We start from the raw sequence: 66,021 nt of genomic DNA on the forward strand, positions 1-66,021 counted from the left end.
AACACAACCGAGTCCACACATGGAGAAAAACAAACTCAGAGCAGGTGTAGCCTGGGAACAAGACTGTCACTCGGGGCTAGAGCAAGGTTTGGTTATTTTGCAACCTTTGCCATTCTCTAGTGTCACCCAGTGTTGTAACACATCACTAAGTTCTGGGGTTCTAAAATGCATTTCCTATAACTTTTGGATCTGAATTCCAATAAAAAAGACCTGCCCCGCTTTGCATACCATTGGGGATAATAAGGGGTAATGGCATCATGGCCGAGGAGCCAAGCCAGGGTTTGGAGCAAACGCCAGGCTGCTCTACTTTCATCCGAGGCTCCGTTGGAAGACGGTAGAGAGCACTGAGCTGCAAGCCAGGAACCTGGCCTGGCTCCCCACTCTTCACACTTGGCAAGCCACCTAATCCCCTCAGCACCCATTTCCTCACCAGCAGAAAGGGGATGACAGCATCGGCCCTGCTCATGGGGCAATGGTGAGAGACAGAAGAGCCCAAGTGATTATAAACCACCGAGAACTCCGCCTGCCTGGGCACAGGAGACCTGGCTATGGGGATCACTGACTGGCATCAACGCAGAAATGCCCAAGGCAGCCTGAGGACCACCGTGCTCACCACTGCCCAGCACAGTGCTGTAGTGCTCTGTGTGTACCTTCTCAACAACCCCCTGAATCAGGCACTGTTGTTACATCCTGTCTCAGGTGGGGAATCCAGACCGAGAGAAATTGAAAAGCAGCCCAAGAGCAGCTGCTGGTGGCCAGTGACAGGGCCCTGAGGCAGAGCAGGAGCCCATCTGCAGACCCTGCCTGGTGCCCACCAGTCAGCGCAGCCCAAGCTGCCTGGGTTCAGCCTTAGTGTTCCTTGTCTAGTTTGCCCTGAAATTACTTGCAACACTTGGCTTGCCTCCATGCTGTGACAGTGACAGCCCTGGTCTTTCTCACAAAACATAAATGCTTTTCCTTACCCATTTTTATCATCTGGGTCTATTCTACACACGCTGCTGTATCCTATTGTCTCAGCCAGTCGAGGATGGCAACCAGACACCCAACCCACCCATGACTACTGAGCATGTAGAAACCACACCGAAGCCAGCTATTAAGGTGAGGAGTTGACCAGTGAACAGGCACACAGAGAAGGACCCCAGCCCTGTGCAGCATCTGGAATTCCATCCCACACCCTGACAGGGGGCCTGCCCCTCTCACTTCCCGGCATCAGAATCACACAGGAGGTAGGCTGTGGTGCAGGTAATGTGATGTTTTCACTGACTCTAGAATCAGCCATTCAAACATTTACCCACCCCCCACCCCATTCTCTAACCAGTGGAAACTGTTCCACCAGGAGTTTTTTTCTCTTGCAGATACTTGCTCTTTCTTTTCCATTTCCCCACAATTTCAGGAAGTTAATGGTTCTGCCTAAAAAATAGCAGACTGGCCACTGAAAAGTACACAGTAGGTCCTGAGTGCAGACCCCTCAGCTCTGGTGAGAAGCCTGCATCTGGCGGCTCCACCATAAGTGATCTGCGTTGAGCGCAGATAATGTCCCCACTCCTAGGAGGGCTCTGGGTATTGAGAGCCGTAACCCACCCAAGCCTCTCACACACACAATATCGACTGCTAGCGTCATCTCCAGGCTTCAGAGGAGACCGCAGTGGGACACTGCATGTGGAATTCCCACATGTCACCCTGAGATGCAGCACATTAAGTTCAAGACATTTCTGCATCTGGCACACAAGAGAAGAAGAGCTGTTTCCAGTCAAATACCTGCTATACTTTTCCTTATGAGACAAAGTCACTCCTTCCCTGTCATTATAGTTGACATGACAGATTCACTCCCAAAAGACAGCAGTACATTGAAAAACAAGCCAGAAAAATAAGTCCTATAATCTACTTAGTGTCTACACTGTACATTCATATATTTTAAAGATTTGGACAGGTTTCTTTTAAAAAAGATTATTTGTTAGTACCCTCAAAATGATTTCTGTTAGATATGCCTTTACCTTATGGAGCAGAAGAGATTTGAGGTTTCTGGGCACCCTTTAATCATGATGTTTATATAGATCTGTCCTGAAAGGATTAGCTTTTCATGAACAACAGCCAACCAGTGGAAGCTCAAGTTATTTAGGGGAGCATTACCCGCCACTATGCAGAGGCACATTGCTTTGCTATAATTCTCTCTCATGCTCTCTCTTCCCCAACACACACACACACACACACACACACACACACACACACGGGGGGAGGGAGAGAGAGAGAGACCTTGCAACATGAAATGGAATTTCCCTCAAAAGATCCATAAATATGGGGCTGGGGTTATCTTTCAGCGGTAGAGCGCTTGCCTCACATGTGCAAGGCCCTGGGTTCGATTCTCAGCACCACATGAAAATAAACAAAAGTTATTGTGTACGGCTACCAAAAAATATATTTAAAAAATCCATGAATATCACTCCAGCAGAACAGAGACTTCCGGGAGGGTGCCCAGCTGCTGTGGTGTGGTTTCAAGGTGGACTTCCATTTCACTTTTAAAAGAAGTGGAGGTGTGGCAGCTGGGGTCTTTACCCACTTACAAACTTTGTGCTCATCATCCAGACTCCTTGAGGCTCAAGGGAGGGGAGTGTCTGCTGCAGACTCTGCCCAGGACCCGATCAGGGCAGCCAGAAATAACATGAGCCTCTATCCAGAGGAAAGGAGGATGTTGGTGAGGAAGAAAGGAGGACATCTATCCATTAGAAGGGACTTGAGTCAAACGCTTAGAGTTGCATCTGGGCTGTTTCAGAGGGGCAGCAGGAATAGGATATCAGAAATACGCACCCCCCCAAAAGGAGCAAGCCACTGTGATTTACTTAATGAAATAAGGGACGGCTAAAGGAAGGAGTAAAATTACATGCTCCTTAATGGAGCTCGGAAACCCTTAAAATAGAATATGGGTCATGTAAAGTAAAGCCTCGGGCAAATGGGAATTATCTAATTATTCTCATTTATGTAGAGCTCTGTTCAACCAGCAGCTGAATCGATACTGACTTACTCCAACCTTCACATTCCCTTCTCTGCCACTGCTATTTTTTTTTGTTCTTTATGTCAGTTTCTTGGAACTCGAGAGCTTTGTCTGGATGTGTTGTGGTGCCATAGCTTCGGGGTCTTCTCTCCACTTCCTTAGGTGCTGGGGAGACCCGGCCTTTTCCTGCTCTGCCATCCTACCGCCCTTCTGCTCCCTGTGGGTCCACTTCTGGGATTGCATCCTGCATTCCTGTCACTTATTCCACCAGATGTCATTGTCCCTGTAAGAATAGTTCCCTGGCACGTGTGGTCGCTGCCTTTGTTGTTCTGAGTGAATTTTCCCAGCACCTGAGCAGCCGGGAAGACACCCAGAGGCCCGGGAGGGGCTGGCACCATGCGCAGGGCAGGCACACAGGAGTTGTTTTCACATAGTTCAAGTGCCAGCCCATGAGGAGGGATCAAGCCCTCGGCAGGGCTCGGCAGGGCTCTGCAGGGCTCACCGATGAAGTCAGTTACCAGGAGGCGGCATGGGCTCAGTAGGAAAGAACTTTCTAACAAGCCCAGCCGTGGAACAATTGATCCCAGCAGGCCCCGCGCACTGGAAAGGTGGGCCAGGGCTGGAGTCAGAAGACACAGATGGTGACGGCTTACCTGGGGTTCAAGCCGGGATGTCTGTGTGGGGCCGCTCTGCTTCCCTCCTTCAGCACAGATCCTTGCCCCTGCGCTTTTTCTGATTAAAGCTGGCTCTCTGGCCCCTGGTTCTCTTGGGGGAATCCTTCCCTCCCTACTGAGGGCATCTTGCATTTTGGGGAGACTCGCTTGTTTGGTTGTCAAAACAGGAGGTGGGGTGCTAAGGGGACCCATGCACACCAGCTGGGATGCTGATTAACATCCCGCAATGCGTAGGTCAAGCCCCAACAAAGAATGACCCGGACAGTAACCAGTAATACTCTCCAACTCCGGGTCATTCTTTGTTGGTCTTGAATGGATGGAGTTGGACAATATTATGCTAAGTGAAGTAAGCCAATCCCCACAAAAATAAAGGCCGAATGTTTTCTCTGATTAGTGGATGTTGATCTATGATGGGGGCGGGCATGGGAAGAATGGAGGAACTTTGGATTGGGCAAAGGGAAGGGTTGGGAGGGGTCATGAGGACAGGAAAGATGGTGGAACTACGTGGACATCATTACCCTAGGTACGTGTATGATTGCACCAGAGAACTGAAATGTTGCACTCCATTTGGGTACGATGAATTGAAATGCATTCTGCTGTCGTGTACAATGAAGTAGAACAAATCAAAATTAAAAACAAAACAAAAATAAAATATTACCTGGCCCCAAATGTCAACAGTGCCACAATCCAGAAGCCCTTATCCAGACAGTGGACCAGAGCTGTCAGGCGGGGTGATGACCATCCTGAGCACTCCACCTACTAGCTGAGTGACTGTGGGTGAGTACCCTGTCTCCTTTGTCCCTCGGGGTCCACCTGTGTAAAATAGAGGTGGACTAGCATTTGCAGGGCACTCAACACATGGCCGATGCTGAGCTACATCTTCCCCACCTTCCTTCCCCAGTTTACTTAGACTGCTTTCTCTAAGACGCAGACGTGCAGACAGCGATGTGAGCGGGAGCATGTCTGGGAAGTATGAGTAACATGGGCAGAAGGTAGAAGTCACCCAGGGGAGACTGCAGCCCGCAAAGGGAGTGCTGAGGAGCCGTGTCCTCAGTGGGCACCCACACTGGACTATGGGCGGGGGAGCTGGGCAAATCATGCATTTGACAATCATTCTACTCCCGGTTCTGAGAGCTTCTGGGGTCTTTTTACAGAAACACCTCAGACACAAAGAGAGCAGCAACTGGGTACTCAGATGCGTCTGAGCACTGTGAGGCCAGACGGCTGCTGGCTCACCTGATCCTACCCACCAATCAGACTAGCCCCTGCTGGCTCACCTGATCCTTACCCTCCAATCAAAAAGCACTCCATGCCAACTGTCAAACCACCCCTGGCTCTATAAATATGCAGAGCTGTTCCTCAATAAACGGGCAGTTGCTCCCACAACAAGTCTTCTTCGTTCTTTCATTTCCCAATCCATTTCTTAAGGCAGATTTCCTCTCAAAGAACTTTTATTATAATTTTATTAGAAAGATCTCCAACTGCAACAGCATGTAACTCACAATGGGCAACTGTCAGGTTTTGTGGTCTCACAGCAGCCAAGAATGCTCTGGGGCTGAGCTAAGGGCCTGAGGTATTAAATCCATGAGGAATGCTGTGCTTGGAAGCAGGTTTTGATGAGAAATTCTAACAAAGAAAATGTCTTTAAAATAGAGTATTAATTTGGTAAAGACATTTAATCTGTCTTAAAATTGAAAAAATGATAGCCTTAACCCCAGAACAAATGAATCCAAATAAATTTGACATTATGGAAACATGGCTTATTTGAGAGTAAGGAGGAAACACAGGCCTTAGTTCTAGTTTCACTGTCAGACCTGTTAACAAAAAATAAAATAAAAAATAGAAATGCCTACCCACATCCAATTCTCCACAATGGATGTAAGTGCCCAAGACAGACCCCTGGTCTTCCACCAGAGCCCTCAGGGTGAGGCGGCACAGGCCACCCCCAGTTCTGCCACCCTGCAGCTCAACCAGCAGCCTCTGCACCCTGCTCTTTCCACATTGCCATCTGCCTGTTGGAAATGGCACTTTTTAGGGTGGACTTGGTTGTAATTCATCATCCTCTGATTTTAGCAACATCAGTTGACTACTGTTCTGAAAGGCAATTTTTTCCAAACAGGCTTCTATTAGGAAAGAATGTGTTTACCTGGTGGAACTATTCTGGGATGTTCCTCAGAGGGCAATTCCTTTCATTCTTTCCCCGCTTCCAGGGCAAACTCGATTTGATAGGCATGCTCTCCTACAAGGCCACGGTGTCAGGATCGGAGGAAATGCGCTGCATTATTGAAGTACTGATCCAGATGGAGAGGGCTGCAGGAGGCGGCGAGGGGATTTTGTCCTCCTGCTTTCCAACTTCTGTTTCCTTCAACACCTTTACCATATCTACCCCAGAAAGTTCTGGAAGAAAATGTCTCTGGGCAGTGCTGAGTCCCTCTCCTCTGCCCTAGTAAAACCAAAGACCTGGGATGGAGAATCCATGGGTCATCCCATAAACCGCTCAACGGCTCAGCAGCCTCAAGGACAACTGCCGTCGTGGGCACAGCTGCCCCAGGAAGTTGCCCCAGGGCCTGCTGATCTTATGCCACTGAGACAAAACCTGGGGCAAGAGACCACTGAGATGCAGGGTCTTGTGAGCACACAGAATTCTAGTGCAGCCTGACTGGTGGTCTGCGTGTGCGCGGCTGTGTGCCTGCTCATGTCAGAGCACCATCCTATGAGCATCCGGGATTAGTGAGTGGGAGAGGGAATGACCTGGGAGCAAGGAAAAGAGGGATATGCAAATATTAATGATGATGATAAAGGCTGATTTAAAAAATCACTGTGATATGATCCCATGCTTGAGTAGAGGGTAACCAGTGTGTTGCCCCTGGAGGGCTGTGTGGGGGTGGGTTTTTGTTGCTTCATTACATTCCGTCTTGCTCTGGGCTCCTCCAGTGAGGTTGATTAAGACGTGCTGCTGGGGAACGGGAAGAGAAACAAAGAAGGGAGAGCCAACGCCAGGCACACGTTCTGGTGGCAGGTAACTGGAACTCACTTCTCTGGGTCCTTCTCAGGAGCTTTCTGAACTGCACCTCAATACTATCCACCCAGAGGTCCCCGGGGGAAACCTTCCCATCTGCTCCTGTTAGCATTGGTCAAGGGGGACTCCACCGTGTTTCTGGGTTGCTCTTGCCTAGGAACCAGCAGTTCCAAGGGTGCCTGATGCCTTTGCAAGGGAGAAGCCTCGGGTCAAGCAGCAGTTGGGACAGGGCCTGAGAAGTGTCATTGGTTGTGATCATGAAGCCCAGATGGGCGGGCTACACCACTGAAGCAGGCTCCAGGGGCAGGATGGTTTGTAGTCGTAATGCAGACACTGGCTGAATTTTCTACGATAAGTATGCATTATTGAGCTAGTGAAAATAAAATCTTTCTTCACTGTTGGAAAAAAAAAAAGGTCTATTTATGTAATTCCTACCTATAGTTGATGGCTAGAGTTTCAGCAATGTTTGAAACTTGACATGATGCCCTCTGTTACTCTTCCTACTCTCTTCCTTTCTCTCCTCTTTCTATATCTTACATAATTAGGCAGCTCCCACACCAGTCCACCGAGGTCGGCCAGCCCAGCCAGGTGTGCAGGCCAGAGGCTACCTCTGGCTCCAGAGAATTCATTGTAATTCTCTCCCTCTCTCTCAACTCTATTTCTGACTCTGTTTTCTTTTGTTGCCTTTAGTTATTCAGTTAAAGTCAGCTGTAGTTTCATTTATTTTTATCATGACACATGGGGGAAAAAAAACCTGTAGCAGGAGACAAATGTAAACTAGGAAAATCTTGCACATCACAGAACGATTCCTGGTGCTTCTGTCAAAGGGAAAAAACCAATGAGGATCGTTAAAGTGTGGTAAGGCACACTTTGCCTAGGCCCATCAAGGTAGGGGGCAGCACAGCAATGGGGTTTTGTACTTGAGGAGGGACTGGGCTCAGCTCTAACTCTCACATTGGCGAGTGAGAATTCAAAACGGAGTAGCAGCAAAGCAGGGCAGAGGTGGGGGGTTGTCAGTGAATGGAAAAATGTTACGAGGAAATATTAGGGGCAAGAACTTCCAGCAGTACCGACCTCCCAGGATTCTCTCTGCAGGCATCACCAGCGGGTGGTGAGAGTTCAGGGCTCTGAGAGTTGAAGAGTGATCAGATACTGAGCACGGGTCAGGGTCGGTGTTGCTAAACCAGCTTTTACAAGAACACAGACAGGCCAAGCGAAGGTTCAGGCACTTGTGTAGAGTTTGGTCCAGCCGAGAATCTTTGTCCCTTACAGAGACAGTGGCACTGATGCAGACCCACCCTCTCCCAGAGGTGACTGGAAGTTCACAAGCTCTTCAAAGCTCTGGAATTAAAGAGGATGTTTGCAACTTTTTGACGCTCAGATTTCCAGTGACTCTGTCAACCGTAATGAGACGTCGATCTCTTTTTTAATGCTGCCGCCATGCACACAGCCACTTTTCAGATAAAGACCCGTTGGCAAATGTTATCTCATTTAAATCTCAGGTCATCAGCACCTGGGACAGAGTGTGGAGGAGGAGAGCTCCCACCCTGCTAGACACCTGTCCAAGGCCAGCAGGTTGCTGCAAGGACAGCAATCTTTACCAGAATAGAAAGGAAAACAATGAGTGAAAAACAAAAAAACACCTTCATTCAATCAAGAAAGAATTGGATAAGCTGGACTCATTAAAATTAGGACCCTCAGCAACTTAGTGAGAACCTATCTCAAAACAAAAAATAAAAAGGACTGGGGATGTAACTCTGTGAAATAGTGCCCAGGATTCAATATTCAATCCCTAGTAGGAAAAAAAAAAAAAGTGAACCTTAATGTAAACTGTGGACTTTGGGTGATATATCGGCATAAGTCCATCAATGGTAACAGAAGTACCACTGAGGCCCAGGCCACTGACAGAAACTGGGGAGGGATGCATAGCACACAGAGTAAACGGGAATTCCCTGTATTTTCCACTCAATTTTCTGCAACCTAAAACTGCTCTAACAAATAAAATCTACTTTTTAAAAATCTTCCTACATAATAAAAGTAAATGGCAACAAAAATCTTTAAGAAAGCTTGTTGTTAAAAGAGACTTTCTTCGTACTAATAGGTCAGGCTCCATTTCAGCTGAGAAAACAATTCTGATGGGTCGATATTCTCCTAACCCTGTCTCACAACGTTAATAGAAAACCCCAAGTGGTAGTCAGGAGTCAATCGTCAGGTCCCTGCAAGCTGAAACCCTGAATTGCAGGCAGCTTAAGTGCTTTACACATGTGCGGACAGTCAGCTGATTAGGCCCAGTCTTGGTTCCCTGCCCAGCACAGCAACAGCGATGGCGTTATTGGTGGCTCCAATGCAGGATTGTGTCTTCATTCCAGACGTGTGAATCACTTTGGTATTGAAACAACAACTGTGGCTTCTTCTCCGCTCCCAAAACAAAGTAGCGTGCCTTCATACATAGGCAATAGGATTGGAAATATCCACTACACCCGCATGGAAACAACGCTCTCGTCTAGCGGTGCCTCTTTGGAAGCCCAGGATATACAGGTCAGAGCACCAAAATGTCACTCTCCTTTTACTTAAGAGGGGACGAATGTGATAAAATGTGAATTTCACCCAAGATACCTGTGTCACCTGTCCCAGAAAGCGTTGTTTCTAATCTGAAATGCAGGCTGAGCTATTCCAACCACTTAAAACCCTCTGCATTAGCAGATTGCTGGGAAACTGAGACCCAAATTCAGCCTCTCTTTTTTTAGCTCTCCTGGCACAGTGGGAGTGGAAGGATCATAGATCATTTATAAATGCGCTAACACCAGGAAGCGTAAATCATTTTATTTAGAATAGAGCTCATTTATAGATGTTCCTTAGAGTGTAGCTTTCTCCCATCTCTTGGTTTCGTTATTTTATAGGTGGAAAATGGAGATAAGACTTTTCTTTTTTCTAAACAGTTGTTTTTCTCTCTGGAAATTTCTTGCTACCTCTCTCTGCCCAAGTAATTCTTACTATTTCCTTCAGCACAACTCAAACATCAGCCACCAGGAGGTTTCCTAGAACACTTTCTTACTAAGTTCTGGTCTTGTGTTCTCTTTTCTTATAGTCCAGTTTAATTATCTGAGAATTTCTCTCTTGCCCATTGGACCCCGAGGACCATGATAGTTGAGACAATGTACCTGGTCTGGTTATTGGCATAGAAAAGATGCTCATTAAATATTTAAAGAATAAATGTGTGAATAAACATGGGACCAGCTTCTTTCCTCAACAGAATTCAGATCACACAGATTTGAAGAGTTGGTGTAAATCAGCTTCTTTGTAAGTGGAGAAGTTCTACTACCAGCGCCCAGCTTCTCAAGTTTAAGTATCACTTTTTTCACCAAGATTTTCATTGCTAAACTTATATAGAAAGCTAAAAACTAATCTAATAAACACCCAAATTCCCACCACTTAGATTTGAACTTTATATTTTATCATATTCCTCTCTTTTTTAAAGACATTGATGGATACACAGAATGGAGATGTAGCTCGGTATTAGAGTATTTGCCTAGAATGCATGAAGTCCTGGGTCTCATCCCCAGCTCTACAAATAATAATAATAGTAATAATAATAACAACAACAATAAAATAGAAGACCCAAGTAAAGGTTCCTTCCAACAGATTTGGGACCTTAAACATGTATCCTTAGTCAGCTGGAAGGAGGCTAACCTTTGTCAGTAGACGATGCGTAGAAAGGGTTCTGTTCCTGACTCAGGTGTGCTTCTGCAGCCCAGCAGCTTCTCCAGTTTCTAGCACATTGTTTCCCAGGGTGTAGATCCTGCAGAGCTCCCAGAGGGCAGAGCAGCCAACAGCACCTAGTGGTCTTCGGTTTGCCTCCCCTACTGTACCCTTGGGTAATTTTGTAGCTCCATTCTGACCATGAGCAGCTTTCCCGGGCACCCTCTGGAGCAGAGGGGCAGAACTCAAGCTGGGACAGAACACTACCACGATGAGTTCCCTGCAATCCAGAGAGCCATGGCCGTGCCCTCTCAAGGAGCTCTGGACCTCTGTCCTGTTGACAGTGCAAGTTCTATCTCAGTCCTGAACACAGTGATTTCTCCCTGTATTTGCTATTTCTACATTCTTTAGAGTTTTCCTCTTATGAGTGGATGCACCATTATTCCAAGCCCCTGTTATACTTTTATCTCCAATTTCCTTGTTCAAGTTATAGAGTGGTTTCTTTTTCCTGATTGGACCCAAGCAGAAATAGATACAAGCAAAGATTCTTTTGAATAAGTGTATGAGATTTATCGCTTTTTAATAAGATGTAAAATTAATTAATGTTCTTGCCGTAGCATGTTCTATATCTAAATGTGTAGTAGGAATCCATGTGTTCTAAGCTTGTACTTTTTGCCCATCAGTAGCAGATTCTAACTGGGAAGAGCCACATGTAGGGACATGTTAGTAGCCTTGGGAACTCTTCGTCCTCCTGGCTTTTGTGAGCTGTGAGACCCTGAGACCAATGACTATTCTGATTAGAGTCTGGCCACAGGAGACAGTCTCTGCCCAGATGAGCATCTGTAAGTTCTGGACTTATTACTTTCCTAGTGTGACCACAGGGCATGCCCCTTTCAAAGAAATACTATTGGTTTGCTCTCTGGCTGTCATTGAATCTGTACACCTGACCCACAGAGGCCATGTGACTCTGTGAACTGATCTTTCCATTCTCAGGTCAGTGAATTTGGTCCCCAAGACTAAGGAAGTGGGAAGGACCCATGTGGAAGACGAAGTTTAATTAACCCCCTAGAAGTACCTTGGCTTTAGGTGGAAAAGTCACCTCTGGACTTCAAAAGGAAATTTCACCCCCCACTTCACCACCTAAAGCAAAGATGTAGCTTTGTGGGGCCCTAAATTCAGTCTCCCCTAAACGCCTGGCCTGGGTCACTAATAGTTTGGTGTCCCCTGGGCTCTGTGGCCATGCTGCCCACACAGGACCAAAGACAGATGGGGTCTCTCTGCCCAGAGGTCAGAGCTTACACAGTTTTTGTGGTTCTGGCCAATTCTTCCTGGTGTGCAGACGTCCTGTATGTCAATCATTCTTAGGCTGTTGTCACTGGCAGATGGCAGATGTTTGGTCTGCTACTTTTGTGCAGACTCCATATTAACACCCTCTTTGGAGGCTGTCAGTGGCAACTGCTGAGAGGACCATCTCACACAGATGCAAACAGGAACCCCTCTCTGATGACACTGTTAGAGCCATGCCTGGATGGAGCCTGGCGTGTCAAACTGCCACCTAGTTACCTGGGCCCCAAGTCGCACTGGATGTGGGACACATCCCCAGCTTGGGCACAAAGCCAAGCTCCATGTTCCTGCTGCAGGGGTCCTGCATATGAGACTGCAGCCCAGCCACAAGGTGACCTGCTTGTTGGCCATGGAAAGGCTGCAGGGCACAGGGTGCTGCTTCTGGCAGCTTGACTAATTCAGACCTCAGCTCCCTTATGGGGCTATGGGGGGCACCATGCCCCTCTGGACACTTTTTCAGGTTTGATGCTATTGTTGCAGCTCAATTAGCAAACTCTGGACACTCAATTGAGGTCCTTGAAGTTCCTCTTTGTTATATTGTCAGCTTTCTGGATCATTAGCGCTTCCACTCTCCCTACCAGCATCTGGTATTGTTGCTCATTGGAGCAGTCTCCTAAAAATTTGATTTAAAGATTTGACCCTGCTTCCCTCACCTGTCTCTGGTCCACATCCCTTAGTGAAACAGCTTGGTCACTGAATACAGCTGTGACCACAGAGGGATTATAATCCCTGTGCCACTTCCTATTCAATAATCAGGATGAAAGTGGGGCGGGGGATGAGAAAAGGACCTGTTTTGAAAAACGGATTTCACTCTGGCCCTTTTCAGTTACAATGCTTCTTTTTGTTTTTGTTTTTATTGTTTTCCATCAAAGCAAACCCATACTTTTCTGGTTTTACAGTTTTTTGACAGAAGCTTAGACAAAGAAGAGACTGGGAGATTCAAACTTGGTTCTGGCTTAGACCCTGAATTCTCTTGTGGGATTGACATCATAAGCATCATAAGGATGCGGACCCTTTGCTTCACATACGCTCACCAAGACCCCTCACAAGTCATATGTGAACCATTTTTCATTCTAAGTTTATGAAAAATGTCCTTGTACCTCTTGCACCTTACCCTGTTGGAGGAAGGTCTGGGTATGAATAGGGGATCACTAGGGGGAACAAATGAAATGATAGAAACCAGAACGGGGTCTGACAATTTTACAGCGATGAAGGGACAGCACCTGGGAGGAAGTGACTCAGATCCCACGAGGAACAGAGAAATGAGAGGCATTAATAATCTCTTTATTTTACAACTAGAGCTCCTAGAGGTTCCCATCTAAGGAAAACACCTGGTGTCTCTCACAAGCAGTTGCAAACACTTTGCATCAGCTGCTGCCGGACCTGTGATACCCTGAAAGTGCACTGACCACAATTTGGTCACCAGTCTCCTTAACCTGACAGAGAAATGGATTAGAATCAGCTAGGGCTTGTCCCAGCTCCTGAATCTCCTGAATGAACATCCATTAGTGTCTGTCCTCATGCTTTCCCTGGTTCCTATTCGCAGTCATTTTCCAGGGCAGACAAGAGAATGGATAAAAGGCCATGTGTTCATGCGATGGAGTATTATTTCACAATAAGGATAAACCACAAGTTCTGCACAAACAAAATGTTCAATGAAAGAAGCCAGACACAATGCGTACATATTCTGTGGTTCCATAACATCCCCAAATAAAGAGGCACAGTGAGCCTATGGAGATGGGAGTCAGAAGAGTGGTTTTGTTGGGGTGATTTCTGGGAAGAGTCTAGACGAGTCTTCTGAGGTGCTGGCAGTGTTCTATACCTTGCTTTGGAAGGTGGTTAAGTGAGTGTGTTCTTGCAAAAAAGCACGCAGAGAGCTGTAGATTAAGTATGGCTTACAACAACTTGCTATATATTTCAAAATAATTGGGCAAATATGGCCAGTTTCAGAGAGCATAACGCTCAGGTTCTATGAGATAAATACACTAGAGAAGTCTACTAATAATAATTCAAAAATAACTTAGAAAATTAACTCAAATATGGAGGAATATGCAGTGGGGAAGAAATATTTTGGAGCTATGACTCTCGTGATACATGTGTGGTTTAATCTAAATGGTTGATTACAGATTATTTAGGTTTCTAGAATTCTGTATAAATGCTAAATATTCTTGTAACATAAAAAGTCATCTGCAAAAATATCCATCAACAACCTATAAATAAGATATTTATGGGCTGGGATTGTGGCTCAGTGATAGAGCACTTGCCTTGTACGTGTAGGTCACTGGGTTCGATACTCAGCACCATGTAAAAACAAATAAATAAGGTATTGTGTCCATCTACAATTTTAAAAGTTTTTTAAAAAGACATTTACTTATTGTTATGGACTGAATGTTGTGTTCTCTCAAAATTCGCTTGTAGAAGTCCTAACCCAAATAGGTTGGTGTGATGGAGTAGGACTTTGGGGGTTAAGGAGGTCATGAGGTAGAGCCCTTGTGAATGGGATTAGTGCCCTCATAAAAGAGATACCAGAGCGTTCTCTTGTTCTTTCTCCATGAGAATACAATGAAAAGACAGCAGGCTGCAGCCTGGTGGAGAACGTTCACCAGAACCCAATCATGCCGGCACCCTGAATCTTGGAATTCCAGCTTTCAGAACTTCAGAAACTTTCAGAACTTCAGAATTTCAGCTTTCAGAAATTTGTGAAAAACAAATTTCTGCTGTTTATAGACCACTATGTGCTATTTATAAGTGTGCATCAATGTGTATGCATTAGGGGAAGTTGATGGAGCTTGTGTGTGTGCTGGTGTGTCCACACCCAGGAACCTAACGCCCCTCTTCCTTGTTAAGAAGGAAGAGGGAGGGCTACAGCCAGAGTCCTGAACCAAGGGTGGCCCTGCCTGTGATGTCCTTTTCCAGGACAGATCTCCAAGATCTCCGAGAATTGTAAATGCAAGCTTGGGCTTCAGCGTATGGAAAGATTTGCAACACTTCAAGGATAGAACCTACTTTATATGACAACTTGAAAGTTTGATTTATAAGTTGTAAATATTTGCCACAGTCTGGCTGGGCAAAATAACCGGGGGTGAGGGGGTGACAAGCAACTTGTGAAGATTGAAACAGCTGGAGCCGCTTTATTACGGGACAGTAGAGGTATATATACCCAACTAATTACACACAGCTTAACTTAATTAACATCATCTAGACACAGCAGTCAGTCATTAAGGAATCCTCATCATCATAATGGCTCACTGGTGTTACTTCACAAACCACTCCTCCTGGCAAAGTGCCAGGTGCCATCTTAACTTGGCTAGGCCCTCAACAAATATTTAAATAAATGGTATGTGGCTCTCCCTTTACAGTCTTTCCCTGGACCACCTAAATGTTTGGGCACATTGTACACAGCTCATTGCAAATGATGAGCCATGAGTTCAGAGGGGAGGACACTGTGGTAGGTTGGTTAGAGCTTTAACAAAAGTCTTTCTGAGAGCTCACTGCAGATCATGTCATCTTAGGTTAAGAAGAGGCTGTTGAGGTTACCTAAAGCATCCAGTATCTTGAGCTGGACATGGTGGCACACACCTGCACTTCCAGCTAGTTGGGAGGCTGAGGTGGGAGGACCACTTGAGGCCACCACTTCCAGACCAGTCTGGGAAACATAGCGAGACTATTAAGAATCCTTCTCAAAAAAGAAAAATGGGGGAAATCATTAATCTAGTACAATCCTCATACTTTACAAAAGAAAGCCCAGGGAGTTTCTGCAGATAGTAACATACCTGGGTCTAACCCTGGGCCTCTTGCTGTGAGCTCAGGCTCTTCCACTTCTGGGATGCTCCCTGTGGGCTAGGAGAAGCCGCTTTGGGAAAAAAAAGTCGTGTGGAGGGAAGTTCCAAGATGGCATAGAGGAGACCAGAGTCCTGAAACTTTTCTAACTACAGTTGAATGGATGGATGCCTCTTCACTATGACTGAAAATAGCCTGAAGAAAGCACCTTTAAGATCTCACACCTTGGGGCTGGGACTGTGGCTCAGTGGTAAAGTGCTTGCCTTGCTTGTGGGAGGCGCTGGGTTCAACCCTTAGCACCACATAAAAATAAGTAAAGATACGGTGTGTTCATCTACAAGTAAATAAATATAAAAAACATATCTCCCACCTGAGCTTTCAAGGTCATGTGAAGTGTATATTCTGTTCTCTAACAAGGCTTGGGAATTAGACTGAGGGCAGAGCTCCAGCTGCCCCTTTGTTAGTAACTTTGGGCAAGGTATTGGACTGTTAAACCTTGGTTTCTACCTTTGTGAACGGAGTAAAAATACCAGGGGTGGGGTTAGATGACATACTGTATATCAAAATTCTTTGTGTTTAATAATCTTGGCAAATAAACCTTCCTGCATGTTTGAGGACAGAACTTCCCCAACGAATAGTCTCTCAGAGTCTGGTCCCATACCTCGATTTTGAACATCAGGATGGTATTATTTAGTGCTTAGGATGTACTCAGCAACAGTTTTGAAGAATTTGTGCCATGTTAACTTGAGAGTGGATGCAGAGAGTCATGCTGACGCGGAGAACATTTCCTGTGTCATGGCTCACAACCATTTCAGATGCATGCTATAGGGCAAGCCTTTCTTTCCAGAGTTCTTTTCTACTTTTGTCAGCAAGGAGAGCTGACATGACTTATTTTGTAACAATTCTTGTGATCCTGTGATTATACCCTTGGTCTAAATCTACTGATGAGTTGGTTACGATGACATGTTATTGCTTTTCTGGATTGCTGAAAAATACAAGTTGCTGGAAAAGCCATGGGTATATTTATATGGTGTGCAGAAGGGATCAGGAATAGATCAGTGTTACAGTAAAACCAGCAGCCATCTCAAGTGTTACAAAATCATGTTTTGACATTAGGAAAAAATGGCTCTGGAGTTATATTTTCCTTGCAGGGGCTATGAAGTCTACAAAGAAACAAATGTGAAATTGTATGGGACTATCACTATGTTACTGCAAAGTAACAGAATTGTTCTCTCCCTACCCCTGTGGATTTATTTATTTAATTTTTTTCAGGAGTTGGGGGGTTTACTGGGGATTGAACTCAGGGGCTCTCAACCACTAAGCCACATCCTCAGTTCTATTTTAATATGGTACAGTGGCCTTGGTTCCTCTTTGGGTTTAAAATGAGATTGATAAATTAAATCAATAACAAGAATCAAATTCAGGTTTGTCTGACTCCAAAGCTGGGATGTTTCACCAAGGTAAGTACTATAGATTTTCTAAGTCTTTGAATATTTTATTTATTGTATATCACTCATAGTTTAATTTTTCTATTACAAATTTTATTTGGCACAAAAGAATAAAAGTTGTACTTAACTCTTATGGGAAATGATTAAATAGGAAGTTTTGTACTTTCCAACTTTAGTCGAGGTCATTTTCTCTCATTTGATTTATTTGCAAAAGACAGGGTGATAGTAATTACTTCTAGCCCTGTAAAGACTCTCGTTTGGCCTAACAGAACATTTTGAACAATCCTCTCTTTCAAACTTGACCTTTCAGGGTTGACAATGAAGTTCAGTATTTTCAAAACATTTTAAAAGTTTGGTTATTCATTTTAAAGTATGTTAACATTACACAATCTAATTGTACACCATCAATGAACAGGCAAATTTGTTTCCGTGGGATAGCTCTATTCTGTCTTCTGAGTTGGCCAGCCATTTCTCAGAGATTTGCCACTGTATGTACTCATTCAAGTTTCAAAATATTAACAGTGTTTATCACCAGAGGTCTGAACACAGTCATGACTGTACCATCCCCACATGGAGACACTGGGCCATGCTATGTTCTTTGTAGCACCACTAATGTGGGAAGTAGCTAAGGATTCAGCCCTGGTTGTAGGGACTCAGTGTTTTTGTTGGTTGTTGATGAAATTACACATCCTTTGAGTTCCATCTGTCTCCATTGCTGTTGAGCACTTTTCAGAGAGTTCTGAGGAGCTGTGCATTTTCAACATTGAAGGAAGACAAGTCAAGGAAGAGTGTCAAGTCAGAAGGGGCTTATTCTACCTTCCCTTCAGCAAAGTAGTTCTCTTCTTTGAGTGTGCCTGGAAAATATCTTAAGATATTCATTTCTGGAATTTTCTTTTGGCAGTGCTAGGGATCTATCTCAGGGCCTCTCTTACGCTAGGCATACTCAGTGGTAGAGTGTAGCCCCACCCCCATGGAAATTTTCTATGCAATTGCCCCTTTTCCTTCCTCCACTCACGGAGGTATCCAGCCTAGTTTTACTGCTTTCACAGGAGTATGTGATAGAGCTGAAGAGCAAAAGTCACCTGGAAAATCTACGGAATTGGTCTCAAAAGCTTCTATCACAGGACAGCATAAAGACTTCTGGAGGAGATTGATGGCAGCAACAGGTTTTCATATGGAGGCCATGCAGCTAGAAGATGCAGAAAGGAACATCTGTTGTCCCCTTGAAAAAGAACTGCTTTTCCTTTCTGACCAAACTAAACTGAACAAGTCTGAAGGTGGGGCAACAAGCATTTGTTATAAATAGTTTGCATGACACACAAAATTTGTACTGTACCCCCACCATAATCTGGCTTGCTAGTTAGATAAAATTCTCTAATAGTTTGGACATCACAAAACACGTGAGGTGTTTAAGAGACAGCTATCTTTTGGCATATTTCACATCACTTTTACTCATGTCATAATTATAGACTCAGTGTTTTTGTTTCTGCTTGCACGAACTCATCCTCTTCAAATTGATAGAAATTGTTCTTTACATGCTCAAATTGCCATTGGCTGGCCACGCCCCTGGGCAGGATCCTTTCTGTAACGGACCTCTCTGTCCCTGCTCGGCAGTACCTCACAAATATTCCTCAAAGAATCACTGCTTTCAAGCAACTCTGAGTTCCAGGCCTGTCTTGCTTTCCCTGATCCAAGAATTAGCTATTACTATTCCCCAAATTTCCTTTAGTTGCTATTATTAAATGATACTGCAAAGGATATGATCTGACTCTAGAGTACATGTCATTCAAGTAACTCCTTGATGTTACCAGAGTAGCACCCGGGGACCCACAGAGGATATTTTAGTGAAGGCATGGAAGCTTTTAAATGTACATCATGCTGATATTCTCGTTCTCTTTTCTCATTCAAGTAATTCAACAAGTGTTTGTGGAAAAGTTCAGTGGGAAGGGAACTAGGCTAGAGCAAAGGCCCCGGGTAGAAGTACATCTGGTGCGATCGAGGAACAGAAAAGAAGCCAGGGTGGCTAGAATGGAGTCACAGGAAGAGAAGTGTAAGACGAACTTGGAAGGTTAGAAGACAGTCAGACCAGGTAGGACGTCTAAGGCTGTTGTAAAGACCTTTTTTTAAAAAAATGTTCCTTTGAATGAAATGAGGGGCCACGAGTGTTTGTGAGTTGCAAGAGATCTGGCTTCTGTGCTGAGTGGTGAAAAAGGAAAGAGGGAGCACAATTAGGAATTTCCCCCATGCAAAAGGTTAGCTCAGGGTAGTAGCAGAAGAGATAATCAGAAGAAGTCAGATTCATGACTATTAGGACCAATAGAATTTTATGCTGAATTAGATATGTAATGTGAAAGAAACAGAAGAGAGATGTGTCAAAATGCATTCTACTGCCATGTATAACTTAATTAGAGCAAATTTTAAAAATGGACAAAAATAAACACACACATTTGTAATATACACATGTGCAATTATCCTATAAACCAATCTAGGTCTTTTTCTTCTACTCCAACCAACAAGTCAAATTGGGAGTTGGTTAGATTTGGACACCAAAGTTCCTTTCATTTCAAAAACTTGAAGGCAGGTCAGTGATGTGCTTTTCTTCATGTCAGAACACCAATTCTAGGACTTCTCGGTGGCTCGTTTTTGCTATGGTCTGAATGTTTGCTTCTCCATATCCACATGTTGAAAACTGACCCTCAATATGGTAGTCTTAAGAGGCGGGGTCTGGGGAGGTGATTAAGTCATAAGGGTGGTGCCTCATGAATGGGATTTGTGCCTTTATAAGGGTCTGAAGAGACCAGAGTTCTTCCCTTCCCTAGGTGAGGATACAGGGAGAAGTCACCATCTATAAAACGGCCCCTTGACCAGACACAGAATCTTGTTTTGTTTCTTTTTACTTTTTATTTTAAATAAATGTTATATGAAGTTGTAAAAATTGCACAGGTGGTTCCCAGGTACACTTCCAATTGCTTCCCCCAATGATAATGGGAATTTCTGCATAAGCAATCATGTTATCCACAAATAGGAAGAGTTTTACTTATTTTTTCACAATCCACATGCCTTTTTCCCCCTTATTGTACTGGTTAGGATTTCAGTGCTTTGTTTAGTTGTTGTGGTCAAAATAAACGTCTCCTGAATTGAAAAATTCAGCCTTTAACCATTAAGTGTGATGTTAACAGTAAAATGCTTTTTTATTAGGTTGAGGAAGTTCTTGTGTATTCCTAATTTGATAAGTGTTTTTAATCATGAATGGGCACAGAATTTTATTAATTTTTTCACATCAATGAGTATCATGTTGTTTTTCTTCTTTAGCTTCTTATATGATGCACTGCACTTTTTAAAATATCAAGCCAGGTTTTTATTTCTGAAATAAATCACATTTGTTTGTGTATATTTTTAACATAGTTAACATACTAACATATTTGAGGAAGTATACATCTATGCTATTGAGGATTTTTAGTCAGAACTTTTTTTGGGGGGTGGCTATCTCCATCTGGTTTTGCTTTTTGGTAATACTGATATCCTAAGATGAGTTGAGAAATGTTTCCTCTTCTATTTTATGGAAGAGCTTGTGTGGAAGTAATACTATATCTTCCTTAAATGTTTGCTACAGTTCTCCAGTGGAATCATCTAGGCTTGGAGATTTCTTTCTCCTAGATTTAAGATAAGAACTTATTTTCTTTAAAAGTTATAGAAATAGTCATATAATTTATTTCATTTATGGTATGTTTTGATAATTTTGGGTTTTTGAGAAATTGGCCCAGTTCATCTAAATTGTCAAATTTATATACATAAAGTTGTTTGTAGTATTGTCTTATTATGCCTTTTAATATTTTGGGGGGTCTATAGTGATATCCCCCCACTAATTTCTGAACATGCAAATTTGTATCTTTTTAATTTGTTAGTCTAGGTATCAATTTTATTGAACCTTCAAAACTCTTCAAAGAACTGTCTTTTGAATTGAATAACTTTTTGTTATTGCTTTCAATTCTCTTGATTCCTGCTCTTGTGCTTATTTTCTTGCTTCTGTTTGTTTTGCATTTGTTCTTTTTTTCTGATTTCTTGAAGCAGTAGCCAAATAATTTGAGAACTTTCTTTTTAAATTTATATTTAGTATGATTTTCCCTCTAAGCACTGCCCTAGTGCACAGATTTATTTAGTGTAAATTTTCCTTTTTTTTCCTTTATTTTTTGGTGGGTTGTATGTGTGGTTGGGGATTAAACTCAGTGTTTTACATGCTAGATAAGCACTCTACCATGGAGCTACATCCCCATGCCCATATGGTATATTTTAATTTTTGTTTAGTTCATTGTGTTTTTAAATTTTCATTGAGATTTCTTTTTTATAGAGTATTTGGAAGTATGTTGTTCAGTTTCCAAATACGTGGGGGTTTCCCTTTTACCTCTTTTCAATTTTCTAGTTTTTTCCCATTATGGTCAGAAAACACACTCTATGTAATTTCAGCTTGTTTTATGACTTAGGATGTTATCTGTCTTGGTGCATTCCTAGGTGCACATTAACAGAGTCTATTTTGCTGTGTCAAGTGAAGTATTCGATAAATACTAGCTAGATATCATGGATCCCAGAGACCTCACTGATCTAGGTGATACTTTGGTTGATGGTGCTGTTCAGGTATTTTTTCTCCTTTGCTGATTTTCTACCAACTATTGAAAGAGGGTGTTGAAATCCCCAAATACAAATGTGGACCTGTCCATTTCTTCTTCTGGGTCTGTCAGTTTTTGCTGAGCATGCTTTGAAGCTCTGCTGTTCTCTGTATACATGACTCAGAACTATTTAGTCTTCTTAAGGACGGACCCTTCTATTATTTAATCTCACTCTGTCCATGGCAATTTTCTTTGCTCTGTAATTGACTTTATCTGATATTAGTATAGCTAGTCCAGTTTTATTTTGATTGGTATTTTTCCACCTTTCAATTTATTTATATCATTATCTTTGAAATGAGTTTCTTATAGTCAACATAATTCTGATCCTCTCTGTTAATATGGCTTTAATATTAACATTTACATGAAAGTTAATTGTTAATGTTAGGAGCTAAGTTGACCATTTTATGATTTTTTAAAAGTTTGGTCCTTTTGATTTTTGTTTTGCTTTCCTTTTCCTACTTCCCTGTGGAAGGTTTTCTTGAAATATTTTTAGCATCCCATTTTTATTTACCTGAAGATTTTGTTAGTATAACCCTTTTATAATTTTTGGGTGTTTTTGAATTTTTTGGTGGTTGCTCTAGGAGATAAAATATACAGATATAAGTAATCACAGTTCACTAGTATGAGCATTTAAGTATTTTACTGCAGACTCAGCATGTGGATCAGGATGTTATTTGACACTGTACTTCTCTTCTAAAACCGATTGCTGTGTTGATTCTGGTTGGTTTTATGAATTGGTTACTTGAGAGTCTTCCCACAACTTTAAGTACAAATATTTTAAAAGTAGTAAGTGGTAGAATAAAAAACCTTATCATTTAGGTCCCTTTACACACACACCCCTGTGTTACTGTTTTTCATCACTGTGACCAGAACACTTGAAAGAGGAGAGGCTTACTTTGGCTCATGGTTCCAGATGTCTTAGTCCATGGTCAGCTGACTCCATTGCTCCGGCCCTGAGGTGAGGCAGAACATCATGGTGAACAGTCATGGAGGAGGAAAGCTGCTTAGCTAATGGTAGCTGGGAGTCAGTGGGTGGAGGAGAGTGATTAAAAAGGGCCAGGTAGAATATACAGTTCAAAGGCATGTTCCCAGTGACCAGCTTCCTTCAACCATACCCCACCTGCTTACAGTTTCCACCTCTCCCCGTGGTCCATTCAATTTATTATTCCATCAAATTCATCCATTCATTCATTGATGAGGGTACATCCTTCATGATCCATTCACTTCCCCAAAGTCCCACCTCTGTACACTGATACATTGGAGACTGAGTCTTCAACACATGTGCATTTAGGGGATATTCTAGGTCCAAACCTTAACAGAAGGAATGATAGATGGGTTTTGTGTAATTTTTTTTTCTGGACCTATCTTTATTATTTTCATTTCTTTTTTTTTTTGATTAATTTTTATTGTTGGTTGTTCAAAACATTACATAGTCTTGATATATCATATTTCACACTTTGATTCAAGTGGGAAATGACACCATGTCTCCTCTTAGAAATGACTTGGAATAGTCACGATGGTGCAGGGGAGAAGAAAGGAAAACATTCATGATTGGTTGGGTAGGTGAGTGCTATGGCCTGGGCATTTGTGTCTCCAAAATTCCTGTTGAAGGCTAATCCCCAAAGCATTTGTCTGAAGAGATGGGGTCTTTATGAAGTAACCAGAGGTGAGATGGAGGCTTCAAGAATGGAATTGGAGCCCTTATCAAAGGGCTTGATAAATGAGTTGGTGACACAGGTCTGTAGTCCCCAAGACTGGGGAGATTGAGGCAGGCAGATTTCAAGTTCTAGGGCAGCCTGGGCAACTTAGCAAGACCCTGTCTCCAAATAAAACATAAAGACTGAGCTTGGGAGTAGCTCAATGGAAGAGTGTTTCCCTGGCCTGACAGAGGTGGTGGGTTTGATCCTCCATACTTCAAAATGGGGTGTGGGGTAGGAGGAAGCCTGTTTGCCTCTTTTAACCCTTCTGCCACGTGAGGACACAGCAAGAAGACACTATCTATGAGGAACAGGTCCCCATCAGACATTAAATATGCTGCCACCTTTATCTTGGATTTCCTAGTCTCCAGAACTAAAAGAAATACATCCATGTTCAGTCTAAGGAATTTGGTTATAGCAGCCCAAGCAACTAAGACAATACGAGGAACAGTATCTTGTAATTTCACTCACCTGTGGCAAGACGTAAGGCTGACACACAGGTGATGTGGTGCAGTCTGTGAAGTCCCTTCCCTCCTCAATGAGGTGTTAGTAAAGCCCTCTGATTGTGAGGGTTGGATAGAAGGTGTTTGAAATTTGGGGAGAAAAGTGAAGGGATGAAGGAGAGCTGGGTGGTGAAGACTATGGAAATGAACTGAGGCTCACCAGTTTTGTTTCACAAATATAAACTGATTTCAATTACAGTGCCTGTGTGTAATATGATGGCAGAAAACAATGAATCCGGCTCCAGTTTCTCATCCTCTGAATTTTCACTTTCCCTCACTCATACCACCCCTCATTATCCTATTGTTCTTAAAGACTTGCTCTTAGAAAAAAAAAAAATACAGAAAATAGAGCATAGAAACAAATTGAAGACCAGGGTTCCAAACGTGTGCCCTTGATGATGCGGAGTGTTTGACTTGTGAGGGGAACACAGCGGCACCTGCTGGACACTGCATGAACTGCTAGTTCAAGGTTGCTCCACTGCATAATCAGATTGTTCCACATTCCTTCTGTTACATAATTCTCTTCTCACACTGAGTTTTCAGCCATTGATAAAATAAAAGCAAATACTGCACAAGAATTAGTGTGGAGTACCCAATCTGATTCCAAAGTTTGAGGAGCTGTGTGGCATCCAACAGGCTCACATACCCCACACTAAGTAACTGTAGTTAAGAATTAAATTGTTAAAAATTTAACTTTATTTTTTCAAATAATCTAAGTTGCTAAGATATAAATTCTCATTAAGTTGTTTGGATTTAGCTACTTAATTGTTATTTATTTTGGCCTGTAGCTACAATAGAAAAATATGACACTGAATCATTATTAACTGAGAACATCTGGGAATCTCTGACTTAAAGATGAATTCCTGTTGCTTTCTCTATTTCTTCCAAGTAATGAGTCAAAGCCCTTGAGGGGTGTAGTTGTGTGCAGTAGAAAATCTCAGACCCAAATCTAAAACTTTCAAAGTATAAATCATGACAAACATTCTCTCCACCTCACCCCAGCAACTTTCCTCATTACCTTAAAACTTGAGCATTAGTATCGCTTCTGTTTTAATGGAATATGGCTACACCACCACCATCTACTCTGAGTATTTAAACCCAAGAAGAAACATGTACCTCTGTTCGCTGGAGTCTCGCGTCTCTAAAAGAAGACTCGATTTGGATATTCATCCTTTTGTCAACATCCATTCCAAATTTGTAATTCTTGTCAGATGGTTTAGTCTAAATAATTGTGGCCTCAGACCTGCTTTCTTTTCTCCAGCTAAGACACCAGCAACACCTATGTGTGTGGTAATGAGATGGCAGCTGGCTATGTCGATGTCTCTGTGTGTGTGTGTGTGTGTGTGTGTGTGTGTCTGTCTGTCTGTCTGTCTACAATGGGATCAGCCTTTCAGGAGAATGTCTGCTTCTCTTCCCTAACCCAACTCTTGAGTTTTCCAAGTCAAGATTGTGCTTGTTAATGTTGGTTAGGTCCAATGCTCAGGACAAGGTCTGGCACATGGTAGATATTTGAAAAATTGTTGCTGAAATATGGAAACGAATAAACTAATGTTATCTGATTTTCAAAAGCATCTATACTATAAAAGCTAAACGAGTTGCGTTTTAGGGCCTCACAGATTTGTAAAATATTTTCACTGCCCTTAGTTAAAAGCATTACCTCTTTTTACTTTGACTTATCCTCCACATCTGGTTTCATGTCTGGTGAGGCTGGAGAAGTTGCAAACTTTTGGGGATTGAGCTCAGAGCATGCCGAGTTAGGATATATTTGGTTTATCAGTGGGCTATATAATAATGTGATTGATATTCACATATTTGGGTATAGAAACAGCTTCCAGGAGTCCTTCATTGCGAAGAACACATCCCAGGGAGGGACACAAAAGTGCAAGCTGGGCTATGTCATAGGGTGAATGCTTCCTACAGGACCTGGAACTGGAGGAAGGTGGGTAGCTAAGAAGATCTAGGTTAGGAAAGTGGGCTTTGGAAGATGCAGTCATTCATCAGATGTGTGAAATTATAAGCTGCTAAATCTTTCTCTTTGACATCTAGTCAAAATGCATGTTCTCTTCTCACAGGAAAATGTTTACGATATATGTTGACTACATTTTTTTAAACGAGAACTTCATGGTGTAGATTGACCAGAATTTTGTTTGTTAGGTACAAACCTATGGCAGTACCACAAGTAGCAAGGACATCTGTGGGTGAAGTCACATAGCTGATGCTATCTAACTTACTGGTTTGCTTTACCACATCTGCCATCTCCTATTCTAATGAAGTCTGATGGTTCTAGATACCAAGTTGCCAGAGTTAGTGAGCGCGCCTGAATTTTCTAAATCATCAACGATAAATAACTTCCATCAACCACTAGAAGACCAGATTACTTTTGATCTTTACATAAGTGACATTACAAAATTGTTTTATGAAGGTGATCAAATAGTCAAAAAATATAGGCAAATGACTATCCAGCAGCTAACTATGATGTTATTTTTCTGGACTTACAATGTATTTGGTTCAATCAGCTTTATAAAAATTGAAATGTATGATTTCTTCTCTTGCTCTGAATAAATACACCTTTTTGCATCTAATTTTATTTTCAAGTTTTAAACTTTTTTTCCCTTTTGACAAATGGACATTTGATATCTTAGTGACGGTTCTTCACAACATAAGAACCAGTCACTCAATCCTCCTATATCATTTGTGGTAAGAAATCAGGCTACTGAATTAGCCTCATTTGTTCTAATATGTGACAGGCAATCTCCGAAAGAATACATTTTAAATTATGCTGTAACTCTTGTGTATTCTATTTGGATTTTAAGAAGCAATTACTGTATTTTTAGATGTGATTATGGTTATATTAAAAATAGTTTACAGGGCCTGGGGTTGTGGCTCAGCAGTAGAGTGCTCGCCTAGCACATGTGAGGCCCTGGGTTTGAACCTCAGCACCACATAAAAATAAATAAAGATATTGTGTCAACCAAAAAATAAATATTAAAAAATAGTTTACAGAGATATGCAATAAAATATGGACTAAATAACATATCTAGGATTTGTTTCAAAATACTAGTGGAGGAGAATTGATGAGAAGTGAACAATGCAGGTTTGCTATAGGGTGATAGTCTGCAATCCAGTAAATTGGTACATACAAGTCTATCACACTATTGTGTGTATGTGTGTTTATGCACACACACACACACACACACACCTAGAGTTCTCTAGAATTGTTAGTATTAAGATATTCCATCTGGTTGTCAAACTCAGTGCCCATAACTCAGTATTTGTTCTCTATTCTGTGGCACTGGACACTGGAATCCTCACTGCCATCTGAAACTCCCCCTCAGCCTCTGTGCTCCTTCTCTCCTTTCTCTCTAAACAGTCTCCATCTCATACACAGGATACAATTCCTCCCATGGGCCCTTCAGTCAATGGTGTAGGGTGAAAGGGCTTCTAGGCTGTGGACCACTCCTCTTAGGATTGTCAGGCAGCAGCATCAACTAAAAGGAGAATTTGGACATGGTAGGACTGAACCCAAAGTCATCTGCTCTTCCATCCTGGCTTGCCAGAACACATGCAAACTCTGCTGTGGAAATAAAGCCCAACAACTGAGAAGACACTTCCTGAGGACATCATTTGACATTCTATTACTTTATTTGTCATGGAATACCACCGAAGAGACCAGAGTTCCAATCCAGAGGAATATGGATATGATGACATCAACTCTGATGAACTGTACTAAAGGACCCTGACAGTGACTCCAACAACTTTTTGGATGAGCTCCATATATTCCAAGGACTTGAAGTGTTTACCACCAGTGGAATTCTGAAGTTTCCCTTCCTTAAGGTTTTTTGAGGAATGGTCCAGCGAATGGTTTTGGGTATAATCTCCAGTGAATCTGCTGGTACACAGGCATAAAAGAAGGGCTGGTCTTGTTTTTTGTCAGAATGGAAGTTAATACCCATGTGATGAGTTTTTGACGATGATCTATGTTTGCTTTGGGAATAAGTTGATCCTTGTGAGTCATAATTACACACTTTCCTCTTTCTTGTATGTATCTCTTTACCGGGTGTATGAATGTCGTTAGAGTCCCGATGAATGTTGTTCTTTCTGAATAAATCAAATTTGGCTTTCTTTCTTTCTTTGCTTTCCAGGTACATGTGAGACTTGTCTTGGTCATTTTCAAGATGTAATTTCATATTTGACTCAGTTAAGGAAGCTACAGAGTACCCTGTCCTGCTCCCTGAAGTCCACGAAAGCTGCTCTTCTCTGAGTGAGATGGAAGGAGACAGAGACTGAATGTCCATAGTATTAAGTGAGCTGGGAGACCAATCAAGAGGCTGCATTTGGAATATATTTGATCTATATTTCCTGCTTCTGTGCTTTTCACAGGAAGGTGGTTTCATAAGAAACGTATGTTTCCTACAGGCTCTAATATGATGGGAGCCCATATCTTCCCTGCAAAATTGCTGCAAGTAAGTTGTGACTTCTTTCATCTTAGAAAAATTTTTCAAAGGAATGCCTTTCTGTAATTCCAAGAGAACGTTTTGTGACTCCCGACTTAAGTAAGGGTTGGTTTCTAAAAACATACATTCCTGACTCTCACGTGTCTCTGGGGAGAAGCACTTGTCCAAGTTAGCTGAACTCTCAGTATTTATCTGAATATCAGTATAATCTTCAGAAGTCTGAGTGGAACGAGAGTTAACTAAACCAGTATCATTCTCCTGCATTCTTAAATTAAAAGGCTTATATGTATTTGTTTCTTGAAACCACATACTGTATTGTTTATCTTTTTCTGGAGTCATGTCAGATTTGAGCTCAGAAATAGCCCTAGAATCTTTCTGCTCCCTACTGGGTAGACCAGCATCAGAGGTACACATATGGGATGGCTCCAAGAACTTTCTGAAGTGTAATGAGTTTTTGTGGGGGTTTTGCTTTTTAAAAGAAATATGCTGTTCTAACAGTTCTGTGTCAAAGGAAAGAGAATGGCTTTCTTTACCATCATCTACTTTTTTACATATTGAAATTGGGTTTAGTTTAAGAATGTGTTTAGGAAGTGCATTTGGCTTGGGGAACAAACTCTCATCAGAAAGCCCCAGCAGAAAGCGGAGGTATTTGTATTGTAAATCAAGATCAATTTGATGAAGAGATTTTTCTTCAAAAAGTAAGAAGATTCTGTTTTTACGCTTTGGGACTTTGACAGAATGAATACAGTTAGATAAAGGTTTTGTTCTATCCTGGGCAGTGGCCACTGCACAAGATTCTCTTACAACTCTGGGAAGGGCTTTCATTTGTATTTCCAATATTTTCATAGAAAAGTGCATGACAAGTTTGTCTTTACCTTTGACTGAGTACTTCTGGAGAATATGAGGCAGTGGCATCTCACTAGTCAAAATCACTGAAGACATCTCACTTTCGAGGTTATTAATACTGTTTAACTTTGAAATGAGCTCATTGCTGCTGCTTGAAACATTAACCAGCAGGGTCTCCATACAGCTGAGAGGAGGTGAATCTTCTTGGTAATCATGTTTTAAGTTAAGTTCTATACTATCCACCCCTTCTGGAGACATAAGACCCATTTGTTTATGCTGTGGATAGAGCCTCCAACTGTTATTTTCAGGAATAGCCTCTCTGGGACAAAAGTCAAACATTTGTAAGGATTTTTTTGCCACCTCTGGCATCAGACTCAGTTTTATTTCAAGTGCTTTTGACCCCAAATGATTGGTGAGTTTATCTTTATCTTCAGGATTAAAATGTCTTAAAAGGGGTTTGTGCTGCAGTTTGGAACTCACTATTGTTGATGTTGTATCTGGACTCTCTGGAAAAGGGGGTGACATTGAGTCATCAGACTTCCCGGCTTGCAATTTGTCCAGTTTCTTAGAAGAAACTTTGTCTTGGATCATACTTTTTACCTGGAAGTCAAGGGCAGCTTTAATTGCTTCATAAATGAAAAATAAACTTTCTGCACTTGTAGCACTTGAAGGTGTTTTGGTCTCGTCACTTGTAACTTGCAGTGATGTGGGCACAGTTCCTGGAACAGCTACTTGCTGCTGGACCTCTTGGGAGGTGGTGTCCCATGCTGGTTCACCCTGATCTCTGTGCTTAGGAAACAAGGAACACTCCCTGGCATCAAGAGGAGTCTCATACTGTGGTTCTTCCTCCTCTAGAGATGGATCATTCACACTTATAGTCCTTCTCATGTGGGTCTCCACAATCTCCTTTGGACCTTTAAACATGGATGGATGCTCTGTGGGTGTCAGAATGCATTCTGGTATCTTTTCTTTTTGCTCAATCATATGTGAATCAGGTTTTTTTATGCTCCTTGGGACATCATGACTTGGAATAATCCTTTTCTCAGTTTGTGGAGTTTTCTGATCTGTTGTTTTACTGACTTCTCTTTTCCTACTTGTTTTACTCTTGAGGCTTGCTTCTGACTTACCACGAGAACGCTTCTGCATTTGTTGTTTGTGCACTGCAAAGGGTTGAGACTGCTGGGGAACTGTGTCTTTAAAATTTCTTTCCCTTTTTACAACTGTTGAGGTGTCTCTCTTGACAATTTCACCAGCATTTGGTGATTGCCCCCGGAATTTAGAAAGACAAACTCTCTTTTCCCGTTGTCGGTTTGTCTTAGATTTTACAGTTTCTTCACTTTGTGGCGGACTCTTCATGGAAACACGAAGACATCTGATAAATATTCTTGGGGCATCTTTATCCCAAGAAACTTCTCTATTTGGTTTGTTAAACTCATATTGCAATTTCATCCTATTGCTTGGAGAACTACGTCTTATGGAACCAAGAATCTGTAAAATTGGGTGATTTGGGACTTTCATAGTTAAGTGTCTCTGGTTCAGTTTTCTTTCCAGATCTTCAATTGTCAACTTGCCTTTCTGACCTTTGAAGGAGAGAGGAATATAGGCATAAAGTGAATCCAGAGTGTTTCTTTGAAGTGGTTTTTGTACTTGAATGTTTTCTTTTACCTTAGACAACCCTAGTTCCTCTTTGTGCTTTTGCTTGATGGGGCAGATGTTTTCCTTAGGTGTGATTACCGGAGTCTGGCTCTGAGACTCCTCTGTTCTTGAAGATAAATCATGAAGGCTTGCAGGACGGTTTGAGGCTGATCCTGTGTCCTCCTTCTCCAGACTGACAGAATTATTCTTGTGCATTTCCATTTTGTTCTCTTTCAGCTGTATAGCTCTCTGTGTGTGTACTTTCAGTTTCCCTTCTTCCCGATTCACAGTAATGTCACTGGCCATCTCTAACTTCTGTTCCACATGTACAGTGGTAGCTGTGTTAACTTCACCTTCTTCCACCAGAAGTTCAGATTGAAACTGAAAAGTACAGAGTGGGTTAAAGGACTCTATAACACATTCCTCTTGTTCTGAAACCAGTAATGCCTGACTTTCTTTTCCTATCATGTCATCACACTCTGTAATATCCACGTGTATTCCTGGTAATATTTGTAGGCTGGAGTCTGCTGTAGTTTTTTTATCTATATCTATTTCCAACGGTGTCTTGTGCTTTCCATCCTGAAGTGGAGACTGAAGAGAAAACACAGAATTTGGCCTGGTCCCCTGTGTACTCTCAGACAACGGCACTGCTTGCTTTTCCATGATAATGCCTTGTTCTTTATTTTGAGATGTACCTGACTTGGTGCGATTTATTTTTTCAAGTGATTGCTTTGTCTGTGGTGCTAACACTTTGGGAGAAAACATTTTGCTTATTTTATTATTACTTTGTACATCTTTCTCTGGCATATCAAATTCACATGAATCCACACATTCTAGAGACACTTCTGATGAAATTTCCTGTTGGTGGGCATCTCTCTCTGGAAAAGAAATTCCTTTTGAACCTATGTGGGTGCCAAATTTGATATATATTTCCTTGGATGTTTCCCTTGGCAGGGAAGCTGAAACCCTAGGACTTACTTTCTGATTTATGTTACATGTTATTTCAGTTTTCTTCTTCAGATTTCCAATTTTAATTGCATCCATTGTGTGGTAGGAATAAAACATACCATAAGGTTCTCTGCATCTTTCTGGTTGAGACTTTTGTCCTATAAAGTGCAATTCCACTCTTCTCTCATTTTGTGTTGTACCAAATCTTGTGAAATTAACGTTCTCATCTTTTGAAATTAAATCTCTTTCTGATTTAACCTGTGGTGCGTCATTCCTTTGCTGGGCTCCAATCATGAAGTCTGAGGCCCCCTGTTGCTCCGCCTTTTTCTGGGGCACACCCTGTTTTCTTTGCTTCATGGTGTTTTTACCATCATCTTCAACTGATTCTCTGATTGCTCTTTTCTGGGCATCTAATAAATCCTGGAGATTCTGTTGTGAATGAGAGGGTCCTGACATTCTTGCTGAGACTTCCTCTACTTTGTTTCCTGAATCCGGAGAAAGGAGAGGTGCTGATGGTATGGAAAGAAAAGTCCTTGTCAAAACCACCCGTGATTCATCTTTTCCTTCATGAACTTTTTTCTCCAGCACCTTCATATTCAGTACAAACTCCTTCATATTAAGGATATGTGAAATGGGTGAAATCCTTGCCTCTTTGCAATGCACCCCGATCCTCATATCTACTGTTTTCAGCTCATACCTTTTTTCTTTCCATGACATCTGTGGGTCTCTTTGCCTTACATCACCACCTATTGCCTTTGTATGTGCTATTTTCTCTGCATCTGATAGTGCTGAACACATTAGTGGCAACAGAAATGTTTTATTTCCAAGTTCTTCTTCATTTACTTGTGTATCTTTATCCAGTTTAGGGTTGGGTGGAGGTTTGAAAGCATAAATTTTTCTCGGGATTATACCTTGTGGTTCACCTGGACCTTCATGTTCTTTTCCTTTGTGTCCTCTGACAATCATATGCAGTTCTGATCTATGGAGTTTATGGGAAGAAGGTGATTTCTTTGACTTCAAAGATATATCTATGCTTCCCTTACCTACTATTTTCCCTCTATCTATCATTTCTTTCTGAAGCATATGTTGTTTTTCACCTTTAACATCTTTCATGGTATCATTACCAACTGACCCTGTAGGTACTGTTTTCCCTGCACTTGATATTTTTGGCAAAGCAGACCTTGGAAGTCTTACCAGTTCATCATCTATTTCTACTTTTGTATCCAACTTGCGCTGAGGCAGAGTTGGTAATGAAGCAGAAGGTTCCTCTGGACGTTCCTGCACCTTCCTTTCTTGACATTTGGGGAACATGAACTTTATTATTTGTACTCCATCCTCTTCCTCATTCTGTTGGACATGCTGTTTTCCTTTTGGTAGACAAATTAAAATATCACCAGTAATTGGCTTTATACATATGCCTCCTTCAGAATTCAATGATTCCTGGAAGTTTACTATGGAAAAAAAGGATCTTGCCCACACTGGTGTGCTTTCTTCCTTGATCCCAGTATTCACATCAGGCAGAAGTGGAGATTCAGCAGAAGTCTTACTGGGCACTATATCTGCCTCACTTTCAACGTCTAGAACCTTTTCCTTTTGCTTTCTAGATTTCCCTTGAAGGTCACCTAATTGTGTATGTAAAACACATGATTTCTTTGTCTTCAAACAAGTGTCCTTGGGATCCACTATGACATTCATACCCACAACTTTTTCTCCTTCGTTTTCTTTCTGTAGCATGTGTTCTTTTAATTCTTTTACCTCATTTGAAAGTTTTCCATCAATTGTTTCTGGACATGCTAGTCTCCCTGTACTTGACTCCTTGAAATGCCTAAGTGAGAGAGATGATTTTATAATTCTGTTTGCCAGACCCACCAGTAGTTTAGTTTTATATTCCTGCATTTTTCCCTTTTGTTCCTTGGTTTTCCATGGCAGTGCTTTATTATTGAGTGAATATGAAAGTGATGATTTCTGTACCATCACATATTTGGGGAGCTTGATGTCTTTTATGTCTATTTTGAATCTATTTTTTTCTTTTTGCTGTGCTATGGACTGTATTGATTCTTTAATGCTGCTCAACATGTAACTATCCAATGACTCGGTACATGATTTTTTATCTGAATCTGATGCATCTTGAGTCGTTAATGGTGGAAAAGAGAACTGTGTTCTTCCAAGGGTTCTTTCCTGTTTTTTCATTCTAGTGTCCTGCTCCAGGTAAGATGGAAAAGGTAAAGAGCTTTTCCTCAGAACCACTCCTGGTTCCCTTTTGCCTTCTTGCTCTCCTTTCCTTTCTTTTTTAATATTCAAAGGTAGTTTCTTTCTATCATATAGATGTGGATGCGGGGACGCCTCTGTTCTCATACTTATTGTACTACTTTCTGTGCCTTTTATTTTCACTTTGTCCCTTACCTCTCTGCACGGCACACGCCCCTTTGCTCCTAATGTTATATTACGTGAGCTAACAGCTTCACGTAAACCAGCATGTCCAATTCTCCCTGTATCTAATAACTGAGGAAGCCTTGCTTGTGAAGAAGCAACTCTGTGGTGAGATGGAGATGGTATGGAGGGACATATTTCTGCCTGAACCACATTAGGATCTCTTGTTTTTTCTTGCTTCAATCCTACTTTTCCTCTAATGCCCCCCTGCGGTTCCTGAGTGTGGCTCAGAGCACTGTGCTCACAGATATTGACCACGTGAGAAGATGCTGAGGTCTTTGACTGGAGAGCTGTGCCACTGGGGCCTATCAAGCCCCTTGTGGCTGAGGGTTGCATTCTGCCTTCCTCCTGTGATAAACACTGTTTTCTTGGCTTTGCATGGCTTTCTTTCTTTGCACGGCTAGAAATGGACTCTGTAAGTCTTATTTGTCCTGAAGGAAATGATACATGCAGCACAGGATGTGGTACATAATTTTTTATTTTTCCTGGTTCATCTTCTTCTTTTATTGTGTCTAATTCAAAGAGAGGTGAAGAAGTGATAAAAGAATAAGTTTGGTCGAGAAGAACATCTATATCCTCATTTCTTTCCCGTCTCTGTTTGTTTTGCTGTGTGATGTTCACTTGCAGTTTCTTTATTTTCAATATATCATCAAGAAGTGATTCCTTTGCCTTCCCAGATGTGTCCTTGGGATACATTATGCTTTTCTTTAAAACATTTTCTTTATCCTCTTCTCCATGTGTCATGCATTTTGTTCTTCTTGAATTACTTGAGATGTCTTTCAAAGGTGACACTTTATAATTCAATTTCCCTACAACTGTAGATTCCATGTGGTATGAAGGGGGAAGAAAGAACCTTGATACTTTTTGTTTTTGTTCCATGACTTCTATTCCTTTGTTTGATTTACAGTGAGGTAAAGGAAGTACCTCATCTAGTTCATGTTTTCTTTCCTGTACACGTCCCAATTTTTCATTTACGTTTGTCTGTTCTCTAGTTTTGGGGTCACCATGGCCAGTGATACTGGGTTCATGTGGAAGTGATAATTGATCTGCTTTGAAAATCACATCCTCAGGGTGTACTCTATGTTTCATATTTACTGTGTTTTTTCTCTCCATCTCTTTCTGGGCCTTGTATTTTTGTATGGGTTTTACATCATGCGATTTCTCCTCCCCAGTTGCTTTTGTATGCATCATCTGCCTGCTGTCAAATAACTTTTGGTCCTGTAATGGTGAAGTAGCAGATCTTGTTATTTTGTGGGTATCTTCTTTTCCTGCCTTATGATAAATCAGAGGAGGTTCGGAAGGCATATGTACATGTGGAACCATTTCCTGCTCACTTCCACCTTCTTGGTCTATTTTTCCTTGCTTTCTATTGTTTTGATTCACTTCCCCTTGACCTTTGCCTTCTTGATCCCATTTGTCCTGGGCTTTACCTGCTGCAACTGCTTTCCCCTGTTCCTGACCACCTTTGTGGACTTTACCTTGTCTTTTGCCTTCTGGATCTGTTTTCCCTTGCTCTTTAGGATTGGGTGGTAGGTCTTGTGAAAGTTCTCCATTTCCTTCCAAACCTTTGGCTTTTGGATACATTGTGTCTTTCTCAGCTAATTTCTTTACATCATCCTTTTCTGTCTGTGGCATAAATTCTTTTAATTTTTGTGTACCACTTGTGATATCACCCTCAATGGACTCTTTGCTTGGTTTTCTCACTGCATCTGATGATTTCTGGTAGGATAGTTCTGGAAGAAAATATCTTCTCACCTCAGTTCCATAGTCTGTTTTTCTTCTCCTCATATCCAATTTTAAATGAGGAGGCGGTATGTATGTATTAGTACTGGTCAAAATCTCATTTGATTCATCTTTAACTTTTTGCAGATTTTTATCTTGCTCTTTGATGTCTAACTGAATTTCCTGTGAAATTGCCAATGATTTTCTTTCTTTCAAAAGCATTACTTTTTCCATTTTTACACTTTCCTCTTCTTTCTGCATTGTAACTACTACAGCATTTTTTACACTGTTGGGGGTAGGATATATATTTTGCATGTATTTTGCTCTTTTTATACTGCTCAAGACATCATCAGTTGGCTCCTTATATAGTTCCGTTCCATCTGACAATTCCTGGAGTGTCAATAATGGAAGACAGAACCTTATGATTCCTTGCATGTATAGATCTTTTACTGTAGGATCCCATTCTGGGTGAGGTGGAGGAATGGAATCCCAGAGTTCATTCTGAATTATGTCTTGATTTTGTTTATCCTCCTGCATAATTTTCTTTGTTTTTTTGTTGGACCACTGTAATTCCTTCCTATTCACTAAGTGTTTAAAAGGTGAATTCTTTCCCTTCAGAATGATATATATGAGGCCAATTATATCTTTCAGATCTACTATATTTCCTCTACCTCTCCTTTTCTTCTGAGGCAAAAATTTTGATTCCATTATGTTATTGAAGCGATATCGAGTTGTTGACTCTAAACATGATATTCTTCTGATATTTAACGATGCCTGGGGCTTTAGTGGTGGAAGGCAGCCCTTTGGTATTCTTGATTCATCTTTTCTTACTTTTATCCTAGGATTCAAATTAGAATGTGACAGAGATGGTAAAGAAGCATAGGAGAGTCTTAGATCCACGTCTAATTTACCTTTATCTTCTTGTACCCTGCTTTCTGGTTTTATAATTTTCAACAGTGGCAAGTCCTTTCTGTTGAGCATATGTGACAGTGATTTCTCTGACTTCATTGTGAAGTATGGGTTCATTTTTTCTTCCATTTCCAGTGCTTTCACTCTATCCTTCTCTTCCTGTGATATATGTTGTTTTCTTCTTTTTACATTTGAAGTAGTCCCATCGATTTTTTCTTTATCCAATTTGAAGTGAGGTAAAGAAAGGATGGGCTGATATGTTTTTTTCACATCCAAATTTGGATCACCCTTTCTGGGTCTTGTACTTACTGTTTTCTCTTTTACATTCCACTGCCCTTCTACTCTGTTGCTTGGGGTATCAGAGTGAGCGACGCTGGAGAGATTCTTCAACTCTAGAGCTTTTCTTTTGGGGCATATTATGTCTTTCTTAACACCTTGTTTTAGGCTATCCTTCTGTCTTTGACTTTCACGCAAAACAGACATACATACAGACAGAGAATGTAATAGTATTCTAGGTAGATGCACCTTTCCTGGAATTCCCCTATGTGATTTTACCTTCATTCCAACTCTTAGTTTGGATGAACTTCCATTTGATATTGTCTCTGTTACTGGTGCCCCATATGATGATTGCTTTTTTTCTGAAAATAAACGAGTCATGTGTTTCTTAGCTTCTGTGCTTTGTTCTACAGGCATTTTGTCTTGTTTTCTCATGTCCCTTGGAGTAATTGGAGACACACTCTGTTCTAGTCCACGCTTATATACAGTGCTTGGTTGATCTGTAGATAACAGGTTTTGTCCTTCTACCATGCTTAATGCACTACCCACTTCTGCTAATACCTCCTTTGTGAGAGGAATTGAATGTGGCCAGAGACAGGGATACTTTTGAGGGTAAAACATTCGCTCCTTCAAGTTCTCATAGGAAATTGATAGGTGCTGCTGTTTTGGTGCTTCTTTCCTTGTTTGAGTATATCCATTTGTAACATCCATTTGCTTTAATGTTTTCCTCGTCTGTGAAGCTGAAGAGTCACAATGCATGATATTTACAGCATCTAGAATGGGACTATCATTTTCAGATGTGGACTGTGGAAGAGCCTTATACATACTTTTTTTCTTTTGCTGTTTTCTTTCTGTAGTCAAAGTGTGATAGCATGGATTATCTATTTTATTTAATGTTCTCTTTACCTGCAAATTAAACTGATATGTACCCATCAGAGGATGAGTAACAGATGTTGGAAAAACCGTGCATAAACTCTCTTGTAGATGTTCTTCTGTTCCTGTAATAGGCAGATTAATTCCTTCTGTACATGGAGGTTGATCTTCTAGAACACTCACTTCATCTGATGCTTTTTTCAAGACTTCTGACTTTAGTATTTCTTTTGCTGAGGTTTGTTTCTTTGCATTTTCAATATGATGTAATGTGTGAGAGAAAATAGATTCTAGAATCTTGTCTTTGTGCTGGTTATAAGTAGTCAGTTGCCTTGCCCTCAATTTTTTTGAAAAGTCCACTTTCTGTCTATTTAATTTTAATAGATTATCAGTTAATTCTGTTTGTTCTTTTCCCCGTTGATTTACACTGAAACTTCGAGAGAGCCTACCATTTTCTTTCCTTGTATTTACTCCCTGTTTTAAACGAAGAGGGTCCTTACTGGGGCAAGATGCAGAATCCATACTTTCAGGTGTATGACTTGGTTTCACATGTCTTCTCTGCTCTGCACAAATTTTGAGTGGATCCTTTAGCTTTGAATAAAGAAATTTCTGTCCTTTGGAATCTATTAAGATATCTGTTTCCTGTAATTCTTTTCTTCCCAGTAGATGTGAAATATTTTTTCTGTTAACATGCACATCTTCCTTAGCTACCTGTCCTGTGTTTTCTAAATGAAGACGTTCTCTAATGGGATAGGAAACAGATTCCATGTCTACCAGGAAAGTACTTTCTTGTTTCTGTGATTCTGGATTTTTATAAGTAAATATATTCTGTCCTTTTGAACTTAATGAAATATCTGTTTTCTTTGCTCTTTCTCTCCTGGGTGGAACTGAAACTGAATGTTCAGCAACATCTGCAATTCTTTGTTTCTCTCCTTGTGCAGTGAGGAAATCAAGTTCTGTATCTGTTCTTGGTTTTCTGAGCCTACCACCACTAATTTCTCTCTTCTGTGAAAATATAACAGGGTGTATTTCTTTTTCCAAATCAACTTTTAATTTGTCATGGTCAAGTGCAATGTAATCAGTTTCATCTTTCTGTGAAATGGGCTCAAGACACACCTTTCTTTCCAAATATTCTAATTTGACATGAGGATGCCTTTTCATTTGTTCTGACCTAATTGGTAATTGCTGTAGGTATTGTTGGGGCATGTCTACTAAAGTGCGTTGGTGGGTTTGTTCTTTTCTAATATTCTCTTCTGGTTTTTCAATGATGCCGGCCATGTCAACACATTCTGACAATGATATCTGCCTGTCGTTTAGTGGTTTCTCTGGCGTTAGCTGTGAAAAAATGTTTATCCCCTTCTTCAACTCGTCTTTCTTCATTTTTATTTCTACAGGCTTTTTATTGGAAGACACAGGGGATCGAGAGTCAAAATCAGCTTTCAGAAGTGGGTTTCTTGCAGCTTTACTCAACTGGAATGCTTTCTCCTGCTGAATGTTCCCTCCCTGCTCCTCCTTATTGTTTCTTGAACCACATCCAAGCATCCAGGAAACTCGTGTTTTCTTTGCCTTCAGTCTTACCTGTTTGGTATGTCTAGCATTTTTCACATTTGCTGTTTCCACCGTACAACTGTGTCTTACAATTTTAGGATACATGGGTATGAAGGCATAAGGAGAACTTGAGATATTTCCTGAGATACCAGGCTCTTGCTGTCTCTCTTGCAGGGCAAAGGTTTCAGGATTTGTAATTGTGTCACTGTTTGCAGTCTGGAATTCTTTCTTCTGGATTTCAATTTGAAGAGGATTTATATTAGAGAAAGAAACCGACTCTGGACTAAGCAACTCCACAGGTTTTATCTCTGTTTCTTGATCTATTAAATAAATTTCTATTTTTTGAGGAGTGATCTTCTTGGGGCACACTGTATTGATTGAAGGTGCTTCTGAGCTGAAAGGATCATGCTCTCTCAATTGATCTGCTCCACATTCGACTGGCTGGATATCCTGCGGAGCTAATCTAGACAAAATCTGTTGTTCATATTCCTCTTTTTCCCTAAATTTTTCTTTGGGCTCTTGCTGTTTTTCTTGCAGGGCAAATGTCTTGAGATTTGTTACCGTTTCACCATTTGCAGTCTCGGATTTTTTCTTCTGGTTTTCAATTTGAAGAGGATTTACATTAGAGAAAGAAACCAACTCTGGACTAAGCAACTCCACAGGTTTTCTCTCTGCTTCTTCATCTATTAAATAAATTTCTGTTTTCTGAGAAGTGATCATCTTGGGGCACACTCTATTGATTGAAGGTGCTTCTGAGCTGAAAGGATCAGGCTCTGTCAATTGATCTGCTCCAAACTCAACTGGCTGGATATCCTGTGGAGCTGCTCTAGACAAAATCTGTCGTCCATATTCCTCTTTCTCCCTAACTTCTGCTTTGTTAGGAGCATTTCCCTTCGAAGATTTTTCATGTGTATCCCTGGTACTAGGTGACTGTTCTATTTTCATACATAGCATTGGCATAGAGGCATATACAGATTTTACTTCAGTACTTGGTACAGCCTTTTGTCTCTCTACTTTTATCTTTTGGGTTCCAAAATTCCACTTCAGTTTCTCAGTAATGCTTAGAGCAGCATGACCTACATGATTAAGTGGTTGTGAAACTGCCAATCGCTTTACCTTTGAAATTATGCCTTTTGGACTTGTGATGACTATGTTTAGATTGTCAGTCTGTCTTTCAATGCCTTCTGACACAGTTAAATGCCTGCCAACAGAATCTATGGTTCCAGCCAAATGGTATGGAGCTTTTTCTTTTAAAACAGATTGGCCAATTCCCTTTTGATCATATTGACTAAATACAGCATCATCTGCAAAAATATGTGGTTTCTCCATCTTGGAGTGTCCAACTCCGAAACTTGCTTGCACATTTTCTATGTTTTCTACTTTGACATTTTTTCCTGGATCCCCTTCATACACCTGTTTTTTGGGGAAAAAAGATTTTCCTAGAAGAATGACTTCTGATTTGCCAGAATCGGGTACTTTTATGGGATGTGCATTTATTGTTAAGCTTTTTATGTAGAATAAATCAGTTTTTATTGGAGGTTCTCTTTTCTCTTTCCCACATTCTCCATCATGTAATTCTGTTTCCCTTAAAAAGCTGGAGGCACTGCCCTTGTCAATGGAATTGGAATGTGACAGGCCTCCAGCTGGCGACTGCTCTATTAGCTGTGTATGACTGAACCTTGGTACTGTCATATCTGCCTCCATTTCTAACTTATATTGCTTTCTAATGTCAGAGGTATTTGGTGCAAAGCAACGGGTATTTGGAAATGTGCCAGTCATACTTCTACCTTGCCACATTGTTTTCATGCTGGTTCTTAAACTGGATTTAAATTTCTTGCTATGTTTTGTGCCAAATTGTCTACTGATTTTACGTATCTGTGAAACTGGTGGCTTCTCTTCCTCTGTAGCCAAACACCTGGGATTCAATATAGTTTCATTTTCTGACAATTGTACTGTGCTTGCCTGGCTTTTAGAGTCAAAGAAACCAGGCATGAAAAAATCAGAAGGCCCCAACAAAGTTTTGGTTACATTTTCTTCTAACTCTGCCTTTGCCTCTGGAATATGATCTACCACAGTTTTTCGAAATGTTCTGTTGGACTGGATGCCCCTCACAGTTGTATCCAATGAGAGCTTAACAATCATTAATTTGAGTGGAAGATTCTTAGCATCTTCAGATGCCTCAAGTAATACTTCTTTGACACTAGCATACCACTGCACCTCTCTCAGCTTGTGCTTTATGTTGTACTTTTTCTTTCTATGGCCTCCCATGGGATACCTTGAGATATTAAGCAGTTTTGAAATTGGTGGTTGTTTTGCCTTCAAAGTTATATGCTTAGGACTCAATATACTTTTTTTGCTTACAAAATCTAATGTGTAGGTCTCACTTTTAGATTCATAAGATACAAAGCTGGAGAAATCTAAAGGTTTTAAAGATGCTCTTAATAAGTCTTTGTGATTGTATGCCTTTTCCCCAGAAACTGGATAATCATATTTCTGTCTAGCATTTCCATCCCAGGGCAAATCAGACACTGTTGAAATGATCTCTAATTCCTCTGCATTTGGAGATGATGTCTTTAGACCTGCCATAATTTTTACTTCTTCCTGCATATGAGGACTTCTTTGCATTGTTTCAACTTGATAATTTATCATGTGTCCACAAATAGGCTCCAAAATAGTTTCTTGAAACTGGTGGCTTCTCTTAAACACATCTTCTTCTTGAAGGTGTGTTTCTTGTGCTATATAGGACAAATTCTGAGTCCTTCTGCCTTCTGACCTCTTCAGATCAGACTCTGATTTGTGAGAACCAAGGGCTTCCATTTGATATACACTGAAGCTCAAGTGCTGGCTGCAGTGTGGACCAGACCCTGATGGCACGTCTGAGATATCCTCCTGTGTCTCTGGGTGTGGCACATTCATTTTCACTGCATCACTAGGTCTGTTTTGCAAACCAGTCAAACTGTTTTTTGGTGTGTCTTCATGTGGCAACTTCTCTAACTCTGGATGGGTTTGATGGTATATTTTTACTCTTGGTTCATCCATCTCAGCTTTTGAAGACCTATGTACTTCACTGTCTACTTTGGTACCAGCTGAGACAGGTAAAGGAAACAAAAATGTGTGAGCTCTACTTTCATTTTGTTGGTTGTCTTTTAGCAAAGATTTTACATTGCATTCCTCTTTCCCCCTATGGTACAGATTGCCATGCTTGATGACATTCATCATTTGTGAACAAACAGGCTTCTTTGCCTTCATAGCTACACGTTTGGGACTCATGAGAGCTTGACTTTCTGGAAATTTCAATACATCTCTCTGCCTTCTGGCATCAGATAAAGAAGGCACCATTCCCAATGTTAGGAAATCTCTTTGCACCTCATCATCTTTCTTAGCAATATGACTACCCAGTTTCTTTAAAGAATTTGTATCCCGTGGATTGCCAAACACTAAGTTCCCTGAGTTGATAGGTAGGATATTTTGATCAACTGTGCATTTTATAACTTTTGGTGCACTTACATTTTCCTCTCTTTCCTCACATTGTGGGGAAACTGCACTGTGAACATCTAGCATCCTTATAGGATCCCCATTAGATATTGTATTATATTCTATTTCATCAATTAAAAGTTCATCAAATATTGCCCTCTCTGATTTTGGACATGGAAACTTTTCACCTATTTGATGTAGTATGTTTTTTTGAAATAGAATGTTCTGTAGATTTTTAATTCGAAATGAAGACACTGGAGGAGAACAAAATACCTCCAGAGTATTTCCTGAAACTGTTTTTTGCCGTATATCTTGCTCTGGAATAAGCAGACTTTGGCCTTTTCTATTTTCTGCACTCTTCAGGAATTGTGGACTTGCTTCAAGTAAAACTTCTTTGCCCTTTCTTTCTTCTTCATTTTGACATCTTGTTTCTAATGTGTTGCTTGACATAGTCCATTTATTAGAGGGATCTATATATAATCTTTTCAGTTCATCTTGCTTTAAGCTTGTTTTTCTTAATGGGCTTCTTGTTGATTCAGCTTTTTTATGCATTTTGATGCCAGGTGAAACAAGTGTGGGAAAAAAGATATTAATAAATTTATTTGATATATCTTTACATGTTTCTTTGGTCATGTTTTTCAAGATGAATTTCCTTTTCTTTCTACAACTAAGGGCACAATATCTAGGGTTATTACTTCTCTCAAATATTAATGGCATCTGTGTTTTCCCAGTTATGGATTTAGCAATTTGTACTGCATTGCTTTGCCCTTTAAATTCAAACAAAGTAGGCATGGAAAAATCTATAGTTCTATCTTGTAAGTCCTTTTGCAAACATACCTTTCCCTCTGCAGTAAGACTAGCAAATTCCTTCCCAGTGCCTCTTTCAAATGGGATATGACCATTTGTTGTATCAATTAAAAGCTCACTAACTGATTTTTCTGCCATTGGAGATGAAATCTTTCCACTCCATATATCTTTTAAGTCTTTTTGTGATTTTGTTCTTTTTGGTAGCTTCTCAAATGAAAATATATTTGCAATAGAATTTAATCTACTTTGTTCAGCAACTATTTGATGCTGCAGCTCTAGAGGTGTAGAAAGGATGTCTGGGATTTTGTTGCTTGCTGAAGTCTTCAGTTCTAGATCTGATTTAAAGTTAGTTGCCTTTATTCCATGAGCACTGAAGCTGAAGTGTTGGGACACCTGCAGGGCTGTCTCTCCACCTTGATCTATTATATTTATTATATCTTTAGTGCCATTAGGGCTCGTGTCCTCGTCACCTGGATGTGCATGTGGGTCTGTCTCGTTGTGTGCTGACTGCTCTTGCTGTTGTAGCCCATTGCTACTCTGTGTATTCCCCAGCTTCTTGGTCTCTTCCACTCTGTCACATACTTTTGTGTCAAGCAGCACAGGCATGAGAAAGCCAATGGCATTTAGGAATATATCTGCCACAGGTTTACCTTGTTTAGTTGTTGTTTCGGAGTTGAATTGTCTTCTTTGGCTTGGTGTGTGACGTCCTGTGATATTAAATGTCTGGGAGAGTGGTGTCTTCTTTGCCTTCAAAGTGATGCATTTTGGTCTCATCTTATGTCTCCTTTTCATTAGCATTAAGTTGTTTCTCTCTCTTTTAGATACAGGTAAAGCAAGTGTGGAGGAATCCAAACACTCCAAAATCATTGCTGGTATTTCCTGTGCTGATATTTTCTTTTTCTCTACTATTGGATCTTCCAGTATGACCATATGAAACCCAGAAGATATGATGCTGCTACAGCATGATAAAAATTCAACAATCTGTGTCATTAGGGTCTTTGGAGATAAAAAATTTTTTCGACAACCACTCTGTGGAATATTAAATATCTTTGAAACTGGTATTTTTTTTGCCTTCATAATTATCCATGTGGGACTCATTTTTCTTTTTATGACTCTAGATGTAAATGTCTTTCTCTGCCTTTTGGATTCAGGTAGATCAATTGTGGAGGGTCTGGAAGATTCCATTACAGCTGCTGCCTGTAGATCATCTTTAAACCCTGCTTTTTCCTCTTTACCTTGGCTGTGCGGTTCCCTCACATGCTTCCCATCAATTGGGATGCCATATTTTTCTGTGCCAATTATATCTTCACCAACTGATGATTCTTCTGAGTTTAGAAAAGGAATCTTTAAACTTGTATATATCATGCCATTTTGAGTCTGGAGGTCTTTCTTCAGGTTCTGTCCTTGCCCTGGATCTGTGGATTGAATCTGCTGTGGGACATCTTGTTCTGTAACAATCAGAATTTTCCTGCTTCCTTGTTTTTTTGACTTATAATGGTCATGATCCTTCCTCTGGCCTGAATAGAATACAAAATGTTGACTGTATTGTGGAATTACTTTTAATAATGCTTCCTGTTTACTTTTTTCTTTCTCTTGATCTTGAAGCTTGGTTTCTTTGATGTCATCTGAATTAACATTCCTTTGCTTTACTTTTGTAGAACTGAGTTGTTTTTCTCTTGTGCCTTTTCTTCTTTCTATTTTGTTGTACATATTAATATCAGATGTAATAGTTGCTGAAGAGTACATTTTATCTGCTACTTCTTTATTTTGATACATGTCTTTCATTTTAGTTAAGTTCCATATTGATTTTTTCCTACAGTTTGGACTAGTACTACCCTTGATATTGAGCATGTCTGAAACTGGTAATTTCTTTGCCTTCCTAGTTCCATATTTGGGATTCACTTTAGTTTTCATGTCTGAAAATTGTTTGAAGTTTCTCTTCCTTTCAGATGTAGATAAAACTGGTGTGCAGAAAAGAACTGCCACTGTTCCTTTATTTTCATTACTACCAGCCTGTTCCTTGTGACAGCTTACATCAGATGGGGCTCCACCTTTTTTTGCAGAAACAACCTTTGCATCCCTAGATTTTGGAGGTGAAAACCTAACCCAAGTCTCCAGCTTTTCAGATTGAAATTGATCTAGCATGGGGCATGAAATAGAACGCCAGATAGTTGGTGCAGGATTTGTCTGTGGTTGTACCTGTGTATTTGTACTTCCTGGTTGATACAATTTCTCACCAAATTCAACAAGGCCACAATCTCTCTTCTGATGTGTGCTGAATATGAAGCCATGTCTACTCTCTGGAAGCTGTAAAGCTTTAGGTTCCCCTTCCCTCTCCTTTCCACATTTCAATCTGTTAGAGAAACTACTCATATAAGTAGAATCTAGGCAATATACTTTTCTTCCACTTAGTGATTTCTCTTGCATTAACTGCATATAACCAAATCTTGCCATTCTTTGCACATTTATTCTCCCCACAGTTAAACTTCTCCTCATTTTGATGTTGGGCAAAATGGTCACCTTGGAGAGAATGATGTCCCAAAATGTATCTGCTGCATTTTTTCTTTGCTGTGGGCCTTTCTTCTTCATTTTAATATTGCTCTGCAGTTCCTTGCTATATCTGTCATTAAGCGTATTTAAGATTGATGGCTTTATTTCCCTCATAGTTCTAAGTCTGCGACTCTCTGGTCTTTGCCTCCTTGCTAATCTTAATGTTTTTTTCTGCCTTTTAAATTTAGAAACACAGGGTAATATAACAGAATCAGAAGACTGCAGGACTGTCACTTGCACATCCATTGGCACCTCTGAATTTTTTTGCATAAAATATGAATCTAGTTCCCTGTTAGGGTTTCCACCAGATGGCAAGCCACAGTTTATCACTGTGTTCAATTCATCACATGATGACTTTTCCGCTTGGAGACATGGAATCTTAGGACCCATAGGGACTTCTATGTCATTTTGCATTTGATTGGGTTTCCATAATTCAGCTTCTGTGGGATCCTTTTTGAGACTAGCCTTCAAAGTAGTTTGTGGGAAAACTGCTTGGTGCTGCACACCTTGCCCAATAATAGGTAGCTCCTGTGTGAAGCAGATCAGTGGTAGATTTGGTTCATCAAGGTGGGTTTTCTTTATTTGATATGCATCAGACCACAGGTGTTGGCTCTCCTGTGGAGCTACTTCTAGGGAAGCTTTTTGTTCCTCCTCTTCTTGGAAATTTTCCCCTCTCTCATGGACTACACTATTCTTAGCAAAGACATCAATATACTTTTTACTTGCCAGTTCTCCTTGCTTCATGTGAGCTTGAGAGTACTCTCCTGGCAGTGTTTCATATATGGGAGAGTAGAGGGTGTTTAGACATTCGGGTACCAAGTCTTTAATTGGGTTTATCTTTTTAACCTTGTTTTTAAAGTCCAATTTCTCTCTATGGCTTGTGATACTGGAAATTTGTGAGACTGGTGGCTTCATTTTCATGCATTTGAATTTCACTGTATTTGTCACGTTTGCAAATCTTACTCTGTTTTTCTTCCCTTTAGAGCCAGACCGCACAGGCATGCAGCAACTAAAAGTTTCTGGGGAAGTTTCTTGTAAATCTTTTGGTAATTCTGCTTTTTCTCCTGCAAAATGGTGATCCATTTCCCTTGTATCACTCCTAATACTTGAAAGATTATTTTCTTTTGTTTGATCAAAAGGGTCTCCCCTTAGTGATTTTTCTGATATTGGAGGAGATATCTCCAAGCCTGCTGTGCACTGGAAGTCAGTCTGTGTTGCTAGGCTTCTCTTCAAATTTTCAGTGTGGGGTGGAGCCATTCTAAGAGACTCAACAGACTCCTTCATGGTTTCAGTAAATGGGACTGGTTGATGCATTTTTTTCTCTGCTTTACTCTCCTCCATTGTATGTGCATAAGGGACTGCTTTTGTTAGATGGTCTCTGACCTCATTCACTTCATCTTGCAAGTTAGCTTTTAGTGTGTTTTGAGATTCATTTTCCTTATTAACATGGGATCTCTCTTGTATGAGACTGATATGAGTGATTTTCTCTGCATTTAATCTGCTATCCATTCTAGCATTAGGCAAAATAGACAAGTGAGGGTAGACATCCAGGAGTGCGTCTGCCAAAATTTTGTCTTGCAGCATCTTCTTAACTTTAAAACCGTCTCCCATTTTTTTCCTATGGCTTGGAGCATCATGTCTCTTGGTACAAAGCATTAATGAATTTGCGAACTTCTTTACTTTCATAATTGCATGCCTGGCATTGAGTATATTTTTTGTTCTTGACAGTACTTTTCTGATTTGAGAAGACCTCATAGCAACGGCAGGTAAATCTCTTTTTAAGTGTTCCTTCTCCTCTATAACATGACCATGCAATGTCTTTCTGGGGTTTCCACCAAAGGGGACCCAACATGCCATTGTTTCAATTAAATATTCACCAGTTGGCAAGTTCTCTGGAATGATAAGATTCATATGATCCATAGCACTTTCTTTGCCTGCAGATCTGTCTGTGTTTTGCTTCAGTTTCTCAACTTGAAACGAATCCATCATGAGGCATGGATTCGTCTCCAGAATAGTTTGATTTGAAAGAGTTTGTAATGGTATCTCTTGCTCTTTATTTTGAGATTTTCTATTTCCTGAACAGATTTGTTCCATTTCAAATTTGACATATTTGGGCTTTTGCTTCAGCTGTAGGCTGAACCTGAAGTCTGGGGTCAGCTGAGGAGCTACTGCTTGTTCCTCTTCTTCCCCTTGTTCACTATCATATTGTTGTGGCTTTTTAGAAGCAGAGCTTCGAATATATTTTGCCTTCTTTGTTCTCTTTGCATCTGGCAATTTTTCTTGCTTTGATGCTGAATGACTTCCCTTTATTATTATTGTTGATGTATCTGTCTTGGCTTTTAATCTGCCGTGCATTTCCACATTGGTTGGTTCAGGAATGGTAGTGTAAGTGGCATTATCAAATGCATCAGATGTCCTTTCATCTTGATGCATATTTCTTATAAAGCTGCCAGTGTTGCATTCCAATTCCTCACTTTCACTCAGGTTACCATTTTCTGAAATATTAAGTCTTAATGGTTTCTTTTGCTTCAGACTGACACTTTTTGTACTCACTGGACTTTTTATGCCTTCTGAATCTTCACTACTTATATACCTTTTGGGTCCTAGGGAAATGAGTAAATTGACATCTGACATTTCTAAAACAACTTCCAGAAAATCTTTTTGTTGCTGTGTATTTTCCTGTGGAAAACACCTCTGCATATTTAGTGTAGTAGCTGCAAACTCCTCTCCATTTGAAAGTGGTAGACGGGACTCCTCCTTACTTGGTAGATCATCCTGTACTTTCATGCCTCCATTTGATTTCATCTTAGGAGATGAAACAAGTTTCTGCACAGGTTCCCCTGTTGTTTCTTCTGAAGGCATATCATGGTTTGGAATGTGTGGGTCAAGTGTTTGCTTAAGGTCTTTAGGAGACTTTGTACTCTTCTGGTTTGCTTCTAATAATGTGCAAGATGCCTTTATTTCTTCAGTGTTGACTGTGAAAGATTGTTCTAGCTCAGGTAACATTTTGGGTGAAATGTTTTTTAGTCCTATATTTTCTTTGTCATACAGTTTTACATTTTTAATGATACCTGGGTTTTCTCTCTTAATAGAATCTACGTACTTGATTTTCTTTTTATCTGGTGACTTATTTTGCTTTTGCAGATAATATCCACATTTTTGTAAGCATGGCATGCCTGTCACTAGTTTTTTTCGGCAATATTTGTTAATGTGAGGAGTACTAAGCCTGGAGATAGAAATAAGATGTGAAGTTATATCTGATACATCTTTTCTTTGCTGTAATTCTTTCTTGACAGTGTTACTCTCACATTCTAACTCATTCCTGTTTTTTGAAGTGTGGCATATTATGAATTTTGATTTGTGCAAAGGAGTTTTCTTTGCTTTTAGAGATGGAACTTTAAGACTGAGTTTGCTTTTATGATTTAGTGCTTTTCTTCTGTTTTTCTGCCCTTCAACAGTAGGTGGAAGGAGCATTGGGCTACATATAGAATACTGGTTTATTTCTGATAAAGCAACTTGTTGCTGGTCTTTTGGCTTTGCCATCTGTAGTTGTGACATATCTTCAGCAATTGACTGTGGACTAAAAGTTAAAACTAGAAATTCAGCATTCTTATAAACACTTTCTTGCACGTTGATTGAATTTTTAATCTTGTTGGAATCTTCAAACCAAACAGAATATTTGGCGTCATCTAAATATTCATCAAATTCTAGGCCCTTGATTGAATCTTGTGCCTCAACACAATATGGGGCTTCGGTATAATATAGGCTCCTATCTGTATCTTGGACCTGGAAGAAGTCTTGTGTGCTGCTGTAAAAAGGTTTCTTCATCAAATCTTGAGCCTGAGCAAAATAGCTAGCCCTGATATCAGACTGGCTGTTGACTGATTCTTGGTTGGGAACAAATTGTTGGGCTTGATTAATAAATTGTGTCTCATAAAACTCTTGATTCTGCATAGCATTTTGTTCTGGAAAAAAATCTTGTGCTTGGGCAGAAATAACAATCTCAACAGAATGTTGATCCTGAATCAATGACTCTTGAGGTCGGGAATACAGATAATTACTTATAATTTCCAATGCTCTCTGTTTTAAAGGAATTTGATTTCTCACATTTTCTTCCAAAAGTTTAACTTGGTCTTTAGAAAGAAATAAAAGGGCAGGAGGGCATGGTGCCGTATTGAGATCTTCATTTTCTACAGTGAATATACAAGTTTTTGAAAGCCTATGATCAGAAGAAAACCTTACGTTTTTATTTTTGTTGGTTTTCATTATTGAAAATAATTTCTTTGAGGAAAATTGTACTGCTTCATATTCATTTTCTGGATGCTCTCTATCACTAAGAAAAATTTCCTTTACTTTTGAACAAAAGAATGACAAAGGTGAGCTGGTCCCAACTGAAGATGGCATGTGACTTTCACAAAAGTGACTTACTTGATATTTACTTTCATTGGTACCTGCCCATATTATTTCCTCCTCTGATAAAATTTTGTCTCCAAAGTTACCTTCATTTTCTTCAGATGTAAGGGATGAAGTAATTCTTTCTGAAAAGACATCAACTCTGAAATAAAAGAAAAATGTGCAAATAAACTACCAATTAGAACATATTTCTCATAAGGACTCACTCTAGATAAATGAAGCTCAGTACCATGTACAAAAAGAGGTCAATATAATGATGAAAGGAAAGATTACAAAATTACAGATTATTACAAAATATTTCACTACATAGTTCTTTTCATTTATTAAATCTATCGAGTGTGATTTAAAAAGTGAAAGAAAATCATGTATATATCTCAGAGAATGAGATAATTTTTATTGTAACTTCTCTCAAAATCTATTTTTGACAGCATTGAGTCGAAGTGGCCAGATAAGATTGCATTCTTTTATAAAGAATATCAATTTTATATAATGTTCTCTATATAAAATTTAAAAGTAAGAAAACATCCTTATGGAAATTTAATAGGTACAACAGAAACTGTCCAATCATGTAATCTGTAGCTTTCTATAGACAGAAAGAGTATCTTAAGAACAATGATTAATGGAAAAGCCTACATCTGGGGGAAGTACTTCTCAGTACAATTTTGGATTGGAGTCATGAAGGAGAAACATCCATGGCAGCTGACCTGCCAACATCCCAATATCCATCTACCTCAAATGATCAGTCTCAATTTAATGAGTGCTTAGACCAATAGCATTACTTGGAATGATAGTTAATGTTATGAGTCATGGTGCCCAGATAAATGGTCAAACATTATTCTGGATGTTTCTATGAGGGGATAAGATTAACATTTAAAGCACTGAACTTTAGGTAAAGAAGACTGCTCTCCCTAATGTGGGCAGGTCTCACATAATCAGCTGAAGGTTTATAGAACAAAAGAATGGCCTCTCCAGAGCAAGAGAACATTCTGCCAATATAGTTCGTGTATTCATACTGCAGATTTTAACCTGTTAGTTGCCATAACTGCATAGACCAATTTCATAAAATGATTCTATTTATATATACAAACACATCCCATTAGTTCTGCTTCTCTGCTTTTTCTTATCCTACCTTTGTTGAGTCAGAAGTTCTGGGCGTAGAGTTTAGTTTTATTTTTATCTTTTAGGGTTTTTTCCCCTCCATACTAAGGGGAGATATCCAGGGGTGCTCTATCACTGAGCTATATCCCCGGCTTTTTTTTTTTTTTTTTGGGTGGGGGGGATAGGATCTTGCTAAATTGCTGAGATTGGCCTTAAAGTCACAATCCTCCTGTCTTAGCCTCTAGAGTTTCTGGGATTCTGGGCATTATACCACTATGCCCAGCTAGAAATCTGCCCTCTAAGCAATTCTGAGGCATGATAAATTTTGAAAAAAAAAATCCCCATTTTATGAAAGAACAAATCTAAAGTGAAAAACTGAAACTAAAATAGGCAAGATAACTCACTAGCTATTTGTGAAACACAGATTATCTCCTAGTTTCCTGGAGGTGTGACCTTACTTTCATTAATATCCTTCAATCAAAAAAAAAAAAAAAAAAAAAGTAAAGGTAGTATATGAAATCATCATGGTTTATGCAAACATAAAATCATTTGTTAAATCTCATTAATTTGGATTTGGCTAATTAGAATTTGGGATATTTTAGACTATGTTACAATACAAAAATATTGGGTGAATATTTAAAATATGTTTTGTAGCTTTCAAGTTCCCTCAGTTGTTATTTTTTTAATCTAACATACAGGCTGTGTTATGGGTTGAATTGTGTTCTCCCAAAATTCATTTGTTGAAATCTTAACTCTAGTAACTCACAATATGCCCATATTTGGAGACAGGGTTTGGAATGGGAAATTAAGATTAAATGAGGCCATATGGGTGGTTCCTAATTCATATGACTATATTTGGATATATTGTATCTCACTGAACAATTGTCATTTTATGCTATTTTTTTTTCTTGGCAAAAAAGTGGGGGTGCAACATTATATGAAGGGTTCTTTTTTTTTTTCTTTTTAAATTGTGCAGATATTACTTAATCATGTATTACTAAACTGTATTACTCATGAATATACATCAGTGCAGCAGCGAAGGTTATGCTGTTAAATACAGTAAGGGCTTAAAAAGTAACAAATTTAAACTAAGGTCTGGAGGAGGGGCCCTAATCCTATATGCCTGGTGCCTTTTAAAATAAGAGAAATTCTGAATTTAATAAAAATAAAAATATCCTGCATTTAATAAAAAAAAAAAGGCCAGAGGATGAAAAAGGAAGTGAGTTGGGGTGAAGTTAAGCACTTAACAAGCTAGACCTAAAGAACTCAAAAGATTTTTTTGCACTGTTGAATGCACATTAGTGTCTTAACCCAACTCCAATCATGACTCTGTAGATGCTGCTGCATCTGCTCACAACCCCACACAATCCAGAAGCAATCATAACTTCTCCTTCTGGCTTGCCCTCCTATCCTACAGCCTTCCTGCTTCATGTAATCACGATCCTCCCACCTAAGATGTAGGTTCAATGTAAACAACTTAGACCTGCCTTACCCAAATTTTAATAAAAAAAATATCTTTAAATGCTCTTAATTCTAGTCCAGAGGACATTTTCCCATCTGTTTACCTAATCTTGCTGCTGGGGGCTATGGGAACTTGTCACAGAACTGGTCTATCCTTTCTGGCTAGCTTTTGTAATGGTTCAATAAGTCCTTTTATTCAGAGTTCTCAGTGTTAAGAGTTTTGATGTAACTTTTACTAAGAAGAAGAATTTGGACAAAGAGGCATGTGTATTGAAAACAGACCAAGTGGGGACACAGCAAGAAAGTGCCTGCCTGGGGCTGGGGCTGTAGCTCAGTGGCAGAGCACTTGCTGAGCATGTGTGAGGCACTGAGTTCGATCTTCAGCACCATATAAGTAAATAAATAAAAATAAAGGTAACAACTAAAAACATATATTAAAAAAAGAAAGAAAGAAAGTGCCTGCCTGTAAGTCAAGGAAGGAGGGCTCAGGAGAAACTAGACCTGCTGATACAATGATCTTGGACTTAACAGCTCCAGAAAAATAAGGAAAGAATTTCTGTTTTCATGTCACCCAGTCTGTGGTACAATGTTATGATAGCCACAGAAAACTAATACAGGCTGTACATACCATTTTTGTTATCTATCCATTAATTTTAGTATATAGTCCTTGGTACCAAGGTCTGTCCTTACAACTAAGTCAATGTTTTGCATCAAAATGTGTACTCTCCAACACACAGACTACCTGAGATAATGAGGCTCAGGCTAACATAGGAATCAAATGTCCAAGAGATTAGTGTAGGAATAGGTATGATCTAATCCCAGGATAAGGAAATCCTAAAACAAACCATTCCCCAGTCCAATGTAAGATCGGTAGCTTTCCTTGCTCACTGAAATCATGCCAGGCCAGCATGGCTTTCCCTGCTTTCACATATCACCTTTGACAATTTGTTATGTTATTGTTCATTATTGGACAGCAACCCCCCCACCAAAAAAAAAAAAGAAAAAAGAAGGCAGGAATCTCTGTTTTGTTCACTAATGTACCTAAAGAGCCTAGAACAATGCCTGGCAGTAAATATTGCTGTGTAGTCAGTCTTTCCCCACCAGGCTTCTGATTGCTACCTTCCTCTAAAACAAGCTGATGTGAATATTCAATCCAACCCTTTCCTCAATTTCATATAACTGAAATAAACTACTCATAAATGTGGCTGACTTTACTGAGAATCTTGAGGCAGACACAGATTGGTTTTTATAGAAATGGATGTAGCTCCTACTTAAGCACCAGGTATGTCTTCCCATTTGTGAAATGTCCTTTAGCCTCTGCCTCACCAGAAAATCTGCACTGGCCTTTGAATTTATTAGGAACACCCAGTCTTCCTAGGAAAAGACTGATAGTTGTATAGCCATATTAAGTAGTAACAGAGCTGATTTTAAGTCAATTAAATCCATCAATGGCAGCTTAATAGACAGTAAAAAATAAACATCCAATCTGCTTTTAAACTATTTTATCAATGATAATTCACGTCAGGAAATACACTTCTGAAACCAACAGTCAGTGACATGTTCAAGCTTTGAAAGTCAAGTAACTGACAGTAGATTCTCCAACGATATGCACTTAAAGGCAATGCCAACTCTGAAATAAGTAATCCCCTATATCCCATGTAAAACCATCAATTTGCTTTCTTACTGAGATTATGCCTAGCCAGTTTGGCTCCTCTGATTTCAGAGGTGGATCTACCCTTCAGGCTACACAGACCTGAGTCTCACACCAATTTCAACTGCATCTCCTTCCTTTATGTGTTGCCCCACTTTTCTCTTTCTTCCATTTTATAAGCTAGAAAAAAATCTACTCAGTGGGTCTCTAATGCAGTGTACTAACCATTTTGTGGTTTGGGCTTCTAACAATATTCAAACCCTTCTATTTCAAACTAATCTTTTTCAAAAATTTTATTATTATTAAATTTTATTTTTTATTTATATATGACAGAATGCATTACAATTCTTATTACACACATAGAGCACAATTTTTCATATCTGGTTGTATACAAAGTATATTCACACCAATTTGTCTTTATTCATGTACTTTGGATAATAATGATCATCACGTTCCACCATCATTTCTAACCCAATGCCCCCTCCTTTTCCCTCCCACCCCTCTACCTATCGAGTTCATCTATTCCTCCCATGCTCCCTCTCCTTATCCCATTATGAATCAGCCTCCTTACATCAAAGAAAACATTCAGCATTTGGTTTTTGGGGATTGGCTAACTTCACTTAGCATCATCTCCTCTAACTCCACCATTTATCTGCAAATGCCATGATTTTATTCTCTTTTATTGCTGAGTAATATTACATTGTGTATATATGCCACATTTTTTTATCCATTCATCTACTGAAGGGCATTTAAGTTGGTTCCACAGTTTAGCTAGTGTGAATTGTGCTGCTATAAACATTGATGTGGCTGTGTCCCTGTAGTATGCTGTTTTTAAGTCCTCTGGGTATAGACCGAGGAGAGGGATAGCTGGGTCAAATAGTGGTTCCATTCCCAATTTTCCAAGAAATCTCCATACTGCTTTCCAGATTGGCTGCACCAATTTGCAGTCCCACCAACAGTGTATACAAGTGTACCTTTTTCCCCACATCCTCACCAACACTTATTGTTGTTTGTGTGCATAATAGCTGCCATTCTGACTGGAGTGAGATGAAATCAGAGTGGTTTTGATTTGCATTTCTCTAATTGCTAGTGATGATGAACATTTTTTCATGTATTTGTTGTTTGATTGTATATCATCTTCTGAGAAGTGTCTGTTCAGGTCCTTGGCCCATTTATTGATTGGGTTATTTGTTTTGTTGGTGTTTAGCTTTTTGAGTTTTTATATACCCTAGAGGTTAGGGTATGAGGGGTAAAGATTTAAGACTCCTGTGGTGCAAGAATTAAAATCAAGTATCAATAAATGGGATGAACTCAAAAAAGTTGAATCAATAAATGGGATGAACTCAGAATGGTGTGCAATTTAAAACTTAAATGGGAAGAACTAAAAAAGTTCTTCTCAGCAAAAGAAAGAATCTGTGAGGTGAACAGAGAGCCTACATCTTGGGAGCAAATATTTACCCCCTAACTAATCTTTTAAGATGCTATTTCAAATACAGTTCTGTTCCAGAAAGGAAATTCTGGTGCTAGGATAAAATATTTGTGCTTTGTTACAGATGTCATTTTAACCAATCTTGATGATAACCCTAACAGTTTGTTCTAACTCCTACTTTGAAAATAAGGAGAAGGGGGTATAGTGACTTTAAACTATTAGCCCAAATCCATGCCATCAGTTAAGAGGCAATATGAATTTACACCATTTTTATTCCAATATTTGGAGTTTTCCCCACACGATGCTGCTGCTACAGGAGCTGTATCTCTTCCCTATTACTTCTCTTTATGTCATTGCACTAATCTCTTCTTCTACAGTAGCTCACCCTTATTCCCAAGACCCCTCTAATAAAACCAAAACCTATATATACTATCTTTTTCTTATAATATCTACCTATGATGTTTATTTAAATATTTATTTGTGGTGCTAAGGACGGAACTCCCTAGAGTTTAATTTCTAAATTAGGCCCAGTAGTAGATTAACAACAATTAATAGTAAAGTAGAAAATTTAAAAAAAATTTTAGATGTTGACGGACCTTTTTTATATTCATTTATTTGTATGTGGTGCTAGAATCAAATCCAGTGTCTCACACATGTGAGGCAAGCCCTCTACCCTGAGCCACAACTCCAGCCCCCTAAAGTAGAAAATTTAAACAATATAATATAATAAAAGTTATGTGAATGTAGTCTCTTTCTTTTTCAAAAAATCTTGTTTACTTTCACCTTTTCACTTAAATACTGTGTGGCTCCTCTTTGCATATCTACTATTGCCAGCCTCACTGCTCTCATAAAGATGACTTGAACAGCTCATTGATACTGTAACAGTCAAGCTGATATCCAGGATAGCTACTTAGTGGCTAACAGGAAGATGGCATATATATAGCCTGGATATGCTGGACAAAGGGATAATGCACATCTTGGGCAGAACAGAGAGGGTTGGCGTGAAATTTTATCATGTTACTCAGAATGGTGTGCAATTTAAAACTTAAGCTGTTTACTTCTTGAGTTTTGTTCATTTTTAGACCATGGTTGACTCTGGGTAACTGAAATCATGGAAAATAAAATCTCAGTTTAGGGGTGATTGCTATACCCTCCGTTAGTATCCCCTAGAAAGGAGCTACTGAAGAATTAATCCTGCCTAGATAGGAAAGGAAGCTAGGCATGAAGAGTGGGCAGGCTCTTGTCTCCTTGACTCTGAAGGAGAAAATCTTTCTCTCCCATTTCTGTGGAGATTTCCTCTTACCTGTGAATCCTTTGGCTTTGAACTATGTGAAGCTTGGGTCATAGTGTTCACCTTAGCCCTGAAATGCCTCAAATATTGACTCGGTCAGTATAGCCGGGTCTATTCTGTGTGACTGAGGTGCCACAGTCACATCCCAGCTCCCCACCTGTCCCAACACAGATCCTATCCACCTGTACCTTCAGAGAGTGCTCCAGCTTCTTAAGATACCCACTTCATAACTATAGCTGCTAGGACCCAATACTACATAAAGTGACCTGAATAAATTTTAAAAGCCCTATAAACTGGCACATTAAAGAAATTAGACTAACGCAAAGCAATCTTTTATTCATTCTTCAAAAAAGATAGTGGAATGAACCGTACATAACTTTCCTATGTTTATACATGAATACACCACCAGTGAAACTCCACATTACGTACAACCACAAGAATGAGATTCTAATTAAAATACGTCATACTCCAGGTGTGTACAATATGTCAAAATATACTCTACTGTCATGTGTATAAAATGAACTAAAAAAAAAAAAAAGAACAAAGACAAAGAAAACAAAATAGCAACAAACTTTGGGATCTACAAAGTAGATATGTACTAACTCTTAGCACACAATTTTTGGAGTTTTCATTTTCTTTCATCACATTCACAGTTTTCAAGGTAACTAACTGATCAGTTAATGTGCAGAATGTTGTTTTGTCTAGTGATTTTTCATTATTAGAATGACATTATTTGAGTTGGTAGAGAAACAATAGTATATTTTCTTCTTAGTGCCTCAATACATGTTATTGATAATTGATAACTGATAATTCCCAACTTGATTCTTGGTTTACATGTGTTGTCTGACAGATTTAACTGTTAAATTCATTATTTTTCCCTTTGTAATTAAGCTATTATTTTGAAGCTATGTAAATATCTTGTTTCTCATAATAATTTCTCCACCTGGTTTAAACATGCAATGGCAAATTTTGCCTGTATCAATTATTACTGTGATGTTTGTTTAGTGAAAGTTTACTTTTTTTTTTTCAGTTGTTGATAGACCTTTATTTTATTCATTTATTTATATATGGTGCTGAGAATTGAACCCAGTGCCTCACACGTCTGGCAAGTGCTCTACCACTAAGCCACACCCCCAGCTCCAATAGTTTTCTCTTTTTTAATTATTTCTATATTCATCAAGTGGAATTTTGTAGCAAACATTTATCTGGATGCCACAATTTGATTAACTGAATGCAAATATGAACTTTTAGATATTTATTTTTTTTTAAAAAAGTGGTAAGCTCCTATGCTTTAAGCAGTTTTAGGTGGTCACTGTCTACAGAGTCTAAGTGGTGTAGAGAGCCCTTCATGATTTGATCTTGTCTACCCCATCACATCCATCCTCCACTACTATCCCTGACTGAATGTTAATATTACAGCAACTCTGAAATAACTGTCCACTTCTTTCACATAGCCTGCTGTTTCTTACTTCTTCACCTTTGCTCACGTCTGGAATGCCTTTCTTATCCTCCTCAATCTCTATTTCAGCCTAATTTTCACTGGTCCTCTAAAATTCAGCTCCAGCATAACCTTCATGAAACCATTCCTGATATCCTAAGGCTGGTGTGAGTACCTCCTAAATGTTGTCAAATTTATCACTGTTACTGCACTGCAAGGCAAGTAGCCTTTGTGTATGTCTCTCCACAAAAATATAAGCCTCTTGAGATCAGAGAGTATCTTACCTTTAATAACCCACGATCAAATATATATAGTGTCCATTATATAGTAGATACCTAATAATGGTTGAACAAATTTCGATGAAAACAACTAAAATATTGATAGCAACCATAGTAGTGATGATGTCAGTATTTCATCCCTAGGACTGAGCTACCTTTAGCATGCTGATAAGATTCTGATCTTATAAAGTCCTTTTATGTCAATTTTGTAGCACCTAGTGTTGATCTGGTCCACAGTAGATACTAAATGAATTTGCCTTTTTTCTCTCTAATGGCGTATAAGAAGTGGTGGTAACAACTGCTTTGTGTGTAGTGCGAAAGAATTTATAGTAAGAAAGCAAATCAGTGAGTCTCTCCAAGCTTCATTCCTCCTTATCGGTAAAAACAAAAATATTACCTACCTTGAAGGATCTTACAAATATGCAAAAAGTCCCTAACACAACTTGGAACTAACAATCACTTAAAAGAAATGTTAGATTGAATTCTAATGTTCAACAGCTATAGTTCCTTATACATATGAGAAAATCTTCTGAAATTCAGAAGGAAATGTACTTTTTAATAGAATGCAACCAAACCATTTCATTTAATTTCAAAATGTATCACTTACCCTTCTTCAGAAGATGGTGGAATGATGGACTGATTCCCTAGAGCTAAATGGGAATCAAAAAGTCACAGTATCAGTGGAAGTAATTCATGCTAAATAAATTTCATATTAAAATATGAAATTCTGTATATTTACCAAATTTCTTCCTTTTCAGGCAACTACTATCTTCACTCTATTCCAGGAGAATAAATGAATAAATAAATGTTATTAGTAAAGTAATCTAAATATCAGTTCAAAAATGGTACTAATTATTCTAATGTGTAATTCTGAAAAATAGGAGTGGGAGAAGTCAACATTTGTTCTTACCTCCCAGGAAACTGAACTATCTATTTCTGGAAGCACCGTCTTCTTAAAGAACGCACAAATTCTTATGAGTATTATTTCAAAAATAATGCCTAGGAAAATTATAAAGAAGATTGTTGTCCAGTCATTTTGAAAAATCCAGGACTCTAGAAGGTCCATTAATGTAAAAACTGTATTATCTTCCAATGTACCCTTCACTTCATTTTTAAAAGAATAATATGGCTTTGACATTTTAACATAGCAGGTAAAATAGATTGGTATCTCATTCAGAATTTCTCCACTTCAGATGCTCCAAAACACAAAAGTTGGTATGTCCATCTCATAATCACATGCAGAAAAAAAACTTCAGTGCTGTTCAGTGTCTTATCAAATGCAGCAATGATTGCTCTGGGCCTCAGTAATGTGAAGTACGTGTCACAGTGGGTATTGAACTGAGCTCATGGCAGCTTTCTTCAGCAATAATGAAAGTTCACTGGGGAGACATATACAGTGCTATAGTCTTCTTTAATTAAAAAAATTATAATCAGTCCAGATGCCCATCAATGGATGAATGAATTAAGAAAATGTGGTAAACACATACAATGGAGTTTTATTCATCCATAAAGAAGAATGAAATATGATATTTGCTGGTAAATGGATGGAAATGGAGAACATAATGCTAAGTGAAATAAGCTAGATTCAAGGGTTTAATGTTTTCTCTCATATGTGGAAGCTAGAGCTTAAAAATAAGGAAAAGGGTGGCGGGTGAGGATGGATATCATAAAGATATAGGGAAGGTGAGTAGAAAAGGACTTGGAAGGGTGGAAGGAGGGATGGGAAATGGGAAGAAATGTGGAGTGAATTTAACAAACTCACATCATGTGCATATATAGATAAACCACAGGGAATTTTACTTTTATGTGAATGAGAAAAGCACAAGTGTGAGGGGAGGAACTGGGAATGAAATGGAGTGGGTCACATTTCAGGAATGTATAATTCTGCCGGGATGAACTCAGCTACTATGTATGACTAGAATGCTCTAATAAAAATGATGGTAAAAGGGGCTGGGGATGTGGCTCAAGCGGTAGCGCGCTCGCCTGGCATGCGTGTGGCCCGGGTTCGATCCTCAGCACCACATACAAACAAAGATGTTGTGTCCGCCGAGAACTAAAAAATAAATATTAAAAAATTCTCTCTCTCTCTCTCTCTCTCTCTCTCTCTCTCTCTCTTCCACTCTCTCTTTAAAAAAATGATGGTAAAAATTATCCTCTATTAATTTCATAAACAGAAATGCAATTCTAAGACACAATTCCTTAGCATAGTTGGACTATCCACTCTTACAGTTCAAAAAATATAAATAAACTTGAATTGGTAGAAGGCATTTGATATAATCATTTCTATTATGATCAGTAATAGTGTTTTTTATGTTTCTTTGTGATAAGGAAGATATAGTCCTTTCTTAGAATGAATGTAAAGTTGACAGGTTTAACAAATAAAATACTGGATGCCCAATTTAATTTGTATTTCAAATAAATTCCAAATAAGCATTTACTATAGATATGTGCCATTACCACTATGTAAATTGAGTCTATTTTTAGAACACTTCATTTTATATTTCTTTTTGTTAGAGGGTTCTGCTGGCAAGTTTCCTTTCATCAATCTATTGATATGCCAAAAAACAAAGTTAGACTTTGAACCAGCCTTTATGGTGAATTTCCTTTACACCAGTCCATGGCAATTCCAAGGAGCTACTTGTGATGTCCTTTCAATGTCAGAATTAAGGGTGGGGCAGAGTATTGCCCACTTGCCTAAGTCTAGAGGGCAGGCCTGTATGTTTCCTGAGCATACAAAACAAGTTTAGTCACAAGCAGAGTTAGTCTTAGTAATGAATACTGTTCCTTTGAAGGTAAAACAGTTCCTTTGGAGATGAACAGTTCCTTCTTCAAAGGAACAGTACTCCATACCTCCTCTGGCTTTACTTTTGTAAGATGGGTTAAGGAAAGAAGTACTATTTGTTCTACTGGAGTAAATGATTCAGGCCTTCTCTGAGCACAGTGAAAATTGACTTCTTATTTCCCTTGAGTACCAAGGATCACAAATATCATAATTTACAGTCAACTATACTATTTGTCCAGGTATCTGTATTCCTCAGTTAAACTTAGTTAGGTTAAACTTGGGTTTTGTATTTACAAAAAATGGTGCTCCAGAATGTATGGTAGGTATTATTTAGCTCTGGATAAAACTTTAGCAATTTCTCTCAATTTTTCTAGCACTGTAATAAAGCACACCCTCTTTCCAGTACCCTCCCGCTTATTTAAGCTGAGTGATTTATAAAGACCATTGCCCCCGCCCCCTTTCTTGTGTTTTTGAGTTTATTTTAGTTTTATAGGGGGGTGATTTTATTCTGCTTAGTTTTTCCTTTAAAATTTAAAGCATCTAGTAAAAATTCAATTTCATTCACCTACTTTCAGAAATTCTGATTTGCTTAATGTTAACTTTCATAAAGGGGCTTTGTTATTTCAATACTTTAGTTACTTAAATCCTTCCAAGCTTTATGGTACTGAGTCCCTCACTAGGATCCCATTGCATAGCTTATAAAAACTGAAAAGGAGCTGCTGCTTACTGCTCCTGATAGAAAATTAACATGGGTTAATATTATTCCCCTCCAGTGCTTCACTGTTTTATTACTCATGTTCTTATTCTTGCCTACTAACAAAAGTATAATCGTCTATTGTTCAGCACAGATGCTTCTATCCCTTGTACTAGAACTGATTTAAAAAAAAAAAAAAGAGTGCTAAAATAGATTAAACAATCATGAAGTTAAAACAAGAACATCAGAGAAAGCCCATTTCTAATAGTAATAAAGAATAGAAACTACAAGAAAACACTCAAAAAAAAAAAAATCTAAAACTCTGTATCTACCAATGTCACATTATTTTTCTGGTACTCACTGCTGGAGCTCAAACCCCAAGGCTCGAAAACACAGGGAAGTGTTCTACCTCTAAGCTATATCACCAGCTCATAAAATTTTTAAAAAATTTTTTTGCTTTAAAATATTTTATTAGATTTTTTTTCATAACACTTGTATAAGACAAAATATAGAAGAACATCTATGCCACTGACCTATTTTTGCATAAAAAATAAATTATGGATGAATACTGTCTACTTGATATACAAGTGTTCTCAGTTTAGAACATGGAACATGTATGTTCCTAGAATCTGCCTATTGTCAGATAGAGAACATCCTTTGATTCAGCAAAATCCTAAAAATTTCATACAAGGAACACATCAGAACCCTTGCAGGCAACTGGTAGTGAAAACATGAAGCTGGATGGGTTGGGGAGGTGCCACACAGGATGGAGGGGAAGCAGAAGAGTGGATCACGGGTTTCAAAGATCCTCAGAGAAGGGACTGGGGTTGTGGCTCAGCAGTAGAGTGCTCCCTTGCACATGCAAGACCTTGGGTTCGAGCCTCAGCACCACATAAGAATAAATAAGTGAAATAAAGGTATTGTTTCCAACTACAACTAAAAAATAAATATTATTTTAAAAATCCTCAGAGAAAAGCTGGGAGAACATAGTACTTATTGAATATATATTTTTTTTCCTCCCAGAACTAGGGGTTGAAACAAATCTAAGGCCTCCAAATACTAGGCAAGTGCTCTACCAATGAGTAATATATATCCCCAGCCAATATCACATTCTTTGAACTATTTGGACTTTATAAGCCAGATTTTCTTTAACAGAAAAGTTTCAATGACAGATATATAAAAACAGGAACATAAAACCAGGGATTGTTCATAATGATTACAAATATTCCTTCTAATTACCTTATTTCAATGCAACAAATATTTACTGAGTAAACAAGGCACTGAACACAGAACAAAAAAAATGCTTCAAAGACAAGTGAAATATAGTTCCTGACTTGAAGTTTGTAATACAAATAGGATGCTGCACATGTATTAATAATAGGAAGGCAGATTGTAACAAAGATATTTATTTTGGAAATCAAAGAAAGTTGCAAAGAGAGAGAAAAAACTGTTTTAAGGATGAGTAGCACTTAAGAACAGGCAAAGATCTACAAGTTTCAGCAAGAGACAGATTTTCCTTTATACAAAAGCTTTTTGTAATCCAGGTAGCTATAGTGCAGAAACAGGTTTGAGTATGAAGAGGATAAAGGCTAAACTGTTGATAGGGTGCTATTTTTTTTTTTTTTTAAGAGAGTGAGAGAGGGGGAGAGAGAGAGAATTTTTTAATATTTATTTCTCAGTTCTTGGCGGAAACAACATCTTTGTTTTGTATGTGGTGCTGAGGATCGAACCCGGGCCGCACGCATGCTAGGTGAGCGCGCTACCGCTTGAGCCACATCCCCAGCCCCAACAGGGTGCTATTATAGAGTGTCATTCAAGATTTGGGGTTGGTAAGATCAATTTATTAATCAAAGCAAAGAGACAATAAAAGAGGAAAATCAATTAGGCTACTGCAATTACACAGATGAAAACTGTTAAAGGCTTCAACTGAATGATGGTGGTACCAATAGCAAAGAGATGGAAGCAAGAGAATTTTAGACCCTGAAAATCCAAGATTTAGCAACCGAAAAGAAACAAAAGGGCATGTGGAGGAGCTAATGGTAATAATGAAAGCGTTTAAAGATAATCCCGAAACTGGTATGCCTAGGACAGAACTTTTCATGGCATTAGTGACATCTTGAATGGAGCACTTCTTTGCTGTAGCTGTTGCCCTGCATGGTAAGATATTCAGCAATATCCTTTTCTTCTACTTATAGGATGTCACAGCACCACTTCAGTAGTGACAAGTTTCCAGACATTGCCATATGTCCCCAGAGGGCAAAAATTACCCCCAGCTGGAAAGCACTGGACTAGATGAGCAGCTGCATCATTAATTAGTGCCTACCAGTGAAGGCTATATGATGGCTTCCATAATCTTTGGTAAGCCTTCTTATAACTGCATAGCCTTGTTAATAACTTTTAAAATCCATTTGTCATAGTATTTTATAGTATGTTTAATTTGTAATAAGTTGTCCTTTGTCTTTTTGATTAGTTTTACTTCTGGTTCTCAGTGTTATTCCCCAGTTGATTTGTAGTTGTTAACAGATCAGTGATTATGTAGACATCTAGATTGTTTTCATACCCATATCATTTTAAATATGAACTGTTAACTATTTTTTTTTTAATTTAGGTTTTCTTCAGGAAATGAATTGGTCTCAGAGCAGATATAGGAGTTTTGGATTTGTAGTTGTACTTGACTTCATTCTATAACATGAATGATCTGGATGCTATTACCTAGGTTTTCATTCTTTATGCAATATTTTCTAAAATAAAATAATTAAATTCATTGCTTTTACCATGGCAGGAAGAAAGAGGAACCTCAAAAATCTACAAGTTGCCCACACCATCTGAGGCTAGAGTAAATTCTTAATATAGAAAACCATTCCTTGCTACACATTTTCTTTATAAATTTTAACTTCATTACTTTGCATTTTAGATTTTATATATCTCAATACCATTTCAAGTTCAGTTCAGGAGATACCTGTATTTCCCAAGACAAAAATTAAGTGCCCCAACTCTGCCTACATATTATATGTTAGTCCTACCATGCAGTCCATTATTTAACTCCTTAATCAGACAGTGGTCTACTTATTGGTTTCATGCACAATGTTGTAAGGTGTAAGTTTTACTTTTTTTGCAACCCTATGTAGCCTCACTTTTAACATATTCAGTAAAAGCTTCTTCAATGAAAGTTGTTACTTCATTTCTTAAAGTGTTCAGGG

The 66,021-nt window shown here is 39.5% G+C and overlaps 1 protein-coding gene across 1 annotated transcript; it reads right to left on the minus strand.

The window, feature by feature from the left end:
* Window positions 1-27,440: 27,440 nt before the first annotated feature.
* On the minus strand, window positions 27,441-60,483 carry Lrtm3 (leucine rich repeat transmembrane protein 3). The gene is made up of 5 exons (XM_076872264.2): window positions 60,256-60,483; window positions 60,085-60,121; window positions 59,953-59,995; window positions 43,982-50,841; window positions 27,441-42,541 (listed from the first exon to the last, which is right to left on the minus strand). The coding sequence occupies exons 1-5, from the start codon at window positions 60,481-60,483 to the stop codon at window positions 27,525-27,527; spliced, it is 22,185 nt and encodes a 7,394-aa protein (XP_076728379.2). The 3' UTR covers window positions 27,441-27,524.
* Between the last annotated feature and the right edge of the window lie 5,538 nt (window positions 60,484-66,021).

The sequence above is a fragment of the Callospermophilus lateralis genome, chromosome 12 (assembly GCF_048772815.1).
Source record: "Callospermophilus lateralis isolate mCalLat2 chromosome 12, mCalLat2.hap1, whole genome shotgun sequence".
Lineage (NCBI taxonomy): Eukaryota > Metazoa > Chordata > Mammalia > Rodentia > Sciuridae > Callospermophilus > Callospermophilus lateralis.

Bases quoted from the DNA above. Each gene is read 5' to 3' on its own strand.
- Lrtm3 (XM_076872264.2), bottom strand. From the start codon at position 60,483: ATGTCAAAGCCATATTATTCTTTTAAAAATGAAGTGAAGGGTACATTG. The intron at 60,122-60,255 runs GTAAGAACAAAT...CTCCTGGAATAG, and splicing joins ATAGTTCAGTTTCCTGGGAG to AGTGAAGATAGTAGTTGCCT. The intron at 50,842-59,952 runs GTAAGTGATACA...CTTTTATTTCAG, and splicing joins CCACCATCTTCTGAAGAAGG to AGTTGATGTCTTTTCAGAAA.